This window comes from Gossypium arboreum, chromosome 12, assembly GCF_025698485.1.
Source record: "Gossypium arboreum isolate Shixiya-1 chromosome 12, ASM2569848v2, whole genome shotgun sequence".
In the NCBI taxonomy this organism is placed as follows: Eukaryota; Viridiplantae; Streptophyta; class Magnoliopsida; order Malvales; family Malvaceae; genus Gossypium; species Gossypium arboreum.
In genome coordinates, this window is record NC_069081.1 from 58882920 (window position 1) to 58955008 (window position 72089).

General features: G+C 37.4%; 2 protein-coding genes and 1 non-coding gene across 3 annotated transcripts; 1 reads left to right on the forward strand and 2 right to left on the reverse strand.

The window, feature by feature from the left end:
• Positions 1–31160: 31160 nt before the first annotated feature.
• TRNAW-CCA (transfer RNA tryptophan (anticodon CCA)) lies at positions 31161–31234 on the forward strand. Its single transcript has one exon. It is a non-coding gene; the product is annotated as a tRNA-Trp (tRNA).
• A 795-nt stretch (positions 31235–32029) lies between these two features.
• Positions 32030–32464, reverse strand: LOC108465560 (ribosomal protein S12, mitochondrial). The gene has a single exon (XM_017765907.2). It carries the CDS (start codon positions 32462–32464, stop codon positions 32030–32032), a length of 435 nt encoding a protein of 144 aa, XP_017621396.2.
• Positions 32117–32869, reverse strand: LOC128285190 (NADH-ubiquinone oxidoreductase chain 3). The gene has a single exon (XM_053022579.1). It carries the CDS (start codon positions 32867–32869, stop codon positions 32513–32515), a length of 357 nt encoding a protein of 118 aa, XP_052878539.1. The 3' UTR covers positions 32117–32512.
• Positions 32870–72089: the final 39220 nt, after the last annotated feature.

Sequence of the window (72089 nt, forward strand, 5' to 3'; positions counted from 1 at the left end):
GCTAATGCCTCGTTCCCTATCCTAACGTCGGACACGGGTAAGGGGTGTTACACCGAAACCACTGTTCTGATTTGACCTAAAAATGGGCTGTTACAACTCTCCCCCCTTTAGGGATTTTCATCCTCAAAAATCTTAATTGTAAATAGTTAGGTACTATTCTCTTATAGCATCCTCAGGTTCACATGTAGCTTCCTCTATCCCGTGTTTATGCCAAAGAACCTTTGCAAGTGCTATACGTTTATTTCTCAATTCTTTGATTTCTCGAGCCAGAATTCTGATCGGTTCTTCGTTATATGATAAATCAGACTGTATCTCTATTTCAACGGGAGAAATCACATGTGACGAATCCAATCTGTATCGACGTAGCATTGAAACATGAAAAATATTATGTATATTTTCAAGCTCAAACGGTAACGATATTCGATATGCTATAGGCCGTATTCTTTCAATAATCTCATACGGCCCGATGAATTGTGGACTTAACTTTCCTTTAAGGCTGAAACAGAGAATTTTCTTCCACGGTGACACTTTCAAGAATACTCGATCTCTGACCTGAAATTATATTTCTTTACGTTTCAAATCCGAATATTATTTCTTTCTATCCGAAGCTGCTTTTAAACTATGGCGAATCATTTTCACTTTTTCTTCAGTTTCTCTGTTCAATTCAACCCAGTGAGTCTTTTTCACACTCAATTTAGTCCAATATAAAGGAGTTCGACATTTACGACTATACAAAGCCTTGTATGGTGCCATCTTTATACTCGTTTGGAAACTGTTGTTGTACGCAAATTCAATCAATGATAAATATTTTTCCCAACTACCCTCAAACTCTAAAATACAACATCTCATGTAACAGCCCGATTTTTACCCTAGTCAGAACGGTGGTTTCGGGACCACGAATCCGAGTAAAAAAATATTATTATTTATTTATTATTTATCTATGTTTTGAATGCATGAATTTGGTTGGTGTGAAATTTTATTTTAAAATTTGCATCATTTGAATGCCAATTTATTGAATAGGGTCTAAATGCATAACATTAAAACTTAATAAGTTATTTGGTGATAACCAAATTATGAGGACTATTATTAATGGAGGGATTTCATAGGAAATTTTACCATTTTTCCAAGTGTAGTGGACGGCACTTGTTATTGTTATTAATTTTATATAATGAATATATGCATTTTACCTATTAGTATTATTATATTATATGAAATGAAAGTAATAAAAATAAAAGAAAAGGAATAAAATAAAACCACTTGCCTTGTTCTTGTCGAAATAAAAAGAAGAAGAAAAATAGAAAAGAAGCAAGACATTCGGCCTTCCTTGATTCAAAATTTAGGTATGTGTTTAGCTTTAATTTGAAAATTGTTTGCATTTTTGAGATGTTAGTTGTCTTTTGATCATAACCCATGAATTTATTTTCCTAATTGTTGAACATTGAATGTTTGGTCATGAGGTTGATATGAAGAAATGCTTTAGTTCTTTGTTGAATGTGTTAGAAAATAAAAGTTGGTGTTTGATTATCAAGGTTTAAATTTAGATGTTAGGTGATTTTGTGTTTATGGTATGAAAATGAAATAAATTGTTAAATGGGAAGTTAATTGTGAAATGAAGATATGTAAGGATTCTTATAGGCATATGGAGCATTCGGTTATGGTACATTGAAATAAAGAATTGATGTATTTTAATTATTAAATACTTTGGACTATTTAGCAAATGTTGAATACCATGAGGAGCGAATAAGTAAACTTATTAATTATGCATTAAGAATTGATTTGTTTATAAATTAAATTGAATGAGTTGAAATTGAAATTTTAATTAGATCAAGAAACGAGAAGATCGGAAGCAGATAAGGGAAAAGCGAAATTAATTGAATAGCCGAGAAACTTAATCCGTCAATAATCGAGGTAAGTTTTAAGCAATTGAGTTGATTGAATTTAATTATAATGTAATTCATGAATTCAATGGAAGTACATAATTATATATGTATAGTTTGGTATAATCGAAAGTGAATACATATGTATGGTTTGATATAACCGAAGATGAATATATATATATATATATATACATTTATTTGATCTAGCCGATTGTGGTATAAGTATGTGTATATATATTCAAAAGGGTAGTAAGCTTGAGATGAGCACTAAGTGTCCGAAGTGAAATTGGTACTGAGTACTAAGTGTACGAAATTGATCATTTGGCACTAAGTGTGCAAATTGAATTTATACCGAGTACTAAGTGTACAAGATCGGTTAATGAGCACTAAGTGTACGAGTTTATCTTTAAGCATCAAAGATGGAGTTCGATAAATTTAGATATTATGAAATGTTTGCAATTGAGACATAACTTATATATGGTTGCTTATGAATTATATGAAAATGTATGTGTGGAGTGATTATTTGGAATTTAGCATAAATCGTATATTTGAATGGCTTTGTACTTAGAATTGTGGATATACATTAAAATTGAATTTACTTATTGATTATGCATTGAGGTTAGAAGTAATATGCGTGTTTATGATTGTGCAAGTAAGTTTTTAATTGGTGAAAACATGTCTAAAACATGCTTGAAGTTATTATTATTATTATTAAGAGATTGATTGATAGATGTATTCAATCGCTTTTAACTTACTAAGCTAAAAATAGCTTACATTGTGTGTGGTTGTTTGCTCTTGATTATAGATTTCTTGGTGATCGTCTGGTGCTCGGGGATCGTTGAAGAAGCTCATCATACTATCATTAACTTTTGGTACTTTTGAAAGTTTAATCTTGGTCTTATGGCATGCATAGGCTGATTGGTTTTTTTTTTTTAGTCGAATTTGAATGGTGTGTAAATTGAGCCATGCGAAAATGGCCAAGATTGCTTATTTGATAATGTTATTTTGAAAAGTTGTTATATATTTTTATTCATGATATACGTGTGATATGTTTTTCTTTAATGGCTATTTAACTTGTTAATTTAAATTTTATATGCATATGTTTGTTTGGTTTAAATGATTAGAGGAGTTGCAATTAAAATGATTGAAATTGTCGAATGTCATGGCTACTTTTTAACCGAATTTATTTACTTTATCTACATTTTATTAATATAGAACTGAAGTGAATTATTAATCACAATTAAATTGAATGATGTATAAATGTTAGTTATTATCTGGTAATACCTCGTAACCCTCCGGCGACGGAAAAGGGTTAGAGTGTTACATCTCAACATGTCTTCGAGAACCTAAATAACTCTTTCAGCCTGAGGATGAAAAGCAGTACTAAAATTCAACTTTGCTCCCAGAGCCTCTTGCAATTTCTTCCAGAATCGCGACGTAAATCTCGGATCTCTATCAGAAATAATGGATATTGGCACACCGTGCAATCGAACAATCTCAGAAATGTACAATTCTGCTAGTCTATCACATGGGTAATCTGTAGGAATCGGTATAAAATGAGCAGATTTCATTAGTCGATCAACGATAACCCAGATATCATATTTCTTTTCCAGTGTTAGAGGCAATCCCGACACAAAATCTATTGAAACTCTATCCCATTTCCACTCAGAAATCATTATAGGCTGTAGTAAACCCAACGGTACCTAATGTTCAGCTTTGACTTGTTGACATAGCAAACATTTCGATACAAATTCTGATATATCTCCAACCACCAGTACAGCTATTTTAGATCGTTATATATCTTGGTACTACCCCGATGAACAGAAAAACGACTACTGTGTGGTTCGTACAGAATTTTCTGAATAAGCTCTGTATTTTTAGGTACACAAATTCTATTTCGGAACAATAAACAGTCATCAGTTCCAATATGAAATTCTGAATCAGAATTAGACTCACATTGAATTCATTTATCTTTTAGTTCATGATCATCTTTCTGAGCTTCATAAATTTGTTGAAGAAATACCGATTTAGCTCTCAATTTAGCTAAAATAGACCCGTCATCACATGTCATCAATTGAGTGTTCATTGTTCATAACGCAAACAATGATTTCCGGCTCAAAGTATCAGCAACAACATTAGCTTTTCCCGGGTGATAATCAATCACAAAGTCATAATCTTTCAATAACTCGAGCCATCTTCGTTGCTGTAAATTCAACTCCTTCTGTGACATCAGATATTTCAAGCTTTTGTGATTTGTATAAATGTGGCATTTTTCACCATATAAGTAGTGTCACCAAATCTTTAATGCGAACACAATTGTAGCCAACTCCAACTCATGTGTCGGATAGTTCTTTTCGTGCGGTTTCAATTGTCGAGAAGCATAAACTATAACCATTCCTTCTTGCATTAAAACACAATCCAATCTATTCAACGATGCATCACTATAGATAACAAACTCTTTACCCGATTCAGGTTGAACCAAAACTGGTGCCTCTGGTAATAGTGCTTTCAACTGTTCGAAACTCTGTTGACATTTTTCTGACCATTCGAACTTTACATCCTTTGTAGCAGTCGTGTCATTGGTGTCACAATCATTGAGAATCCTTTCACAAGTCTTCGGTAATAACCCGCGAAGCCCAGAAAGCTACAAACTTCAGATATGTTTCTCGGAGGTCTCCAATCAACAATAGCAGAAATCTTGCTCCGATCAACTTTAATACCATCGGCTGATACAATGTGCCCCAAAAATCCATCCTCTTTGAGCCTAAACTTACATTTACTAAACTTTGCAAACAACTACTTATCATGTAGAGTTTGTAACACAATTCTCAAGTGTTCGGTGTGCTCAGGTTCATCTCGTGAATAGATCAGAATATTGTCAATGAATACAACAACAAATTTGTCTAAATACGGTCTGAATATTCGATTCAACAAGTCCATAAAAATGGAAGGAGCATTAGTTAAATCGAAAGGCATAACATGGAATTCATAATGTCTATATCTCGTTCTAAATACAGTTTTCAGCACATCTGACTCTTTGACTCGTAGCTGATAGTAACCCGATCTTAGATCAATCATTGAAAATACTGTAGCCCCTTTCAACTGATCAAATAAATCATCAATCAGTGATAGAGGGTATTTGTTCCTTATAGTCACTTTATTCAATTGTCTATAGTCAATACACATTCTCATCGTGCCATATTTCTTTTCCACGAACAATACTGGTGCACCCCAGGGAGAATAACTCGGTTGTACAAAACATCTGTCTGTCAATTATTGGAACTAAGCTTTCAATTCTTTTAATTCTCTTGGAGACATTCTGTACGGAGCTATCGATATCGGTGTTGTTCTGGGCACTAACTCAATACCAACTTCAACTTCTCTATTGGAGGCAAACCCGGTAATTCTTCTAGAAATACATCCGAAAACTCACAAACAACAGGTACAGATCCAATCTTTGATTCTGACCCTTTTGTATCCAGTACATATGCAAGGTATGCATCATAACCCTTTTTCATATGTTTCTGAGCTAACATAGATGATATCACAGTAGGTAATTCATTCGAATCATCAGACTTAATCCGAAGAATCTCATCATTTTGATATTTCAATTCAATTGTCTTTCGTCTACAATTTACAGCTACATCATGCATAGTCAGCCAATCCATACCCAGAATCACATCAAACTCATCGAACAATAGAAGCATCAAGTCATCCCAAAAACAGTAACCCCGGATCGTCAGAGGACAGTTCTTACAAATTTTATTAACTAAAACAGATTTGCCTAAGGGGTTCGATACTTTAATTAAAAACTCTGTAGACTCGACATGTAAACTCTTTTTAAATACTAAATTCATAAAGATATATGAATGAGTTGATCCAGGATCTATCAACGCAACTATATCAGTATCAAAAAGAGAAAATGTACCGATAATAATGTCTGACGATGATGCCTCCTCTCGTGCACCAATGGCATAAGCTCTGGCAAGTGCTTGTGCCTCAAATCTTACAGTCGAATCTCTTGTAACACCTCGGTTACCGCTAGCATTTCCAGTATTTCGGGGCGGTCTCTCTTTAGTAGCCCTGTTACTTGCTTTCACTAGTTGTTCTCTTTCAGCTGTAAACTTTTCTGGACAGTTACGGAGAAAATGATCAAATGATCCACATTTAAAGCAAGCTCCACTGACTAATCTGCATGCACCATAATGTCACTTATTGCAATGTTTACATTCTGGTCCAGCATTTCTAACACTTCCCACACTGGCCACAGACGTCGCCTAAGGTTTTGAACTTGATTGTTTCCCATTTCTATCTCTAATAGAAATTCCCGCAGAGGCCATAGAATGAGGATGATATTCTCAAAATTTCTTTGATGCTGACTGATATGATTTGCCCATAAATCTTTTTCTAGACTCTCTAGCCTCAGAATCGGCTTTTCTTTTCTCTTTGCAAAGCTCTTCGGCTTTACAAAATCAGTCAAACAAAACAACAAACTCTTTCAGCTCCTAAATCCTGCTTCAATTCATATTCTGTGACGGGTATATTTGCTAAGTCGTACTAACTCTCTTTCATATTCTGTGACTGACATACGATCCTGCTTCAATTCAAGGAATTCTTGTCTTTTTTGATCAATGAATCTTTGGTTGATGTATTTCTTTCTAAATCCAACATGAAAGAAATCCCAAGTAACTCTTTCTTGCGGAACTATGGATATCAAAGTATTCCACCACTAATACGCAATATCTCTTAGCAATGATACAACACACTTAGGGTGTACAAGATAATTCCTCGAATACCCAAATCGTGTTCTCAAGCCAAAACTCGGCTCTCTCTGGATCATCATTAATAGTGGCTCTGAATTCTTTAGCTTCGTGTTTACGTATCTTATCAACAGGTGGTTTATTTAATCACAGAGGATCAATACCTTGAGGAACTATAGGGATAGGTTGGGGAACAGGTGGGGGTCGAGGTTGCTGAATAGCTCGGTTCGTACAAATGTACTGTATGAACCACTCATTCAATATCTGAAAGAAAGCTTCTTCAGCCTCACCCCCCGTGACTACTTGTCATGGGCCTAGATTCTGTAGTCACAGTCCCTTGAGCGAGAGCTGGCACGTTACTTTCTATGTCAGCCGCTATAGCACATTCGGGATCCATTACTATATAAAAACACATTTGGAAATGTCAGGAGTCATCACACTATCACAGTTTTACATATGGCATGTATAGTTAAACTCACATACGCTACGTTAGTCCTAGAATCGACTAAACCGTAGCTCTAATACCAACAAATGTAGCACCCCTAACCTGTAACCGTCACCAGAATAGGTTAAGAAGCATTACCGGACTTATAACCTAATTCAGAATAATCATTTATCTGATAACATCTTATCGCAGTCAATATCATTCATTCACATCCAATATGTACTTAAATCAAGTATACCAAGCTTAAATTATGCATTCGGGACTAAATCGATAACATATAAAATGTAACACCCCGAACCCGAGACTATCGCCGGTGTCGGACACGAGGGGTTAACAAGCCAAGTTCACATGTTTTGCCCACCAATTTGACATTTCCAGTCAGGCTGGAAGACTGCGTCACAGTCGCCTTAAAAATCACATCTCGAGTTTCAAAACTCGGAAACTGGTTTCGTAAATTTTCCCTGAATTTAGACTCATATATCCATCCATGTATTTATTTCTAGAATTTTTGGTAGGGCCAATTGGTACAGTTTATTAGTTAAAGTCACCCATGTTACAGGGATCGACTGCTCTGACCTTCGCGCGGTATAACTTGAATATCTCTCTGTACAGGAATTTAATGCTGGTGTCGTTTGTTTCTAATGAAACTAGACTCAAAATGGAATCTGTACATATAAGGTATGTCTCCTAATTATTTCTGGATAATTTATAGTAAATTTTTAAAGTTACGACAGGGGACCCAGAAACCGTTCTGGCCCTGTTTCACAATAGCTTCAATATCTCTTAACATGTAACTCCTATGACCATTTCGCTTCTTCCATATGAAAATAGACTCATCAAGGTTCATTTACATAGCTTATTCACTATTTAATACCATTCCTACAATTTTTGGTGATTTTTCACATTCACGTCACTGCAGCTGGCAGCTTCTGTTTTAAGGTAGGTCTTATCTATTTTGTAGTCTCCATCAACCAACTAGTCTTGCCATACATAGGTTCACATATGATCATTTTAACCATACCAATGGCTGATCATGTGACCAACACTCCCATTTCAATCCATAATCACATCATGACACCATATATATACATTCAAACCACAAATAGTCTAAGTTCATGCTTCCTTTTACGAGCCATTTTCGCATGGCGTATACATATACATCGCCACATTTTAAACCAACAAGGGTAGTCCTATACATGCCATTTCAAAGTTCAACCAAAATTTATACCAAAATAGAGGCGTTGATAGTGTGGATGACTTCAACTTTATTGATCCCGAATCCGATTGCTATCGGCGAAATCTATAAAACAGAGAGCCAAAGCAGCGGGTAAGCATTTTTATGCTTAGTAAGTCTCAAGGAATATAATCAGCTTTAATTAAAGCAATACATTCACATAACCAAATGCATCATTTCATTAATGCACATTCACATAATCATACTTACTTCACCATCCCAACTCTTATGTTCATACACAAATAACGGCTTCATTAAGGCCGATAACTCGTTCCATCATAGGAGCGGATATTCATACGCTCTTACTCCTACTCCTAGCGCATAACACACCGCACTTACCTTGTCATTGGGAAATTTCACAAGTGCATTAGCTGAAATTTTCCAGCAAGCTTATAATTTTCAAATCACATACCTTGAGTTTAACCGGATGTCGCTACTCGTTCAATCGCCTTGGGACATAGCCGGTTATGGTAACCCGCACCAAGGCCTCACGGACTTAACCCGGATATCACGATTTGCACAAATGCCTTCGGGTCTTAGCCCGGATTTAACAACTTGCACGAATGCCTTCGGGTCTTAGCCCGGATATAGCTACTAGCACAATTGCCTTCGGGTCTTAACCCGGTTATAATTTCCAGCATAATTGTCTTCGGGGCTTAGCCCGGATATCATTCAATTTCTCATGCACACATACATCAATAATCATTGGACATACATATTTCATTTTCGTTACTAAGGCTCAAACACAATTTTAATCACTAGCATAATCGCCTTCGGGACTTAGCCCGGGTATTATTCGAATACTCATACACACATAAATCAATAATCAATACATCCATATTTCATTCCACATAATTCAAGTAAGGTCACTTCTTGAGGACTTACCTCGGATGTTGTCGAACGGCTTTTACGGCTATTCGATCACTTTTTCCTTCCCCTTGTCCAATTGTGGCCCTCTTAGCTCTTGAGCTAATTCAACAAATTCAATTTATCAAAACCTCATTGTGCTAGCTTATGGCCGAATATGACAAGGAATTTAAATGGTCATATGGCCACCCTTTAGCTTGAATACACAATGGTCATGCACATTTTATACTACATCAAGCAATTCAATACAATTTATTCGAGCATCAAGGAAAAGCTAAGGCCTTCAATAGGCTACCCAAGGCCGAATATACTTGTCCATGTTGAGGCCAATTATGCACTTAATACCACACAAAACAGCATGCATTTTACTAGTTAATGCTTTGCATATTGTAGCTCAAAACTTACAATATAGCATCAAGCACTCATATGTGTGCTAGGCCAATGTGCTTACAATTTCACAATTATTCTTCAACATCTTCTTCTTTAAACAAACTTATTCATCACTTCCTTCATAACCAAAACATCATGTGCAAACATATATATACATATATGAGCATGGCGAATTTCAAGGTGTCCATAGCCATCCAAAACACAAATTTTAACTAACATGCAAGAAGCATGAATCATGCTCATGAATGCATCATGGCGAATATGACAATCATGCTCCTTTTCAACTTCAATCATGATAAAACAAAAGAAAGCTCAAAATTCTTACTCAAGAGTAGACAATCCATCATTGCATGCATCATCATCAAGCTTCACACTTAGCATGCAATGGCTTTATCACCATAACAACTTTGGCCAAATACCATTTCCATGGCTTAACAAAGATTTGAGCCATGGCTAACATGCACATCAAGTTAGCAACCAAAACATGCATGAAACTCCTAACACAACCTCATACATACCTTAATCTTGATGCAAACTTAGCCAAATCTCCTTCTAGATCTCTTCCAAACCAAGCATGAAGCAAAATCCTCCTTCTTCCTTAGTATTTTCGGCCAAAGAAGAGAAAATAGGTGAACAAAATTTTTTCTTTGCTTCTCTTTCACTCACGGCAAAGGGGGAAGGATGAGCAAATTTTGATTTTTTGTTTCTCTTCCTACATGCTTAATTTTTTATCATTTATCACATCATGCATTAACAAAACATGTCATAACATGTCTTCCTTGCCCATATTCCTTGTCATGGCGGCCACTATACCATCCTTGGGGAAATTTGACATGCAAATCCCTTATTTTTGCATGCATGCTCAACTAGTCATCACACATTTCCCCATCATACTTTCAAAGTTTACTACTAGGTCCTTTCTAGTGAAATTCACATTTATAATTTCTAAATTGAAACATCAAAATGTCATACACAATTTAACACATATCATAGGCATCAAATTAAATTTTAATTATTTTTATGCCTCGGTTTTGTGGTCCCGAAACCACATTCCGACTAGGGTCAATTTTGGGCTGTCACAACTCTCCCCACTTAAGAAATTTTCGTCCCGAAAATCTTACCGTAAATAGGTTTGGATATCGTTCTTTCATAGAGTTCTCGGTCTCCCAAGTAGCTTCTTCTATCCCGTGCTTGAGCCATAACACTTTCACTAGCGGAACCCGCTTGTTTCGCAACTCTTTCACTTCTCGTGATAGGATACGAATCGGTTCTTCCTCATAACTCATATTAGCTTGAATTTCAATTTCGATGGACTAATCACGTGCGATGGATCGGATCTATAGCGTCGAAGCATCGAAGCGTGAAAGACATCGTGAACCTTTTGAGTTCGGGGCAAAATCAAGCGATATGCCACTGGACCGACTCGCTCGATATCTCATATGGTCCAATGAACCTCGGGCTCAACTTGCCCTTACGGTAGAACACAGTATCTTTTTCCAAGGCGATACCTTGAGAAACACTTTATCACCCACGATACTCGATATCCTTACGCTTCAGATCCGCGTCGACTTGACGATCGGAGGCTATCTTCGACTTTCACGGATTACTTTCACTTTCATTCAGCATCTCTAATCAAATCCACCCGAAAATCTTGCTTTCACCGAGCTCGGTCCAAAACAATGGCGTCGGCATTTACGACCGTACAAGGCCTCGTGGGTTCCATCTTAATACTTGATTGAAAGTGTTGTTGTGCGAATTCAATCAACAAAGAAATACCGTTCCCATGAACCACTAAACTCGAGGACGCAACATCTTAACATATCCTCAAGTATCTGAATTATCCGCTCGGATTGACCATCGGTTTGGGGGTGAAAGGCGGTGCTGAAATGCAACTTGGTACCCAAAGCTTCTTGCAACTTTTTCCAAAATCGCGAGGTAAATCTCGGATCTCTATCCGACCACGATAGAAATAGGCACCCGTGTAATCTCACAATCTGAGGAACGTACAATTCAGCTAATTTGTCCATTGAAAAATCCGTACGTACGGGGACAAAGTGGGCCGACTTAGTCAATCAATCTACCACGACCCAAACCGCATCCTTCTTACTTGCTGACAATGGCAGTCCGGATACAAAGTCCATTGTGACTCGATCCCATTTCCACTCGGGTATCGTGATTGGTGAAGTAATCCACGAAGGCACCGATGTTCGCTTTCACTTGTTGACATATTAAACATCTCGAAACAAAGTCGGAGATGTCTCGCTTCATACCATGCCACCAAAACCGACGTTTCAAATCATTGTACATCTTCGTTACTCCCGGGTGGATTGCCATTCGGCTACAATGGGCTTCATTCAGAATTATCGAAATGAGTTCCGAATTCTTTGGAACACACAGACGACTTTTGAACCTCAAACAATCGTCATCATCGATTTGAAACTCTGAATCCTTGTTCGAAACACACTCAGCCCGTTTTGCAGCCAACTCGTCGTCGACTTTCTGAGCTTCTCGAATTTGATGTATCAATAGTGGTTTGGCTTTCAATTCAGCTACTAACACACTATGGGATCAAACAGACAAGTGCACGTTCATCGCTCGTAAAGCGAATAATGATTTACGACTCAAGGCATCCGCAACCACATTCGCCTTTCCCGGGTGATAGTCAATGATCAGCTCATAATCCTTTAACAGCTCAAGCCAACGTCTTTGTCGCAGATTTAAGTCTCTTTGGGTCATCAAATATTTGAGACTTTTGTGATCCGAGTATACATGGCACCTTTCACCAAATAAGTAATGTCGCCAAATCTTTAAGGCGAATACGATGGCGGCCAATTCGAGATCATGAGTCGGATAATTTTTCTCATGTGGCTTTAATTGCCTCGGCGCATAGGCCACAACTCGACCTTCTTGCATTAATACGCAACCTAACCCAAGTAGAGAGGCATCGCTATAGATGACAAACTCCTTGCTTGACTCGGGTTGCACTAGAATTGGGGCTTCACCAAATAAGTTTTCAGTTGATCGAAACTTTTTGGCATTTCTCCGTCCATTCGAACTTAACGTCCTTTTGGAGTAGCCGTCATCGGCGTGGCTATCGTTGAGAAGCCTTTTACAAATCGTCGGTAATAACCTAAGCCCCAAAAGCTCGAACCTCATTAATATTTCTGAGGCTTCCAATTAAGTATGGCTGAAATTTTATTCGGTCGACTCGAATACCCGATCAGATACCACATGACCCAAGAAGCTAACCTCTCTTAACCGAACTCACACTTGCTGAACTTAGCATATAATTGCTTGTCCCGTAAAATTTGCAGCACTAACCGCGGTGTTCAAAGATGTTCGGTCTCATTTCTTGAATAGACCAAGATGTCATCAATGAACACGACTCTGAATCGATCCAAATATGGTCTAAAGATCCGATTCATTAAATCCATAAATACCGCAGGGGCATTAGTGAGTCCAAACGGCATCACTAGGAACTCATAGTGACCATATCTCGTTCTGAAGGCAGTCTTGGGCACGTCCGAATCTCGGATTCGCAATTGATAGTAGCCCGATCTCAAATCTATTTTCGAGAACACCGAGGCTCCCTTAAGTTGATCGAACAAGTCATCAATACGTGGCAACGGATATTTGTTCTTTATCATCGCTTTATTAAGCTGACGATAGTCGATGCACAGTCGCATGGTTCCATCCTTCTTCTTCACGAACAACACCGGCGCACCCCAAGGCGAAAAACTCGGGCGAGCAAAACCTCTATCCACCAATTCTTGCAAGTGAGCTTTCAACTCCTTTAATTCCGTTGGTGCCATACGATACGAAGCTATCGAAATTGGAGTGGTACCGGTACCAATTCGATGCCAAATTCTATTTCCGAACAGTGGTAAACCCGGCAATTCTTCGGAAAACATCCGGTATTCACAAACCACGGCACAGATTCGGGTTTCTTCTCGATTCCTTGTCACCGAAACACGTCGCAAGGTACGCTTCGCACCCTTTTCTTACATATTTCGGGCCAACATCGCTGATATTACGGTGGCAACCCTTTAAGTCCGTGGACTCAACCCGAATTATTTCATTATTCGCGCACTCAAATCGATAGTCTTGCTCTTGCAATTTACAACCGCATCGTGCATGGTCAACCAATCCAAACCAAGAATAACATCGAACTCATCGAACGGCAACAGCATTAAGTCCGCCGGAAAACAAGAACCTCGGGACACTAGGGGACTTTTCTTGCACACTTTGTTGACAAGCACGTAATGACCCAAGGGGTTTGACACCGAATTACAAACTCGAGAGACTCAATAGGCAAAGTCTTCTTTGGATGCTAAGGTTTCACATATATATGAATGAGTAGAACCCGAGTCAATCAAAGCAATCACATTTGTATTGAAAAGAGTGAAAGTACCGGTAATAACATCTGGAGAGGCAGCATCCTCGCGTGCGCGTATGGCATAAGTCCTAGCAGGAGCACGAGCCTCAGATCTGATGGTAGCATCTCTAGATCCTCTCTGACCGCCACTGACATTGCCCATATTTCTAGGTGGCCTACCTCGAGCAGTGGTAGCACCCGGGTTTGCACTCTGACTTACATTCTGTTCATGCATCCTCGGGCAATCCTTCATAAAGTGGTCGGCCGATCCACACTTATAGCAGGAGCGATCACGAAACCAACAGCTCCCCGAATGCCATTTTCCACAATGTGGACACTCCGCCCTCTCTCGGCGATCATTTCCACCACCGGCGATCGAGGTGACTCGTGTGGTCACAGGGGGTCGATCGCGTCCTCGTCTAGAAAAGCCCGAAACGCCTCTAGACCGGCTCGCATCATCTCGAAATCTCTTCGATGCTTGTTGAAGAGACTTTCCCGAGGACCTCTTTCGGAATTCTCCAGTTCCCACATCAGCTTTTTGTTTCTCCTTTCTAAGCTCTTCGGCTTTACAAGCTCGCTCAACAAGTACTACGAACTCTCGTATCTCGAGAATGCCAACAAACATCCTTATATCATCATTCAGCCCATCCTCGGCGCGTTTACACATAATAGCTTCGGACGAAATGCATTCTCGCGATACTGGCTAAGCCTCACAAACTTTCGTTCGTGATCGGTAGCGGACATAGAACCTTGCTTAAGATCAAGAAATTCCCTCCGCTTTTGGTCGATGAATCTCGATGATATACTTTTTGAACTTCGGTTTGAAAGAATTCCCAAGTCACTTGCTCTCTAGGCACCACAGTCGAGTACTCCACCAATAGTAGGCGGACTCGTAGCAAGGAGATGGTACACTTTAAGCACTCATCGGTGTACAGGATAGCTCATCAAGCACCCGGATAGTGTTATCTAACCAAAATTCAGCTCGCTTCGGCATCATCATCATCCGTAGCCTTAAATTCAGTGGCCCCATGTTTTGAATCCTATCGATGGGGCTTACTTGACCTTATTTGGTCAGTCACGGAGGTATTGTAGGTCTGCGGGGTTGCATTTGTCGGGAATGGAGGTTGTGGAACAGCCGTGTTAGTTCGAATGTATTGATTAAACCATTCGTTCATCACACTATAAAAGGCTTGCCTAGCCTCGTCATTAGGATTGCTGGCCATAGGTTGAGAGTCCGCCTGCGCTGTCCCTTGCGAGGAGCAGCGCCACACTCTCCACATCGTCACTATCGCTTCGGTTGGGATCGGGATCCATTGCTATAAACAAACACAAAGTCAAATTGTCGAAATCACCACACTATCGATTCATCATTTAATGGCATGTATAGCTAGACCCCAACACATCACGGTAGTCCTAGAATCGACTAAACCGTGGCTCTGATACCAGTAAAATTGTAACACCCCGAACCCGAGACTATCGCCGGTGTCGGACACGAGGGGTTAACAAGCAAGTTCACATGTTTTGCCCACCAATTTGACATTTCCAGTCAGGCTGGAAGACTGCGTCACCGTCGCCTTAAAAATCATATCTCGAGTTTCAAAACTCGGAAACTGGTTTCGTAAATTTTCCCTGAATTTAGACTCACATATCCATCCATGGATTTATTTCTAGAATTTTTGGTCGGGCCAATTGGTACAGTTTATTAGTTAAAGTCACCCATGTTACAGGGATCGACTGCTCTGACCTTCGCGCGGTATAACTTGAATATCTCTCTGTACAGGAATTTAATGCTGGTGAAGTTTGTTTCTAATGAAACTAGACTCAAAATGGAATCTGTACATATAAGATATGTCTCCTAATTCTTTCTGGATAATTTATAGTAAATTTTTAAAGTTGCGACAGGGGACCCAGAAACCGTTCTGGCCCTGTTTCACAATAGCTTCAATATCTCTTAACATGTAACTCCTATGACCATTTCGCTTCTTCCATATGAAAATAGACTCATCAAGGTTCATTTACATAGCTTATTCACTATTTAATACCATTCCTACAATTTTTGGTGATTTTTCACATTCACGTCACTGCAGCTGGCAGCATCTGTTTTTAAGGTAGGTCTTACCTATTTGGTAGTCTCCATGAACCAACTAGTCTTGCCATACATAGGTTCACATATGATCATTTTAACCATACCAATGGCTGATCATGTGACCAACACTCCCATTTCCAATCCATAATCACATCATGACACCATATATATACATTCAAACCACAAATAGTCTAAGTTCATGCTTCCTTTTACGAGCCATTTTCGCATGGCCGTATACATATACATCGCCACATTTTTAAACCAACAAGGGGTAGTCCTATACATGCCATTTCAAAGTTCAACCAAAATTTATACCAAAATAGAGGCGTTGATAGTGTGGATGACTTGACTTTATTGATCCCGAATCCGATTGCTATCGAGCGAAATCTATAAAACAGAGAGCCAAAGCAACGGGTAAGCATTTTATGCTTAGTAAGTCTCAAGGAATATAATCAGCTTTAATTAAAGCAATACATTCACATAACCAAATGCATCATTTCATTAATGCACATTCACATAATCATACTTACTTCACCATCCCAACTCTTATGTCATACACAAATAACGGCTTCATTAAGGCCGATAACTCGTTCCATCATAGGAGCGGATATTCATACGCTCTTACTCCTAGCGCATAAGCACACACCGCACTTACCTTGTCATTGGGAAATTTCACAAGTGCATTAGCTGAAATTTTCCAGCAAGCTTATAATTTTCAAATCACATACCTTGAGTTTAACCGGATGTCGCTACTCGTTCAATCGCCTTGGGACATAGCCCGGTTATGGTAACCCGCACCAAGGCCTCACGGGACTTAACCCGGATATCACGATTTGCACAAATGCCTTGGTCTTAGCCCGGATTTAACAACTTGCACGAATGCCTTGGGTCTTAGCCCGGATATAGCTACTAGCACAATTGCCTTGGTCTTAACCGGTTATAATTTCCAGCATAATTGTCTTGGGCTTAGCCCGGATATCATTCAATTTCTCATGCACACATACATCAATAATCATTGGACATACATATTTCATTTTCGTTACTAAGGCTCAAACACAATTTTAATCACTAGCATAATCGCCTTGGGACTTAGCCCGGTATTATTCGAATACTCATACACACATAAATCAATAATCAATACATCCATATTTCATTCCACATAATTCAAGTAAGGTCACTTCTTGAGGACTTACCTCGGATGTTGTCGAGCGGCTTTTACGGCTATTCGATCACTTTTTCCTTCCCTTGTCCAATTGTGGCCCTCTTAGCTCTTGAGCTAATTCAACAAATTCAATTTATCAAAACCTCATTGTGCTAGCTTATGGCGAATATGACAAGGAATTTAAATGGTCATATGGCCACCCTTTAGCTTGAATACACAATGGTCATGCACATTTTATACTACATCAAGCAATTCAATACAATTTATTCGAGCATCAAGGAAAAGCTAAGGCCTTCAATAGGCTACCCAAGGCCGAATATACTTGTCCATGTTGAGGCCAATTATGCACTTAATACCACACAAAACAGCATGCATTTTACTAGTTAATGCTTTGCATATTGTAGCTCAAAACTTACAATATAGCATCAAGCACTCATATGTGTGCTAGGCAGATGTGCTTACAATTTCACAATTATTCTTCAACATCTTCTTCTTTAAACAAACTTATTCATCACTTCCTTCATAACCAAAACATCATGTGCAAACATATATATACATATATGAGCATGGCGAATTTCAAGGTGTCCATAGCCATCCAAAACACAAATTTTAACTAACATGCAAGAAGCATGAACCATGCTCATGAATGCATCATGGCGAATATGACAATCATGCTCCTTTTCAACTTCAATCATGATAAAACAAAAAGAAAGCTCAAAATTCTTACTCAAGAGTAGACAATCCATCATTGCATGCATCATCATCAAGCTTCACACTTAGCATGCAATGGCTTTATCACCATAACAACTTTGGCCAAATACCATTTCCATGGCTTAACAAAGATTTGAGCCATGGCTAACATGCACATCAAGTTAGCAACCAAAACATGCATGAAACTCCTAACACAACCTCATACATACCTTAATCTTGATGCAAACTTAGCCAAATCTCCTTCTAGATCTCTTCCAAACCAAGCATGAAGCAAAAATCCTCCTTCTTCCTTAGTATTTTCGGCCAAAGAAGAGAAAAATAGGTGAACAAAATTTTTTTCTTTGCTTCTCTTTCACTCACGGCAAAAGGGGGGGAAGGATGAGCAAATTTTTGATTTTTTTGTTTCTCTTCCTACATGCTTAATTTTTTTATCATTTATCACATCATGCATTAACAAAACATGTCATAACATGTCTTCCTTGCCCATATTCCCTTGTCATGGCCGGCCACTATACCATCCTTGGGGAAATTTGACATGCAAATCCCTTATTTTTGCATGCATGCTCAACTAGTCATCACACATTTCCCCATCATACTTTCAAAGTTTACTACTAGGTCCTTTCTAGTGAAATTCACATTTATAATTTCTAAATTGAAACATCAAAATGTCATACACAATTTAACACATATCATAGGCATCAAATTAAATTTTTAATTATTTTTATGCCTCGGTTTTGTGGTCCCGAAACCACATTCCGACTAGGGTCAATTTTGGGCTGTCACATAAAAATTTCAGAAACTTAGAAAAAATGTCATATTTCAAGTGTCACGCGCCCGTATGAATAAGCCATGTGCTTCACAAGGCTAATAGGCACGCCCATGTCTTAGATCGTGTGGAAACAAGGCAAACATACTAGCTTGTAAGCGAGCGTTCATCCCCATCTCTTGTCCTTGAAAGAGGGGCAAAGAATGGATCTTTCTGCTCTTGCAGGAAGGGCCAGTAGTCTTGGTGCTAAGGGCATGGCTTAAAGAAGCGAGTGACTCTTGGAAAGGTATCAAGTGACTTCGGATTTACTAATTTAGGAGTTCCAATCGAAAGATAAATGAGTTAGCTCAGGCTCGGGCGTGAAATTAAATAGATAAGAAAGGCTATTCTGATCGAAGAGTTGAGTTGCTATAGTTGAATTTTGGAAGGCTCGGGTTTGTGGTATTATTTATATAAGTCGTTTTGATCCCCGCTAAAGGTAAGCAGGGGAGATCTTTGAAGAGCATCCAATCCTGATCTTTTCACTTTCGAGATCGAAGAATGTAACACCCCGAACCCGAGACCATCGCCGGTGTCGAACACGAGGGGTTAACAAGCCAAGTTCACATGTTTTGCCCACCAATTTGGCATTTCCAGTCAGGCTGGAAGACTGTGTCACCGTCGCCTTAAAAATCATATCTCGAGTTTCAAAACTCGGAAACTGGTTTCGTAAATTTTCCCTGAATTTAGACTCATATATCCATCCATGGATTTATTTCTAGAATTTTTGGTCGGGCCAATTGGTACAGTTTATTAGTTAAAGTCACCCATGTTACAGGGATCGACTGCTCTGACCTTCTCGCGGTATAACTTGAATATCTCTCTGTACAGGGATTTAATGCTGGTACCGTTTGTTTCTAATGAAACTAGACGCAAAATGGAATCTGTACATATAAGGTATGTCTCCTAATTATTTCTGGATAATTTATAGTTAATTTTTAAAGTTGCGACAGGGGACCCAGAAACCATTCTGGCCCTGTTTCACAATAGCTTCAATATCTCTTAACATGTAACTCCTATGATCATTTCGCTTCTTCCATATGAAAATAGACTCATCAAGGTTCATTTACATAGCTTATTAACTATTTAATACCATTCCTACAATTTTTGGTGATTTTTCACATTCACGTCACTGCAGCTGGCAGCATCTGTTTTAAGGTAGGTCTTATCTATTTTTGTAGTCTCCATCAACCAACTAGTCTTGCCATACATAGGTTCACATATGATCATTTTAACCATACCAATGGCTGATCATGTGACCAACACTCCCATTTCCGATCCATAATCACATCATGACACCATATATATACATTCAAACCATAAATAGTCTAAGTTCATGCTTCCTTTTACGAGCCATTTTCGCATGGCCGTATACATATACATCGCCACATTTTTAAACCAACAAGGGGTAGTCATATACATGCCATTTCAAAGTTCAACCAAAATTTATACCAAAATGGAGGCGTGGATAGTGTGGATGACTTCGACTTTATTGATCCCGAATCCGTTTGCTATCGAGCGAAATCTATAAAACAGAGAGCCAAAGCAACGGGGTAAGCATTTTTATGCTTAGTAAGTCTCAAGGAATATAATCAGCTTTAATTAAAGCAATACATTCACATAACCAAATGCATCATTTCATTAATGCACATTCACATAATCGTACTTACTTCACCATCCCAACACTTATGTTCATACACAAATAACGGCTTCATTAAGGCCGATAACTCGCTCCATCATAGGAGCGGATATTCATACGCTCTTACTCCTAGCGTGCAAAGCACACACCGCACTTACCTTGTCATTGGGAAATTTCACAAGTGCATTAGCTGAAATTTTCCAGCAAGCTTATAATTTTCAAATCACATACCTTCGGAGTTTAACCGGACGTCGCTACTCGTTCAATCGTCTTCGGGACATAGCCCGGTTATGGTAACCCGCACCAAGGCCTACGGGACTTAACCGGATATCACGATTTGCACAAATGCCTTGGTCTTAGCCCAGATTTAACAACTTGCACGAATGCCTTGGTCTTGGCGGATATAGCTACTAGCACAATTGCCTTGGTCTTAACCGGATGTAATTTTCAGCATAATTGTCTTGAGGCTTAGCCCGGATATCATTCAATTTCTCATGCACACATACATCAATAATCATTGGACATACATATTTCATTTTCGTTACTAAGGCTCAAACACAATTATAATCATTAGCATATTCGCCTTGGGACTTAGCCCGGGTGGAATGCAAATACTCATACACACATAATCAATAATCATACACATCCATATTTCATCTCACATAATTCAAGTAAGGTCACTTCTTGAGGACTTACCTCGGTTGTTGTCGAACGGCTTTTACGGCTATTCGATCACTTTTTCCTTCCCTTGTCCAATTATGGACCTCTTAGCTCTTGAGCTAATTCAAACAAATTCAATTTATTAAAACCTCATTGTGCTAGCTTATGGCGAATATGACAAGGAATTTAAATGGTCATATGGCCACTCTTTAGCTTGAATACACAATGGTCATGCACATTTTATACTACATCAAGCAATTCAATACAATTTATTTGAGCATCAAGGAAATGCTAAGGCCTTCAATAGGCTACCCAAGGCCGAATATTCATGTACATGTTGAGGCCAATTATGCACTTAATACCTCACAAAAACAGCATGCCTTTTACTAGTTAATGCTTTGCATATTGTGGCTCAAAACTTATAATATAGCATCAAGCACTTATATGTGTGCTAGGCGAATTGTGCTTGCAATTTCACAATTATTCTTCAACATCTTCTTCTTTAAACAAACTTATTCATCACTTCCTTCATAACCAAAACATCATGTGCAAACATATATATACATATATGAGCATGGCGAATTTCAAGGTGTCCATAGCCATCCAAAACACAAATTTTAACTAACATGCAAGAAGCATGAACCATGCTCATGAATGCATCATGGCCGAATATGGCAATCATACTCCTTTTCAGCTTCAATCATGATAAAACAACAAGAAAACTCAAAATCTTACTCAAGAGTAGACAATCCATCATTGCATGCATCATCATCAAGCTTCACACTTAGCATGCAATGGCTTTATCACCATAACAACTTTGGCCAAACACCATTTCCATGGCATAACAAAGATTTGAGCCATGGCTAACATGCACATCAAGTTAGCAACCAAAACATGCATGAAACTCCCAACACAACCTCATACATACCTTAATCTTGATGCAAATTTAGCCAAATCTCCTTCTTGTTCTCTTCCAAACCAAGCATGAAGCAAAACTCCTATCTCCTCCCTTAGTATTTCCGGCCAAAAGGAAAGAACAAGGATGAACAATTTTTTCTTGTTTTTCTTTCACTTGCACGGCAATGGGGGAGGATGAGCTATTTTCTTGATTTTTTGTTTCTCCTCCAACATCATTAATTATTTTATCATTTAATTCATCATGCATTAACAAAACATGTTTCAACATGTTTTCTTTGCCCATAAACCATGTCATGGCCGGCCACTAGCTTCTTTTGGGGAAATTTGACATGCAAATCCTTTATTTTTGCATGCATGAGCAACTAGTCATCACACATTTCCCCATCATACTTTCAAAGTTCACTACTAGGTCCTTTCTAGTGAAATTCACCTTTATAACACTAAATCAATCATCAAAAAATGTCATACATGGATACACACATATTATAGGCATCGAAATAAATTTTAAATTATTTTTATGCCTCGGTTTTGTGGTCCCGAGACCACCTTCCGACTAGGGTCAATTTTGGGCTGTCACAACTCTCCCCCACTTAAGAAATTTTCGTCCCCGAAAATCTTACCGTAAATAGGTTTGGATATCGCTCTTTCATAGAGTTCTCGGTCTCCCAAGTAGCTTTTTCTATCCCGTGCTTGAGCCATAACACTTTTACTAGCGGAACACGCTTGTTTCGCACCTCTTTCACTTCTCGTGATAGGATACGAATCGGTTCTTCCTCATAACTCATATTAGCTTGAATTTCAATTTCGATGGACTAATCACGTGCGATGGATCGGATCTATAGCGTCGAAGCATCAAACGCGAAAGACATCGTGAACCTTTTCGAGTTCGGGGCAAAATCAAACGATATGCCACTTTGGACCGACTCGCTTTCGGATATCTCGTATGGCCCAATGAACCTCGGGCTCAACTTGCCCTTACGGTGAATCGAGTATCTTTTTCCAAGGCGATACCTTGAGAAACACTTTATCACCCACGATACTCGATATCCTTACGCTTCAGTTCGCCCGCGTCGACTTCGACGATCGGAGGCTATCTTCGACTTTCACGGATTACTTTCACTTTACATTCAGCATCTCTAATCAAATCCACCGAAAATCTTGCTTTCACCAAGCTCGGTCTAAAACAATGGTGTACGGCATTTACGACCGTACAAGGCCTCGTAGGGTGCCATCTTAATACTTGATTGAAAGTTTGTTGTTGTGCGAATTCAATCAACGGCAAATACCGTTCCCATGAACCACTAAACTCGAGGACGCAACATCATAACATATCCTCAAGTATCTGAATTATCCGCTCGGATTGACCATCGGTTTGGGGTGAAAGGCGGTCTTTGAAATGCAACTTGGTACCCAAAGCCTCTTGCAATTTCTTCCAAAATCGCGATGTAATCTTGGGTCTCTATCCGACCACGATAGAAATAGGCACCCCATGCAATCGAATAATTTGGGAGACGTATAATTCGCCAATTTATCGGCGAAAAATCCGTGCGGACAGGGATAAAATGAGCAGACTTGGTCAGTCTATCAACAATGACCCAAATCGCATCTTTCTTACTTACCGACACTGGTAATCCAGATATAAAATCCATTGTCACTCGATCCCATTTCTATTCAGGTATCATGATTGGCTGAAGTAATCCCGATGGCACTTGATGTTCCGCTTTCACTTGTTGACATATCAGACACCTTGAAACAAATTGAAATGTCTCATTTCATACCGCCACCAAAATTGGCGTTTGGTCATTGTACATTTTAGTACTACCCGGTGGATTGACATTCGACTCTGTGAGCCTCGCTCAAAATCATCGAAACAAGTTCAATTCCTTGGAATACATAATCGACCCTTGAACGTCAGCGGTCATTGTCGTCTATCCGAAATTCGATTCTTCATCCGAAACACATTCGGCTCGCTTAGCGACCAATTCATGTCGACCTTCCGAGATTCAAGTATTTGATGAATCAATAACGGTTTGGCCTCTAATTCGACTACTAGCACCTCCTCGGGTGAAACGGATAAATGAGCATCCATCGCTCTCAAAGCGAGCGATGCCTTGCTACTTAAAGCATCGACCACCACGTTGGCCTTTCCGGTGATAATCAATGATGAGTTCATAGTCTTTCAACAACTCAAGCCAACGTCTTTGTCGCAGTTTAAATCTTTACGAGTCATCAAATATTTTAGACTCTTGTGGTCCGGATAAATATGACACCTTTCTTCAAACAAGTAATGCCGCCATATCTTCAAGGCGAACACTATGGTCGCTAGTTCAAGGTCATGGGTCGGATAGTTTCTCTCATGCGGCTTTAGTCGTCTCGACGCGTAAGCCACAACTCGACCTCCTTGCATCAACACACAACCTAACCCAAGCAAGGATGCGTCCATCAGATATGACAAACTCTTTACCGGACTCTACTGTACTAGCACTGGGGCCTCGGTTAAACAAGTTTTAGTCGATCGAAACTTTCTTGACAGTTCACCACTCGAACTCAACATCCTTTTTGGAGTAGTTTCAGTCATCGGTAGCTATCATCGAAAAACCTTTCACAAATCGTCGATAGTATCCGCAAGCCCCAAAAGCTCCTAACTTCGGTAACATTCCTTGGAGGTTTCCAATTGACTATGGTCGAAATTTTGTTCGGGTTCACCGACACCGATCTGGACGCCACGTGCCCCAAAAAAACTAACCTCTTTCAGCCAAAATTCACATTTACCGAACTTTGCGTATAACTGCTTATCTCGTAAGATTTGCAACACTAGCCTCAGGTGTTCAGCATGTTCAGTTTCATCTCTTGAATTGACCTAAATGTCATCGATAAATACAACTACGAACCGATCCAAGTATGGCCTGAAAATTCTATTCATTAAATCCATAAACACCGCAGGGGCATTAGTGAGCCCAAACGGCATCACCAAGAATTCGTAGTGACCGTACCTCGTTCTAAAAGCGGTTTTGGGTATGTCCGATTCTCGGACCCTCAACTGATAGTACCCCAACCTTAAATCTATCTTTGAAAACACCGAGGCTCCCTTTAATTGATCAAACAAATCATCAATTCGTGGCAACATATATTTATTCTTTATCGTCACTTTATTGAGTTGACGATAGTCGATGCAAAACCTCATGCTTCCGTCCTTCTTTTTCACAAACAATCTTGGTGCGCCCATGGAGAAAAACTTCGGTCGAGCGAAACCTCTATCCGTCAATTCTTGCAATTGGACCTTCAGTTCCTTTAACTCCGTTAATGCCATACGATACGGAGCTATCGAAATTGGAGTGGTACTAGGTACCAATTCGATGCCAAATTCTACTTCCCGAACAGGTGGTAAGCCCGGCAATTCTTCCGGGAAAACATCCGGGTATTCACAAACCACGGGCACAGATTCGGGTTTCTTTTCGATTCCTTGTCATCGAAAGCACGTCGCAAGGTACGCCGCACCCTTTTCTTACATATTTCTGGGCCAACATCGCTGATATTACAGTTGGCAACTCCTTTAAGTCCGTAGACTCAACCCGTATTATCTTGTTATTCGCGCTCCTCAAATCGATAGTCTTGCTCTTGCAATTTACAACCGCATCGTGCATGGTCAACCAACCCAGACCAAGAATAACGTCGAACTCATCGAACGGCAAAAGCATCAAGTCCGCCGGAAAACAAGAACCTCGGAACACTAGGGGACTTTTCTTGCACACTTTGTTGACAAGCACGTAATGACCCAAGAGGTTTGATACCCGAATTACAAACTCAGTAGACTCAATAGGCAAGTCTTACTGGATGCTAAGGTTTCACATATATATGAATGAGTAGAACCAGGGTCAATCAAAGCAATCACATTTGTATTGAAAAGAGTGAAAGTACCGGTAATGACATCTGGAGAGGCAGCATCCTCGCGTGCGCGTATGGCATAAGTCCTCGCAGGAGCACGAGCCTCAGATCTGATGGTAGCATCTCTAGATCCTCTCTGACCGCTACTGACATTGCCCATATATCTAGGTGGCCTACCTCGAGCAGCGGTAGCACCCGGGTTTCCACTCTGACTCACATTCTGTTCAAGCATCCTCGGGCAATCCTTCATAAAGTGGTCGGCCGTTCCACACTTATAACAGGAGCAATCACGAAACCAACAGCTCCCCGAATGCCATTTTCCACAATGTGGACACTCCGCCCTCTCTCGGCGATCATTTCCACCACTGGCGATCGAAGTGACTCGTGTGGTCAAAGGGGGTCGATCGCGTCCTCGTCTAGAAAAGCCCGAAACGCCTCTAGACCGGCTCACATCATCTCGAAATCTCTTGATGCTTGTTGAAGAGACTTTCCGAGGACCTCTTCGAATTCTCCGGTTCCCACATCAACTTTTGTTTCTCCTTTCTAAGCTCTTGACTTTACAAGCTCGCTCAACAAGTACTACGAACTCTCGATCTCGAGAATGCCAACGAACATCCTTATATCATCATTCAGCCCATCCTCGGCGTTTACACATAATAGCTTGGACGAAATGCATTCTCGCGTGCGGCTAAGCCTCACAAACTTTCGTTCGTGGCCGTAGAACGGACATAGAACCTTGCTTAAGATCAAGAAATTCCCTTCGCTTTTGGTCGATGAATCTCTGACTAATATACTTTTTTCTGAACTCGGTTTGAAAGAATTCCCAAGTCACTTGCTCTCTAGGCACCACAGAAGTCAGAGTACTCCACCAATAGTAGGCGGACTCACGTAGCAAGGAGATGGTACACTTTAAGCACTCATCGGTGTACAGGATAGCTCATCGAGCACCGGATAGTGTTATCCAACCAAAATTCAGCTCGCTTCGGCATCATCATCATCCGTAGCCTTAAATTCAGTGGCCCCATGTTTTCGAATCCTATCGACTGGGGGCTTACTTGACCTTATTTGGTCAGTCACCGGAGGTATTATGGGTGCGGGGGTTGCATTTGTCGGGAATGGAGGTTGTGGAACAGCCGCGTTAGTTCGAATGTACTGATTAAACCATTCGTTCATCACACTATAAAAGGCTTGCCTAGCCTCATCATTCGGATTGCTGGCCATAGGTTGAGAGTCCGCCGGCGCTGTCCCTTGCGCGGGAGCAGGAGCCACACTCTCCACACCATCAGCTATCGCTCGGTTGGGATCGGGATCCATTGCTAATAACAAACACAAAGTCAAATTGTCAGAAATCACCACACTATCGATTCATCATTTAATGGCATGTATAGCTAGACCCCAAACACATCACGGTAGTCCTAGAATCGACTAAACCGTGGCTTTGATACCAATAAAATTGTAACACCCGAACCCGAGACCATCGCGGTGTCGGACACGAGGGTTAACAAGCCAAGTTCACATGTTTTGCCCACCAATTTGGCATTTCCAGTCAGGCTGGAAGACTGCGTCACCGTCGCCTTAAAATCATATCTCGAGTTTCAAAACTCGGAAACTGGTTTCGTAAATTTTCCTGAATTTAGACTCATATATCCATCCATGGATTTATTTCTAAAATTTTGGTCGGGCCAATTGGTACAGTTTATTAGTTAAAGTCACCCATGTTACAGGGATCGACTGCTCTGACCTTCTCGCGGTATAACTTAAATATCTCTCTGTACAGGGCTTTAATGCTGGTGCCGTTTCTTTCTAATGAAACTAGACTCAAAATGGAATCTGTACATATAAGGTATGTCTCCTAATTCTTTCTGGATAATTTATAGTTAATTTTAAAGTTGCGACAGGGGACCCAGAAACCATTCTGGCCCTGTTTCACAATAGCTTCAATATCTCTTAACATGTAACTCCTATGATCATTTCGCTTCTTCCATATGAAAATAGACTCATCAAGGTTCATTTACATAGCTTATTCACTATTTAATACCATTCCTACAATTTTGGTGATTTTTCACATTCACGTCACTGCAGCTGGCAGCATCTGTTTTAAGGTAGGTCTTATCTATTTTTGTAGTCTCCATCAACCAACTAGTCTTGCCATACATAGGTTCACATATGATCATTTTAACCATACCAATGGCTGATCATGTGACCAACACTCCCATTTCCGATCCATAATCACATCATGACACCATATATATACATTCAAACCATAAATAGTCTAAGTTCATGCTTCCTTTTACGAGCCATTTTCGCATGGCCGTATACATATACATCGCCACATTTTAAACCAACAAGGGTAGTCCTATACATGCCATTTCAAAGTTCAACCAAAATTTATACCAAAATAGAGCGTGGATAGTGTGGATGACTTCGACTTTATTGATCCCGAATCCGTTTGCTATCGGCGAAATCTATAAAAGAGAGAGCCAAAGCAACGGGTAAGCATTTTATGCTTAGTAAGTCTCAAGGAATATAATCAGCTTTAATTAAAGCAATACATTCACATAACCAAATGCATCATTTCATTAATGCACATTCACATAATCGTATTTACTTCACCATCCCAACACTTATGTTCATACACAAATAACGGCTTCATTAAGGCCGATAACTCGCTCCATCATAGGAGCGGATATTCATCGCTCTTACTCCTAGCGCAAAGCACACACCGCACTTACCTTGTCATTGGGAAATTTCACAAGTGCATTAGCTGAAATTTTCCAGCAAGCTTATAATTTTCAAATCACATACCTTCGAGTTTAACCGGACGTCGCTACTCGTTCAATCGCCTTGGGACATAGCCCGTTATGGTAACCCGCACCAAGGCCTCACGGGACTTAACCCGGATATCACGATTTGGACAAATGCCTTGGTCTTAGCCCGGATTTAACAACTTGCACGAATGCCTTGGTCTTGGCCCGGATATAGCTACTAGCACAATTGCCTTCGGGTCTTAACCCGGATGTAATTTTCAGCATAATTGTCTTCGGGGCTTAGCCCGGATATCATTCAATTTCTCATGCACACATACATCAATAATCATTGGACATACATATTTCATTTTCGTTACTAAGGCTCAAACACAATTATAATCATTAGCATATTCGCCTTGGGACTTAGCCCGGGTGGAATTCAAATACTCATACACACATAATCAATAATCATACACATCCATATTTCATCTCACATAATTCAAGTAAGGTCACTTCTTGAGGACTTACCTCGGTTGTTGTCGAACGGCTTTTACGGCTATTCGATCACTTTTTCCTTCCCTTGTCCAATTATGGACCTCTTAGCTCTTGAGCTAATTCAAACAAATTCAATTTATTAAAACCTCATTGTGCTAGCTTATGGCGAATATGACAAGGAATTTAAATGGTCATATGGCCACTCTTTAGCTTGAATACACAATGGTCATGCACATTTTATACTACATCAAGCAATTCAATACAATTTATTTGAGCATCAAGGAAATGCTAAGGCCTTCAATAGGCTACCCAAGGCGAATATTCATGTACATGTTGAGGCCAATTATGCACTTAATACCTCACAAAAACAGCATGCCTTTTTACTAGTTAATGCTTTGTATATTGTGGCTCAAAACTTATAATATAGCATCAAGCACTTATATGTGTGCTAGGCGAATTGTGCTTGCAATTTCACAATTATTCTTCAACATCTTCTTCTTTAAACAAACTTATTCATCACTTCCTTCATAACCAAAACATCATGTGCAAACATATATATACATATATGAGCATGGCGAATTTCAAGGTGTCCATAGCCATCCAAAACACAAATTTTAACTAACATGCAAGAAGCATGAACCATGCTCATGAATGCATCATGGCGAATATGGCAATCATGCTCCTTTTCAACTTCAATCATGATAAAACAACAAGAAAACTCAAAATCTTACTCAAGAGTAGACAATCCATCATTGCATGCATCATCATCAAGCTTCACACTTAGCATGCAATGGCTTTATCACCATAACAACTTTGGCCAAACACCATTTCCATGGCATAACAAAGATTTGAGCCATGGCTAACATGCACATCAAGTTAGCAACCAAAACATGCATGAAACTCCCAACACAACCTCATACATACCTTAATCTTGATGCAAATTTAGCCAAATCTCCTTCTTGTTCTCTTCCAAACCAAGCATGAAGCAAAACTCCTATCTCCTCCCTTAGTATTTTCGGCCAAAAGGAAAGAACAAGGATGAACAATTTTTTCTTGTTTTTCTTTCACTTGCACGGCAATGGGGGAGGATGAGCTATTTTCTTGATTTTTGTTTCTCCTCCAACATCATTAATTATTTTATCATTTAATTCATCATGCATTAACAAAACATGTTTCAACATGTTTTCTTTGCCCATAGACCATGTCATGGCCAGCCACTAGCTTCTTTTGGGGAAATTTGACATGCAAATCCTTTATTTTTGCATGCATGAGCAACTAGTCATCACACATTTCCCCATCATACTTTCAAAGTTCACTACTAGGTCCTTTCTAGTGAAATTCACCTTTATAACACTAAATCAATCATCAAAAAATGTCATACATGGATACACACATATTATAGGCATCGAAATAAATTTTAAATTATTTTTATGCCTCGGTTTTGTGGTCCCGAGACCACCTTCCGACTAGGGTCAATTTTGGGCTGTCACAAAGAATCATAGCTATCAGTGCATTGGCAAAGCAGACCCAAAAGAAGAAGGAAGTCGAGCTGTAGTTCGAACTAAGGATAGACTGAATTCAAATAAGCCTTCACTTTCAATCCGTTGAAATGTATGGGTTAGGATGACCAGCTTTCGTACAAGAGTTTACCTAGAAAAAACTATTTCTATCGGGAAAGCCTCGCTTATTCAAAGGGCTGATTTTTTTTAACCCTTTTTGCTCATAAGTAAGTAAGCGTTGGTAGGAGCGGCGGGATGATATTTAGTATATAAAAAATGAAAACCAAAAAGAAGAAATGGCAAGATAAATTGGATATCGATGGAGGAAATAACGATGTGGAAAAGCAGGCGAGATTATCTACAATGACACCGTAGACCAATTGAAAGGGATGTGGCGCGACTTGGTAGCATCTTTGTTTTGGATTGGATACAAAATGTCACGGGTTCCAATCTTGTCATCCCTACCTTCTCCTCAGGCGTAGCAAAGGTTAAGATTGATTCAAGACATGACAAATTTTAATTTAATGATACTAGATGCATGCAAGATGTAGTGAAGGTACAAAAATCATCCTTTTCTTTACAATTGTATCTCTTGTGATAAGAAAGCGCTCTTAGTTCAGTTTGGTAGAACGTGGGTCTCCAAAACCCGATATCGTAGGTTCAAATCCTACAGAGCGTGATTACGAATCAACAGACCCCATTACCGAGATATGGGAACTAAAATAAAATAAAAAAAATAAATAAATTATATCGAATCCATTTTCTATTTTGGAACGAACAACAACCAACTAACACTTTGACTTTACTTTAACTTATTAGATTCAGTAGTAGGTTTATTAATTGCACATAATATCTCGAATAAGAAGAAAAAAAGTATCGCACGATTGCTCGAAGAAATCAAACCTTTATTTTGGTCTAACTCGATTCTAAGACTAGTAATTCCTATGTTCGTTTCCTTTTAGGTTCTACATTTTTTCTTTCAATATTTTAGAGTGTAGGAATTCATTAGGTCTTCCAAGCGAAGGAGTAGCTATAAAATGGTGATGAATTGCGATTGGTCCAAACCTTCGACCAGCGACTTATTGCGACCCGCCCAGAATGCTCATCCATACTAAGACCTTATTCACACAGTGAAGAAAGGCCGAGTGGAAGAGGGCAGTCAGCTGGCTCGAGCGGCAGGAACTTTTGCTAAAATAATGAAGGAAGCAGCACTCCCCACTGCCAATTGAAAAACAAATTCTAGTCATTTATGCTGCTGTCAATGGATTCTGTGATCGAATGCCATTAGATAAAATTTCTCAATATGAGAGAGCTATTCCAAAAAGTATAAAACCTCAATTACTACAATCACTTTTAGAAAAAGGTGCTAACGAAAGAAAGATAGAACCAGATACATTCTTAAAAGAAAGCGCTTTGCCTTACCTATGATGTGATGCAAGGTAAGACTCAAAATAACTGGAAAAAATAGTACGGATTAAATTTTATCTTGATTCTGAAACTCAATTTGAGACACCTTTCCTGGGTTGATCGAAGAGCTGCTAACAAAAGGGCGAGGACCATATTTTGATCTGCCTCTTCTTCGATCCGGAATTCCCAGCAAATCCTTGACTCCTCGAATACAATGGGATTTCACACCTGGCAAATCTTTCACTCTGCCTCCTCTTATTAAGACCATAGAATGTTCCTGCGAATTATGACCTTCGCCTGGAATATAAGCAAATATATCATGTCGATTGCTCAACCGTACTTTAGCTATCTTACGTAGAGCTGAATTAGGTTTTTTCGGTGTTCTCGTTAAAACACGCGGGCATACTCCTTGCTTCTGGGGACATTGATCCGAAGCTCGAGTACGGTCCGTGCGCCGTTTTTCTTCTCTACCATGACGAATCAATTGATTTAATGTAGGCATCGCTCTTTCCTTTGTCCTTCCCCCCGATTTTCGCCCTAAAACTAGTGATTACTCCCGATCCGAAGCACCCCTTTTCCATTCATAAAAAGATCCAATCGTCAAAATCAATAAAAAGGCCATCATGGACCAAAATCCAAAGAGATCAATCTTGTTGGGAGGTACTGCCCAAGGAAAGGAAAAGGTTACTTCCGGATCAGGGATAATAAATAAAATTGAAACAAGATAAAATCTTATATCGAAACGACTTCTGGCATCACCGAAAGGATCGAAACCACATTCGTAGGCCGACAATTTTTCTGGATAGGTCGAACTATTGGAAGCAAATGGAAAAGGAAGACCAAGTAGGATCAAAGAAACTAGCGGACTAATCACTAAATAGATAGAAATAGGTGCAAATTCTGACATCACCACAGCCCACTTGGTTCTCTCGCTCCTTGCTCGCGGAGCGGCATACCGGAAAAAAAATGATAAAGGGTGCCAGCTACTGAGGCTCGCCGATTACTAACTGACCGATAATAGGGTTAACAATGTATGAAAGCCATTTTGCCACCCTAAAAACACAAGCATTTACAAGCACAATTGACCACATTTTTTCAGCTCAATAGGCAGCCAAAATATTCATTTCAATACACATTATAAGTCATATCAAACTTACTAATTACATATCCAAATACCTATTTAATAACATGCATAATCCATTCACTTAACAAGCACATACTAGGACTTAACTTACATAATTTCATTCCATTGTTCCTTGCCAAAACATACCAAAATTAACACTTCAATTCAACCAAAACATAACATCAAAATAAGCCAAATCACATGGCTTAACTTATATACAAAGATATACCAAAATCATGATATAAAGTAACATAGCTATCATTTTTTAAATTAGCCTATACATGCCATATTTACAAATTCACAAGTTCAAAGGTACCAATCAGGAATTGGATAGTGTGATGTGCAACTCCGACTTGTCCAAAACGAGTGAGCTAAGAAATATCTATAAAATATAGAAAAAGAAATAGAGTAAGATTTATAGCTTAGTAAGCCCGTATAATTCAGAATTAAATTTACCATTCATACTTAACCAAAGCAACATTTAAAATGCCAACAATTCAATTAACCAACACCTAATCACAAGTATCCATCATATGTTAGTCATTTGACAAATTCATGAAGCCATCCATTAATACAACACTTTGTATTATTTCAAAATTTACATATCATATATATACCATTAGTAACATTTATAATCTGTAACTTATCCGTATAACAGTATTTAGGCCCGTAGAACTTATTAGAATTTCAAAGGATACTAGAGTGAACATCATCAATAATTCGTCAATTCATTAACATAAATGCTCTTTCGAGCCATGATCGGTAAGCTCCTCCTGAGCTGATAACAGTAAGCTCTAATGAGCTGAAACGGCAAGCTCATACAAGCTGGAATGGTAAGCTCCAATTAGCTTAAACAGTAAGCTCTTACGAGCTGATATATCGGTAAGCTCATACGAGTTGTGGTGAGTCCGCAACAAATGCAGGAGCTCGACCAAAACGGTAATCTCAGTATCATGTCACTCGTATCCAATAAATTCATATAGTTCAAACAGGGCTCGGTAACAAATACACTTTTACCATTAAAGTATCCATACTTCAAGTATTTCAATTATACATACTCATTTCAATAATTAAAAGCATATAAAACTTCGATTCTAATTATACAAACTTATCTCGTATTTGCTAGTATAACTGTCGTCTACTCGTCTACTTCCATTTCCCCTGATCTAATTTCGATAATTGTTTATGTTGATCTATATATTATCAAATTTAATATTTTCAGTAACCATTTAATTCAATTCATATATATTTAGAAAATTACACATTTGCCCCTATAATTTTGACTACTTTGCAATTTAGTTCTTTTTACACAAAATAGAAATTGATGCAATTTACCCGTAACCCATGTATAGCCAAATTTCACATAACCTCATAGTAGCCCATAATTTCATTTTATTCACATTTTCAACCACAACATTTCTATCTTTCACAATTTAATCCCTAATTCTCATTATTGTCAAAAATCATTTTACAAAACTAGTTCAGCTATCATCAAGCTTCCATAATCTATCATTAAACATCAAAGAACTCAATTATTGAACAAAGGAAATTTACAAAATCATGAAAATATTCAAAAATTAAGGTACGAGCTAGCTAGATTAAGCTGCAACGAGCTCAAAAATGTCGAAATCATTAAAAATCGAGCTAAAACCATACCTTAATAAGTTAGAAGAGCTTAGCCAAACCTTTTCCTAAAAATGGTGATTCTTTCTTACTAAAATTGGCATAAAGAAGAAGAATGAACCATAATATGGCTTTGTTTTAATTAATTATTCATTAATAAGCCATTTACAAAATTAACTTTTATTAAAACATATAAAAATCATGCAAATTATGGACATAAATGTCCACTAACATTAACAAGGGTATATTATCAACTTAAAGACTTCCAATATTAATTTCATAGGCATTTGAGTCATTTAACTAATAGGTCTCATATTTTACACGTTATGCGATTTAGTGATTTTTACTGAATTAAGCATTTAAACGGTAAAATTTCTTTATGAAACTTTCACATAATTAATCTATCATACTGTAGACCTTATTAAAATAATAAAATAAATATTTTGACTTTGTATTTGTGGTCCCGAAACCACTGTTCCGATTTGACCAAAAAATGAGTTGTTACAACTGAGACACATGCTCGTGTCTCTGCCCGTGTGGACAAAAATAGGCCATTTACAAGGCCAATTTGCTGCCCTAACTTCAATTTACCTAAACAAGGCAAAATGTACAATTTCCATACACAAAAAGGCAGCCAAATCAATCCCAATTCCTGCACAATCCATGCTATACAAATACAACCATTTCACTTGCTCAAATATATACCAAAACAACATAATCTTTAACCTTAATTCATATGATATGTATATATATACCAACTTAATATTCACAACTGAAAACCATCCTCAACTCAATCAATTCATTCACTGTAATACATACCATTTAACTACCAATTTGACATGTAAATTTATGCCTCAATAAGACCTTTCTCAAGCTTTCATCCACCATAATTTAAAAAACCATTTTAACTTCCATAATGTCTTAGTTACAACCATGCCAAAACAAACCATCTTACAAGGCATTATATGTAACACCCCTATCCCGTATCCATTGCCAGAATAGGTAAGGGGCATTACCAGACAAATAGAACATTTCAAACCAATTCAGAATCACAGATATCATATAACATCATTTCATAAGCAATCATCTCTTAAGATGGTCTATGAGACCTAAAATGTACTTTTAAAAGACATTCGGGACTAAACCGAACACATTCATAAAGTTTAGAACTTTTAAAAAAAATTCAACTCTATAGAGCTCACACGCCCGTGTGACCAGGCCGTGTGCCCCATACGAGCATCAGACACACCCATGTGAACCAGCCGTGTCAAAACAGAGCTTATATACTGACTTATTCCCACAGCCAAAGGACACGCCTGTGTGCCACGGCCATGTGATTCTTAGCTAGCTACCGACTTAAGCCCACGGCCAACAAACACGCCCGTGCGCTATGGCCGTGTGGCATAATGTAGGCTTGGTTTAAGCCAATTTCCCACCCTTTTATGGGTCATTCCTACAAGCCAAATTAAACAACATTCATAAAAAACAATTTAGCCAATTTCATGCTCAAAACATGCTTCATTACAACTATTTCATCATCATTCACCAACTCATTCAAACCATACCCAAACTTAACACAAACATACCATTTGATAGCCAAATTTCATTGCATAACCTATATTTGCAATTCAAAACTTAATACATAAACCTACTAGCCTATACATGCCATACTTTAAAATATTTACACTTTCAAGAGTACCAAAATGAGATCGATAGTGTGGTGACAATCCTCGACTATCCCCGAGCCTTCAATAGCTACGATAACTGTAAAATAGACAGTAAACACACAGAGTAAGCTACAAAGAGCTTAGTAAGCCAAATACAATTGGTCTAACTACTAAAGCATATAAATACAATTCACCCATATAGATTCATAACCATTTCATAGAATAATTCATAAACTTAACCATGCTCCCTTGTTTGCATATATGTCATGCTTCATTTCCATACATAATTCACAGAGATAGAGTTTTTCATATTCAAAAATTTAGTATGACACAAACGTACCTGCATAGGTTATACATTTCATATACTCAAACTCAGATTTCGTACGCTATCATCAGACGGGTCAGAAACGGTATAGATGCTCATAAACAAGTACAATGCTGACGTCCCGAATGTGGGCTTACATGTAATTCAATATCGATGCCTTACAGATGTCAACTTTTCTTTGAAACATACATAGCTTTTCAGATATTAACATATTATCATACTTTACTCCAAAGATATTCATCAGGCGCTCAAGGCCATCCAATACAGATTATATTTTATATGTGCAGAATTTATTTCAATTAACACGTAATTGTAATTTGACTTACCTCTAACGGATTTCGGATAAAACGAGTCGTCTATTCAACTATTTTGGACTTCCCTTGATCTAAGTCTGATTTTCTTTGTTCTTGATCTAATACAATACAAATTCAACCATTCAATCATTCATTTCATTCAATTTAATCCATATACACATATTTAGGGCAGTTTACATTTTAGCCTTTACATTTTCAAACTTTGACAATTTAGTCCATTTTTCACAAAATCACCAATATGAAAATTTTCTTTGCAACAAGGGCTAGCCAAATTTTCATGGCTTCTATATAAGCCCATACAACATGTTCAATTCACAATTTAGTCCTTCTAAACCTCATTTTCAAAATTTAACCCAAATAGCTCAATTTCATCAAAAACTCAAAGACAAAACTTATGAACCATCTACCAAGCCTTCATAATTCATTCAAAAACATCACAAAACTCATGATATCAACAATGGCATTTCATGAAATCTTTAACAGAAATAGAAATTCAGAGATGGGTTTTGAAGAACACAAAGCAACGATCACAGAAACGTAGAAATTATCAAAAACTAATTTAATATCGTACCTTAATTAAGCAATCAAAGTGCCGAAACCTAAAATGGCTTTCTCCTTTTTCTTTTTCTTTGATTTTCGGCTATATGCATGATAATATGGCCAGTTTCATGTTTTCATTTTATTATTATAACATTATAATCACCTTTTACCATTTTACCCTTAATGACATAACATTAATTTCTACCAACTCATGTCCATATTTGTCCATGCATTATTACAATGGTCCAATTGACATGCAAGGACCTTTATTTTAAAAGCCAAGCCAAATAGGTGCTTTAGCATCTAGCACTCAACTTTTACACTTTACGCGATTTAATCTTTTTTCATAATTAAGCACAGAAACAGACAAATTAAATCACAGAAATTTTCACAGATGTAAATTCACATATCACAGACACAAAAAATAATATTAAAATATTTTTAGACTAGGATTTGTGGTCCCGAAACCACTATTCTGACTAGGGTCAAAACTGGACTGTTACAATTCTCCCCCATTAGGGATTTTCGTCAAACGATCAACTATAATCCAAATTGCATCTTTCTTTTCCGGAGACAGAGGCAAACCCGAAACAAAATCCATGGTCACTCGATCCCATTTCCATTTCGGAATCATAATTGATTGTAATAACCCAGATTGCACCTGATGCTCAGCTTTAACTTGCTGACAGATTAAACATCTCAAAACAAAGTCAGAAATACCTCTTTTCATTCCAGACCACCAATGTAGTTGTTTCAAATCGTTATACATTTTCGTACTTCCCGGACGTACAGAAAATCTACTAGTGTGAGCTTCACTCAAAATCATTTGAATCAAATCCAGATTTCTTGGAACACAAAGTCTATTTCTGAACCTCAGACAATCATCATCATCTATTCGAAATTCAGAGTCAGAATCAGAATTACACTGAGTTCGTTTAGCCATAATCTCATCATCAACCTTCTGAGCTTCGATAATCTGTTGTAAAAAAAATGCCTCGCTTTTAATTCAGCTAAAACTGAACCATCACCAGACAGAAATAAATGAGCATTCATTGCAAATGACAATTTTTGACTTAAAGCATCAACAACCATATTTGCTTTTCCCGAGTGATAATCAATCACAAGTTTGTAGTCTTGTAGCAGTTCTAACCATCTTTTTTGTCGCAAATTCAAATCTTTTTGTGTCATTAAATATTTCAGACTTTTATGATCAGAAAACACGTGACATTTTTCACCAAACAGATAGTGACGCCAGATCTTCAAAGCAAATACAATGGCAACTAACTCAAGGTTGTGTGTTGGATAGTTCTTCTCATGCGACTTTAATTGTCTCGAAGCATAAGAAACAACTTTTCCTTCTTGCATTAAAACACAATTGAGTCCATTCAATGAAGCATCACTGTAAACAACGAATTCTTTACCTGACTCAGGTTGTACCAATACCGGAGCTTTAGTTAACAGAGCTTTTAACCGATCAAAACTTCTCTGACATTTCTCAGACCATTCAAATTTCACATTTTTCTGAAGTAATTTTGTCAATGGAGTTGCTATCACAAAGAAATATTTTACAAATCGTCTGTAGTAACTGGCAAGTCCCAGAAAACTATGGACTTCAGATACATTCCTCAGAGGCTTCCAATCCAGAATAGTTGAAATCTTACTCGGATCAACTCGGATACCGGATGCTAATACAATATGACCCAGAAAACCAACTTCTCGCAACCAGAATTCACATTTACTAAACTTTGCATACAACTGTTTATCTCGCAGAGTCTGTAGCACTACTTTTAGATGTTTAGCATGCTCAGATTCATCACGTGAATAAATCAAAATATCATCAATGAATACAACAACAAATTGATCAAGATACGGTCCGAAAATTCTATTCATTAAATCCATAAATACAGCAGGTGCATTCGTTAAACCAAAAGGCATAACTAAAAATTCATAATGCCCATACCTCGTTCTGAAAGCAGTTTTCGAAATATCAAAGTCCTTTACTCGCAACTGGTAGTAACCCGATCTCAGATCCACCTTCGAAAACACAGTAGCACCTTTCAACTGATCGAATAAATCATCAATTCTAGGCAGAGGGTATTTATTCTTTATAGTCACTTTATTAAGCTGTCAGTAATCAATACACATTCTCATTGTGCCATCTTTCATTTTCACAAATAGTACAGGAGCACCCAATGGTGAAAAACTCGGTCTAGCAAACCCTCGATCGGTCAATTCTTGCAACTGAGATTTTAATTCCTTTAACTCGATTAGAGCCATTCTATACGGAGCTATTGAAATCAGAGTAGTACCAGATACAAATTCAATGCCAAACTCGACTTCTCGAATCGGAGGCAAACCAGGTAGTTCTTCAGGAAACACATCAGAGAATTCACATACAACGGGCACTGATTCAACTTGCCTATCATCCACTTTCGAGTCTAACACATAAGCTAAGTAGGCTTCACAGCCTTTCTTCACAAATTTTCGTATTTTCATTGCAGATACCACAGCTGGTAGTCCATTCCGATCACTAGACTCAATTCGGATTATTTCATCATTCTTACACATTAAATCAATGACTTTTTGTTTGCAATTCACAATAGCATCATTCAAAGTTAACCAATCCATTCCCAGAATTATGTCAAATTCATCGAAAGGTAAAAGCATCAGATCAGCAGGAAAATAGATATCTCGTAACATTAACGGGCAATTCTTGAAAACTTTATCAACCAAGACACTTTTTCCTCAGGGGTTCAATACTCTAATTACGAATTCAGTAGACTCTACAGGCAAAGTCTTACTATGCACTAAATTCATACATATATAAGAATGCGTCGATCCAGGGTCTATCAATGCAATCACAGAAGTATCATAAAGAGTAAAAGTACCAATAATCACATCTAGAGATGAGGTTTCCTCATAAGCTCGGATAGTATAGGCTCTAGTAGGTGCTCTGGCCTCAGATCTAACAGCAATATCCCCAGTAGCTCTTTGACCACCACTTGCATTTCTCGAATCTCTAGAAGGTCTACCCCTATTGAGGTGTTACCCAATCTCGGATTCTGTACATTCTCTCTCTCACCAGGTTCAGAACAATCTCTTACAAAATGATCCAGAGATCCACATCGGAAACAGGCTCAATCATTCAATCTACAATTTCCTGGATGTCATTTACCATAGTCTTTACATTCAGGTCTCTCAGATCGAACATTCCCAACACTTGCAACAGAAGTAGCAGGGACTCTGAAGTTTTAATGCGATATAGCTCGATCTCGATTTGAATGTCCCACATTAGTATTTGGACGGCTTTGATCATCTCGGAATTTTTTCACATAGATTGAAATGATCTACTCAAAAATCTCTTTCTAGCATCTCTAGTGTCAGAATCAGCTTTTCTTTTCTCTTTACTTAATTCTTCAGCTTTACATGCTAGCTCAATGAGCACTACCATTTCTTTAATTTCAAAAATCCTAACTAACAGACGGATATCTTTGTTTATTCCATCTTCAAACCTTTTGCACATTATTGCTTCATCCGAAACACAATTCCGAGCATACTAGCTCAATTTCACAAATTCACGTTTGTATTTAGTAGCAGACATACGGCCCTGTTTAATCTCGAGAAACTCTTTATGTTTCTGATCAATGAATCTCTGGCTAATGTATTTCTTCCAGAATTTAGCTTGGAAGAAATCCCAAGTAACCCGTTCACTCGGAACCACAGATATTAAAGTTTTCCACCAATGATACGTTGTATCTCTCAGAAGTGAAACGGCACATTTAACACATTCCTTAGGATTCAGAGACATTTCATCAAACACTCGTACTGTATTCTCTAACCAGAATTCGTCTCTTTCAGCATCATCATTCCTTGTAGCTCAGAATTTTCAGCCCCATACTTTCTAATCTTATCAACCAGTGGTCTACTTAGTTGAACTAGACTCATCGAGGGCATAGCAGAAATTTGAGAAGAATTAACTAGGGGTGGAGGTTGCTGTACAGCCGGATTGGTTCTAATATATTGAGTGAACCAATCATTCATCATTTGATAGAAGGCTTGCTTAGCCTCGCTATCACGGCTACTCATAGCCGGTTGTGAATCATCTTGCACCGTCCCTTGCGCGGGAGCAAGCACATTGCTTTCTACATCGTCAGCTACAGCTCCAGCGGGATCCATTTGCTATATAAAAGCACATTTCAAAGTCAGGAGTCATCACACTATCACAGATTCAAATATATGGCATGTATAGCTAGACTCATATACGCTATGGTAGTTCTAGAAACGACTAAACCATAGCTCTGATACCAATAAAATGTAACACCCCTATCCCGTATCCGTTGTCGGAATAGGCAAGGGGTATTACCAGACAAACAGAACATTTCAAACCAATTCAGAATCACAGATATCAAATAACATCATTTCAAAAGCCTCCAAAGATGGTCTACGAGACATAAAATGTACTTTTAAGAGACATTCGGGACTAAATCGAATACATTCATAAAGTTTAGAACTTTTAAAAAAAATTCAATTCTATAGAGGTCACACGCCCGTGTGACCAAGCCGTGTGTAACACCCCTAGCCCGAGTCCGATCGCTGGTTTAGGCTAAGAGGTATTACCGAGCTAAACATTTAATTTCTCATTCACATTAATTAACATAAACAGAGATCGAGCAGCATAATACTAATCTTTGAGTTATATATATATGCCATTTTCATCTGGCCAAAATATTTACAATTACAAAACATATTTTGCCAACAGTCTAACCTATACATGCCATATCGAGACCAAAATACAACTGTATCAACAAAATCGATAGTATGATGAACTGCTGACGATCCCCGAGTCGGTGGCCAAAATCAACAATCTATAAAATAGAAAAATAAGAAACAGAGTAAGCTTTCGAAGCTTAGTAAGTTTTAAACATTTCATACCATTAAAGCTTGTCATTTAAATCGAAAATTGAGTATCACAAAATTCGTATTCTAATTGTCATTAACTTGGCCGAATATACACAAGTACACTAGTTATAAAACCTATTGGCCGAATATATATATATGAATACACAAGAAATTTCCAACACATATTTCACTATACTATATGGCTTAAGCAATTACTTTAAGTCACATACTTTCATATGATGACATACCTTGACCGAATAGGTCATTGTCTTATTCTTAAATACAAAATTCATCCACACATATATATATATATCGTTCTTTGATACTAATAATTTACTTTCCAATCAATTCACATATGAGTACAAAATACATATCTTAACATGTAAAATATATTTATTACTTACTCGACAATGGATACCACGAATATTCAATGTCGTAATCTTACTTAACTTACTGGCATCGGTCCTGTCAAGTCTTAGAACTCGAAACACATTTCTAACACGAGCCTACGGGTCTTTAACCCGGATTCCATTCCAGCACGAAGCCTGCGGGTCTTTAAACTTGGATACAATTCCAGCATATAGCCTGCGGGTCTTTAAATCCGGATACAATTCCAGCATATAGCCTGCGGGTCTTTAAATCCGGATACCATTCCAGCATAAAGCCTGCGGGTCTTTAAGCCCGGATACACACATCAAATATCATACCTATTTAATCATTTACTAACACATCTTATGGAAAATTTCACATTAGTAGCCATTTGCTACATTCGGACATAAGCTTCATATGAACACCATCATTTTCATTTTGGTTTAAAAATCATACATACATATCATATATACCTCTCACCAATCAATCTTAAGTTGAATTGGTCATTCAACAATAGATCATGTACTTAGATTATTTACCACACAACTTAATTCAAATAGAACCAAAAAGATCAAAATTCATCTAGTATATATATATCAAGGCATCATTAATTTTATACTAAAGGCGATTACTCAAAACTTACCTCGGATATTTTGAACAATTGCGGATAGGCTACTCGATTGCTTTCTCCTTTCCCCTATTGGATTTAGTTCCTCTTTGCTCTTGAGCTTTAATTTAAACAAATGAATTTGTTTAATTACTTACTCAAGTTTAATTCTTTAATAGTCACATCTGACAATCATATAATTTCAATGCATATTATGTTTTATAAAACATGCCATGACTCGATTTCATGCTTATCTAATCTCTATCTAAATCACATGCACAAACAAAGATTCACCTAACTTATTATGCTACCTTATGCACGAATTCAACCATATAAATACGAATATCAACTTATTGAACATTTATCACATTTCCACTTGCTATTTATCAATAATGCCGCACACACACACAAATACATTCATACTCATAGGCATGCAATTCCATTAATGATTACTATATGACCCATTCATTTCTAACTATTCAACTCAACCTTCATATTCAATTTTATAGGTAATGCCGAATGCCCAACTTAATCAAACTCAAAATTTAGTTTTCATCATTTTAATTAATTACTACTTATTCTTCAAAATTTCAAATACAATGTAATTAGCACCTATACACTTAAACCGAATTAACAAGCACCTATAGACGTTGGTCGAATGCCATTAAACACAAGTCATCAAAGATCTTATTTTTAATCACCGTATATATATAATTAGTAAAATGGATTGATTATACATATATACTAGCAAAACCGAACATAATAATTTTACCTATGCATAACATTACTCACATTCCAATACTCATATTATTCAAAATCATACCCTAAAAAAAAGAATCATGAACAATGCCGAATCCTTAGATGTTTAAACATTTAATTTACTCAATTCAAAACACCTAAATGGCATTTGTTCAAGACATTAAGCAACTCCATGTTTGGCTATTACACATATGAGCATTAACAATTCATACTTTTAACAAGATCAACTTCTTTCATCAACAAATTATTCATCAAAACTTAAAGGCAATAATCAAATTCCTTCTTTATCAACCATAACCGAATGTTCAATTCATCCATCAAAATTCAAAATTTTGGCGTGGGCTAAGTAAGAAACATGATGATTAACCTAAAACAAGCTAGAATTTCAAAAATCTAACACAATTTACTAACCTTCCTTATGATTCAAATGGCCGAATGTCTTGCTCCTCTTTTTCTTTCTTTAGATTCGCTAAGAAGAACAAAGATGAGACTTTGTTTTCTTCACCATTCTTTCTATTATTATTTTATTTTATTCATCTATATTATAAAGTATAAAGCCATTTAACTAATAATTAATACATATATTTAATATAAAAACATCATCATGGCCGGCCACTATAAACAAAAATGGATATTTGACATGCAAGTCCAACCTTTTTATAACATGCATTAATAGACCACTTTTAAATTTACCTATCACATTTCACAATTATCTCACATAAGTCCTATTTAATAAATTTCACATACAAATGACAAAATTAAAGCATGAAACTTTCACACATGCATGGACACATACAATAAGCATAGAATATAACGGTTAATTATTTTTATGACTCGGTTTTGTGGTCCCAAAACCACTTTTCAACTAGGGTCAAATTAGGGCTGTCACACCGTGTGCCACACGCGCGCATCAGACACGCCCATGTGAACCAGCCGTGCCAAAATAGAGCTTATATACTGACTTATTCCCACATCCGTGTGATTCTTAGCTAGCTACTGACTTAAGCCCATGGCCAACAAACATGCCTGTGTGCTATGGCCATGTGGCACAATGCAGGCTTGGTTTAAGCCAATTTCCCACCCCTTTATAGGTCATTCGTACAAGCCAAATTAAACAACATTCATACAAAATATTTAGCCAATTTCATGCTCAAAACATGCTTCATTACAACTATTTCATCATTATTCAACAACTTATTCAAACCATACCAAAACTTAACACAAACATACCATTTGATAGCCAACTTTCATTGCATAACCTATATTTACAATTCAAAGCTTAATACATAAACCTTCTAGCCTAAACATGCCATACTTTAAAATATTTACACTTTCAAGAGTACCAAAATGAAATCGATAGTGTGGTGACAATCCTCGACTATCCCCGAGACTTCAGTAGCTATGATAACTATAAAACAGACAGTAAACTCACAGAGTAAGCTACAAAGAGCTTAGTAAGCCAAATACAATTGGTCTAACTACTAAAGCATATAAATACAATTCACCAATATAGATTCATAACAATTTCATAGAATAATTCATAAACTTAACCATGCTCCTTTGTTTGCATATATGTCATGCTTCATTTCCATACATAATTCACAGAGACAGAGTTTTTCATATTCAAAAATTTAGTATGATACAAACGTACCTGCACAGGTTATACATTTCATATACTCAAACTCAGATTTCATACGCTATCATCAGACGGGTCAGAAACAATATAGATGCTCATAAACAAGTACAATGTCAACGTCCCAGACGTGGTCTTACATGAAATTCAATATCGATGCCTCTATCCCAGACAGGGTCTTACACGAAATCAGATACAATGTCGATGTCCCAGACATGGTCTTATACGTAAATCTCAATCGAGGCCTATGTCCCAGACACGGTCTTACACGATGTCTTAGACAGATGTCAACTTTTCTTAGAAACATACAGAGCTTTTCAGATATTAACATATTATCATACTTTACTCCAAAGATATTCATCAGGCACGCAAGGCCATCCAATACAGATTACAGCTTATATGTGCAGAATTTATTTCAATTAACACGTAATTGTAATTTGACTTACCTCGAATGAATTTCGGATAAAACGAGTCGTCTATTCAACTATTTTGGACTTCCCCCAATCTAAGTCTGATTTTCTTTGTTCTTGATCTAATACAATACAAATTCAACCATTTAATCATTCAGTTCATTCAATTTAATCCATATACACATATTTAGGGCACTTTACATTTTAGCCCATACATTTTCACACTTTGACAATTTATTCCATTTTTCACAAAATCACCAATATGTAAAATTTCTTTGCAACAAGGGCTAGCCAAATTTTCATGGCTTCTATATAAGCCCATACAACATGTTCAATTCACAATTTAGTCCTTCTAAACCTCATTTTCAAAATTTAACCCAAATAGCTTAATTTCATCAAAAACTCAAAGACAAAACTTATGAACCATCTACCAAGCCTTCATAATTCATTCAAAAACATCACAAAACTCATGATATCAATAATGGCATTTCATGAAATCTTTAACTGAAATAGAAATTCAGACATTGGTTTTGAAGAACACAAAGCAACGATCATAGAAACGTAGAAATTATCAAAAATCGAGTTAAAACCGTACATTCATCAAGCAATCAAATTGTCGAAACCTAAAATGGCTTTCTCCTTTTTCTTTTTCTTTGATTTTCGGCTATATGCATGATAATATGGCCAGTTTCATGTTTTCATTTTATTATTATAACATTATAATCACCTTTTACCATTTTACCCTTAATGACATAAAATTAATTTCTACCAACTCATGTCCATATTTGTCCATGCATTAGTACAATGGTCCAATTGACATGCAAGGACCTTTATTTTAAAAGCCAAGCCAAATAGGTGCTTTAGCATCTAGCACTCAACTTTTACACTTTACGCGATTTAATCCTTTTTCATAATTAAGCACAGAAACAAACAAATTAAATCACAAAAAATTTTCACAGATGTAAATTCACATATCATAGACACAGAAAATAATATTAAATTATTTTTTGAACTCGAATTTGTGGTCCCGAAACCACTATTCTGACTAGGGTCAAAATCGGACTGTTACGTTATAAAGATCTTGCAAAAGTCATCAACAACCATTTCTAATAGCCAAACACATATCAATATCAACATCATTCACAAGCCAAATCTCATGGCTATAACCATGACCAAAATACCACATGTAGCCTATACATGCCATATACCTTAATTGTATAATTCAAAAGTACTAACTTAGATGTTTGATAGTGCAATGATGTTCTCGACGACTCTTGGATTTGAGCTAGCCTTGATTCACTATAAAACTTAGAAAAATAACACGAAGTAAGCTTCATAGCTTAGTAAGCTTGTATGTGAATAGCTTAATTCATCGAATAAATGCAAATCAACCAATTACACATGACAAAACCATATACACATTAACTACAAACCTTTTTCATGTCTCCAAACATGATCTAATACAAACTAATTGAACTTTCAAATTTAATACTCGAATAGGTTTTGCACATACCTATATCGCTTCGTACTGACCTCTTTCTCGACCAGATCATTCCTTTACCAGTTGATCCATTTGAAATAGAAATAAGATACTCAGGAGTCTTCTACCATAAGTACCTATACCATGGCCTGTAGCCAAATGAAGGTAACTTATCCGAAGAACTATTATCATGGCCTGAAGCTAAATAATCCGATATGCATCGCCCGAAGTCGAATCAAAAAAATATGCACCCGAAGTGCTAATATTATGGCCCGAAGCTTATTCAACGTATCACTTACTAACATGTCAATAGTATCTAAAACTATTCTTAAGGTTCAACCGGGCTTTCACACTTTTCGTTTCTATCTTCGAATGCATTCGTAGAGTCGTTTTTACGATTCATACATTATCCATAACCCTGTTTTAATGAATTATACAATATTAAAGCATTTTAACATATATTTATAATGTAATCATCACCTACGAACTTACCTCATATTTGGAATAGGCGGATCGGGTCGACTACTCGATAAACTTGCTTTTCCCCCGTTCTAAATCCAAATTCATTCTTTCTTGGTCTATATGAATTCAAAATTAACTTATTTAATCAACCATTCATTCAATTTAGTCCAAAACATACATTTAGGCCTATTTACACATTAGCCCCTAAAATTTCACACTTTTAACAATTTAATCCTTATTTCACAAAACACAAAATTCACATAATTTCAATAAACCCAAGCTTGGCTGAATTATTTATAGGTCCTTAGGAGCTCAAAACTTCCATTTATTTCACTTTTCAACCATTCAATTTGCACTTTTCACAATTAAATCCCTATTATGCATTTTCATAAAAAAACACTTTACAAAACATGAAAATCTATCATCAAAAATTCATATTTCATCTTTAAACACCAAAGAACACATAGATTTAACAATGGAAATTCTCAAAATCTTTAACAGTTTCAAAATCTAAGGTACGGGCTAGCTAGAATACGAAGCAACGATCTCAAAAATATAAAAATCATTAAAAATCGAGACAAAATCACTTACCAATTTAGACTTACAAGTGCCGAACCCTAAAACTCAATCAAATGCTTTCTTCTTCATCAACATTCGGCTGAAAGAGAGAAAAATGGACAAAAATTCATTTTTTTTTCTTTATTATAGGTTAATTATGCTAGTTACTAATATAACCTTAATAAAATACCATTAATATCATCCATTTAATGCCCAATATTATCCACCCACCATTTTAATGGTCTAATTACCATTTAAGGCCACCATAATTAAAAGCCAAAGCTATTTGACACCTTTAACTAATAGAACATGCATTTTACATTTTACGCGATTTAGTCCTTTTTACCAAATTAAGCATTCAAACAATAAAATTTCTTTACCAAACTTTCACACATACATGCAATCATGCTGTAAACACATAAAATAATTTTTTGACATCAGATTTGTGGTTTCGAAACTACTGTTTCGATTTAGCAAAAATCAAGCTGTTACATGTACGCTGTTTTTTCAAGTTTTCACCACAAAGGCTAGCACATCAGAATTTGCCATACAAGCTATTGATTCGTTGTTCACCACAAGGGCAATTCTTAGAAGTGCGCCATAAAGGTATTCCTTATGGAGTTTGCCACAGTGGCATTTTTTCATATTACGCCACAGAGGCTTTCTTTCATATTATGCCACAAAGACTTCTTTTTAGATGTGTTTATGATATGGATTTTCCTAAACTCACGTTGTGTGAGTTTTGCCCATCATCGTCCTAGGACCCGCAGGGAACATGCATCTCCATCGTGGCCATGGTCATGGACTTTTCTTTTTAGAGATCATGTTTAAAGTCTCGACGGACCCCTGTATCTCCACCGCAGTGAACATGCACAGACTTTTTTGAAAAACGCTTCATGCACTAACACAATTCACCTTCATCTTTAACTCCACAACTTACTCTTAACAGAGCATGCCCATAGCATACATATAAGGAACACATATATAACCAAACCAATTTCTTAGATTCCATACGATAACATGCATTCAATCATACAGTTCCATATGAAAACAACTGTGAAACATGTCGATTATCAACATCCTTATATAGCATAGACAGTAGGGGAAAATCTTAGTGGAAGGGTTAGAAAATCCCACTATAGCCTTGTAACTCAAGAATATGCTTGCCTAATCATCTTCCAAACATAACCACTACCACTAATCAGTTTAGTGAGTAGTAAATGTTGCTTGTACACTAAAATAAGCCAATTAAACCAGTCATTCAGCTTTCTAAACACATCAAACTATCATATATAGTACTCTAGTTCAATCCCAACTAGGTCTCAATTAGATTCTAACGATGCACACCAGGCCATCATTTTCTTGGTAAAATAAGGAAAACAATTCTATCACTCTGTTAACTAACAAGTTTGCCCAAAGTATCTTGGGTTGGCAGATTGTCTCACAAAAGAGTCTGATGAACCCTTAGAGTTCACCGAATGGCAAATTCCACTGAGTTGTTTCTCAAAAAAGAATCCTTACAACACGTCACCTAAACATTTAACAGACAAGTCACTGGTCTAATCCTTTTACTACCCTTGGCTTATACGACTATATGCGAATAAATATCTATACGATCTACATTGAGTTGGTTATTACATTATTATTTTACTATCACATCCTTTGTACACCGAAAATGTGGAAGAATAAAAATGTTATTTGTATTTAAAAGGTTAAAAGTAAGTTTTTTTAACTATATATGAACGCTTTGGAAACAAAAAAAAGAACACTATGAACGTGACTAAGTGCCTTGGCACTATTTTTTTCTACAAATTATATAACTATGTTTAAATTTAATTTTTGGTCACTATCTACAATCGAATTTAAGATTTAATCTTCATACTTCAACTTATTGATTAGTACCTCAACTTTTAAAATGTCATTGGTTTGCACAAGTACTTTATTTTGATTAAAATAATCATATAATTTGTAGGGAATTAATTTGATTAAAATAATCATATAATTTGTAGGGAATTAACCCGTGTATGCAGCAAACAAACAAAATTAACTAAGAGATTGAAAAGATCAACACAAAAATTTAATGTGGAAAATCTCTTCAAAAGAGGATAAAAAAACACAGGCAAAATTCTCTCAATCTAAATATTACTGTTATGTAAAACAGTAAGTAAAACTTATTTATAGGATGAAATCCATAGCATTTATGACTAGAATATCCGTAGGTTAATCATAGTTTAGTTGGAAAACTAAAAACAAAGTTTAATTGAGAGAAGAAAATTAAAAAACTTAAGGAGCACGTCGCCACGCCATGACATGGCCTTTGATTATTGTGACAGCCCAAAATAGACCCTAGCCGGAATGTGGTTTCGGGACCACAAAACCGAGGCATAACAATAATTTAAAATTTATTTCGATGCCTATAATATGTGTGTATTCATGTATGACATTTTTTGATGATTGATTTAGTGTTATAAAGGTGAATTCCACTAGAAAGGACTTAGTAGTGAACTTTGAAAATACGATAGGGAAAGGGGTGATGACTAATTAAAGCATGCATGCAAAATAATGGACTTGCATGTCAAATTCCCCCTTTTTACAAGTAATGGCCGGCCATGACAAAGAGATATGGGTTAAACATGTCATGAAACATGTTTTGTTGGGTATTAGGGAGAAATAGTAAACAAATAAGCATGGGTAAGAAAAGAATGAAAAAAAAATGTGTGTGAGAGAGTAGCATACCCCATTGCCGTGCAACCAAGAAGAGAAAAACAAAAAAAAAATTTGTTCATGCTTGCTCTCTCCCTTTTTGGCCGAAAATACTAAGAGGAAGAAGGATTTTGCTTCATTTCCTTTGTTTAGAAGAGATCTAGAAGGTGATTTGGCTAAATTTGCATCAAGATTAAGGTATGTATGAGGTTGTGTTGGGAGTTTCATGCATGTTTTGGTTGCTAACTTGATGTGCATGTTAGCCATGGCTCAAATCTTTGGTATGCCATGGAAATGGTATTTGGCCAAAGTTGTTATAGTGATAAAGCCATTGCATGCTAAGTGTGAAGCTTGATGATGATGCATGCAAAGATGGATTGTCTACTCTTGAGTAAGACTATGAGTTTTCTCTTTGTTTTATTATGATTGAAGTTGAAAAGGAGCATGATTGTCATATTCGCCATGATGCATTCTTGAGCATGATTCATGCTTTTTGCATGTTAGTTAAAATTTGTGTTTTGGATGGCTATGGACACCTTGAAAATTCGGCCATGCTCATATATGCATATATATGATTGCACATTATGTTTGGTTATGAACTAAGTGATGAATATATTGGTTTAAAGAAGAAAATGTGGAAGAATGCTTGTGAAATTGCAAGCACAATTGACCTAGCACACATATAAGTGCTTGATGCTATATTATAAGTTTTGGGCCACAATGTGCAAAGCATTAATTAGTAAATTGCATGCTGTTTTGTGAGGTATTAAGTGCAAAATTGACCTCAACATGTACATGAATATTCGGCCTTGGGTAGCCTATTGAAGGCCTTAGCATTTCCTTGATGCTCAAATAAATTGTATTGAATTTGCTTGATGTAGTATAAAATGTGCATGACCATTGTGTATTCAAGCTAAAGAGTGGCCATATGACCATTTAAAATCCTTGTCATATTCGCCATAAGCAAGCACAATGAGGTTTTAATAAATTGAATTTGTTTGAATTAGCTCAAGAGCTAAGAGGGCCACAATTGGACAAGGGAAGGAAAAGGTGATCGAATAGCCGAAAAAGCCGTTCGACAACATCCGAGGTAAGTCCTCAAGAAGTGACCTTACTTGAATTATGTGAGATGAAGTATGGATGTGTATGATTATTGATTTATGTGTGTGTATGAGAAATTGAATGATACCGGGCTAAGTCCCGGCGAATATGCTTGTGACTATAATTGCGTTTGAGCCTTAGTAACTGAAAATGAATTATGTATGTCCAATGATAATTGATGTATGTGTTCATGGGAAATTGAATGATATCCGGGCTAAATCCAAGACAATTATGCTGGAAATTATATCCGGTTAAGACCGAAGGCAATTGTGCTAGTGGCTATATCCGGGCTAAGACCAAGGCATTCGTGCGAAGTTATTCTATCCGGCTAAGACCAAGGCATTTGTGCACGTGATTATATCCGGTTATATTCAAGAATCTTGGGCTGGAGGTGAGTGTTGGTTGCTGTAATGAATTCAATCAGTACACTCGAAAAGCCCAAAGGATAAGGTACGTTATATGTGCATTGGAAAGTCGACATGTTTGAGCAACATTCGCTCAATCGACTAATGAATTTCAGTTATTGAATTGATTGATACTTTGTGAAATTATATAATGATGAAGTGTGAAGTAAGAATGTGTATAAATGAAATGATGCATTTGGCTATGTGAATGTATTGCTGTAATTAGAGTTGATTATATTCCTTGAGACTTACTAAGCATAAAAATGCTTACCCGTTGCTTTGGCTCTCGGTTTTTGTTAGATTTCGCTCAAGCAATCGGATTTGGGATCGTTGAAGTCGAAGTCATCCACACTATCAAGCCTCCATTTTGGTATAAATTTTTGGTTGAACTTGAGATGGCATGTATAGGACTACCTCATGTTTGTTGAATATGTTGTAATGTAAGTATGTACGGCCATGCGAAAATGGCTTGAAAAGGGAAGCATGAACTTAGACTAATTGTGGTTTGTATATATATATTTGGTGTCATAATGTAGCTATGGCTTGGAATTAGGAATGTTGGTCATATGATCAGCCATTGGTATGGTTAAAATGATCATATATGAACCTATGTATGGCAAGACTAGTTGATTCATGGAGACTACCAAATAGGTAAGCCCTACCTTAAAACAGATGCTGCTAGCTGCAGTGGCGTGAATGTGAAAAATCACCAAAATTCATAGGAATGGAATTAAATAGTGAATAAGCTATGTAAATGAACCTTGATGAGTCTATTTTCTTATGGAAGAAACGAAATGGTCATAGGAGTTACAGGTTAAGAGATATTAAAGCTATTGTGAGACAGGGCCAGAATGGTTTCTGGGTTCCCTGTTGCAACTTTAAAAATTCACTATAAATTATCAAAAAATAATTATGAGACATACCTTATATGTACAGATTCCATTTTGAGTTTAGTTTCATTAGAAACAAACTTCACCAGCATTAAAGCCCTGTACAGAGAGATATTCAAGTTATACCGCGCGAAGGTCAGAGCAGTCGATCCCTGTAACATGGGTGACTTTAACTAATAAACTGTACCAATTGGCCCGAGAAAAAATTCTAGAAATAAATCCATGGATGGATATATGAGTCTAAATTCATGGAAAATTTACGAAACCAGTTTCCGAGTTTTGAAACTCGAGATATGATTTTAAGGCGACAGTGACGCAGTTTTCCAGCCTGACTGGAAATATCCAATGGATGGGCAAAACAAGTGAACTTGGCTTGCTAACCCCTCGTGTCCGACACGGCGATGGTCTCGGGTTCGGGTGTTACAATTTTATTGGTATCGAGCCAAGGTTTAGTCGATTCTAGGACTACCGTGATGTGTTTGGGGTCTAGCTATACATGCCATTAAATGATGAATCGATAGTGTGGTGATTTCGACAATTTGACTTTGTGTTTGTTTATAGCAATGGATCCCGATCCCAACCGAAGCGATAGCTGATGATGTGGAGAGTGTGGCGCCTGCTCCGCGCAAGGGACAGCGCCGTGGACTCTCAACCTATGGCCAGCAATCCTAATGACGAGGCTAGGCAAGCCTTTTATAGTGTGATGAGCGAATGGTTTAATCAATACATTCGAACCAACACGGTGTTCCACAACCTCCATTCCGACAAATGCAACCCCGCCCTACAATACCTCCGGTGATGACCAAATAAGGTCAAGTAAGCCCCAATCGATAGGATTCAAAACATGGGGCCACTGAATTTAAGGCTACGGATGATGATGATGCCGAGCGCGCTGAATTTTGGTTAGATAACACTATCCGGGTGCTTGATGAGCTATCCTGTACACCCGATGAGTGCTTAAAGTGTACCATCTCCTTGCTACGCGAGTCCGCCTACTATTGGTGGAGTACTCTGACTTCTGTGGTGCCTAGAGAGCAAGTGACTTGGGAATTCTTTCAAACCGAGTTCCGAAAAAAGTATATCAGTCAGAGATTCATCGACCAAAAGCGGAGGGAATTTCTTGATCTTAAGCAAGGTTCTATGTCCGTTACCGACTACGAACGAAAGTTTGTGAGGCTTAGCCGGTACGCGCGAGAATGCATTTCGTCCGAAGCTATTATGTGTAAACGCTTCGAGGATGGGCTGAATGATGATATAAGGATGTTTGTTGGCATTCTCGAGATACGAGAGTTCGTAGTACTTGTTGAGCGAGCTTGTAAAGCCGAAGAGCTTAGAAAGGAGAAACAAAAAGCTGATGTGGGAACTGGAGAATTCGGAAAGAGGTCCTCGGGAAAGTCTCTTCAACAAGCATCGAAGAGATTTCGAGATGATGCGAGCCGGTCTAGAGGCGTTTCGGGCTTTTCTAGACGAGGACGCGATCGACCCCCTGTGACCACGCGAGTCACCTCGATCGCCGGTGGTGGAAATGATCGCCGAGAGAGGCGGAGTGTCCACATTGTGGCAAATGGCATTCGGGAGCTGTTGGTTTCGTGATCGCTCTCGCTATAAGTGTGGATCGGCCGACCACTTTATGAAGGATTGCCCGAGGATGCATGAACAGAATGTAAGTCAGAGTGCAAACCCGGGTGCTACCACTGCTCGAGGTAGGCCACCTAGAAATATGGGCAATGTCAGTGGCGGTCAGAGAGGATCTAGAGATGCTACCATCGATCGAGGCTCGTGCTCTGCTAGGACTTATGCCATACGCCGCACGCGAGGATCTTGCCTCTCCGGATGTTATTACCGGTACTTTCACTCTTTTCAATACAAATGTGATTGCTTTGATTGACCTGGTTCTACTCATTCATATATATGTGAAACCTTAGCATCCAGTAAAGACTTTGCCCATTGAGTCTCTGAGTTTGTAATTCGGTGTCAAACCCTTGGGTCATTACGTGCTTGTCAACAAAGTGTGCAAGAAAAGTCCCCTAGTGTTCCGAGGTTCTTGTTTTCCGCGGACTTGATGCTTTTGCCGTTCGATGAGTTCGATGTTATTCTTGGTTTGGATTGGTTGACCATGCACGATGCGGTTGTAAATTGCAAGAGCAAGACTATCGATTTGAGGTGCGAATAATGAAATAATTCGGGTTGAGTCCACGGACTTAAAAGGGTTGCCATTGTAATATCGATGTTGGCCCGAAATATGTAAGAAAAGGGTGCGGCGTACCTTGCGTCGTGCTCGATGACAAGGAATCGAGAAGAAACCCGAATCTGTGCCCGTGGTTTGTGAATACCGGATGTTTTCCCAAGAATTGCCGGGTTTACCACTGTTCGGAAATAGAATTTGGCATCGAATTGGTACCGGTACCACTCAATTTCGATAGCTCCGTATCGTATGGCACCAACGGAATTAAAGGAGTTGAAAGCTCGGTTGCAAGAATTGGTGGATAGAGGTTTTGCTCGCCTGAGTTTTTCGCCTTGGGGTGCGCGTGTTGTTCGTGAAGAAGAAGGATGGAACCATGCGATTGTGCATCGACTATCGTCGACAATAAAGCGACGATAAAGAACAAATATCCGTTGCCACGTATTGACGACTTGTTCGATCAATGAAGGAGCCTCGGTGTTCTCGAAAATAGATTTGAGATCGGGCTACTATCAATTGCGAATCCGAGATTCGGACGTGCCCAAGACCGCCTTCGAGCGAGATATGGTCACTATGAGTTCCTAGTGATGCCGTTTGGGCTCACTAATGCCCTCGGTATTTATGGATTTAATGAATCGGATCTTTAGACCATATTTGGATCGATTCGTAGTCGTGTTCATTGATGACATCTTGGTCTATTCAAGAAATGAGACCGAACATCTTTGAACACCGTGGTTAGTGCTTGCAAATTTTACGGGACAAGCAATTATATGCTAAGTTCAAAAGTGTGAGTTACGGTTAAGAGAGGTTAGCTTCTTGGGTCATGTGGTATCTCAGCATCGGTATTCGAGTCGACCCGAATAAAATTTCAGCCATACTTAATTGGAAGCCTCCGAGAAATATTACTGAGGTTCGGAGCTTTTTGGGGCTTGCCGGTTATTACCGACGATTTGTAAAAGGCTTCTCAACGATAGCCACGCTGATGACGAAGCTACTCCAAAAGGACGTTAAGTTCGAATGGACGGAGAAATGCCAAAAAAGTTTCGATCAACTGAAAACTTATTTGACTGAAGCCCCAATTCTAGTGCAACCCGAGTCCGGCAAGGAGTTTGTCATCTATAGCGACGCCTCTCTACTTGGGTTAGGTTGCGTATTAATGCAAGAAGGTCGAGTTGTGGCCTGTCGTCGAGGCAATTAAAGCCACATGAGAAAAATTATCCGACTCATGATCTCGAGTTGGCGCCATCGTATTCGCCTTTAAAGATTTGGCGACATTACTTATTTGGTGAAAGGTGCCATGTATACTCGGATCACAAAAGTCTCAAATATTTGATGACCCAAAGAGACTTAAATCTGCGACAAAGACGTTGGCTCGAGCTGTTAAAGGATTATGAGCTGATCATTGACTATCACCCGGGAAAGGCGAATGTGGTTGCGGATGCCTTGAGTCGTAAATCGTTATTCACTTTACGAGCGATGAATGTGCACTTGTCTGTCCGATCCGACAGTGTGTTAGTGGCTGAATTGGAAGCCAAACCATTATTGACACACCAAATTCGAGAAGCTCAGAAAGTCGACGATGAGTTGGTAGCAAAACGGGCTGCGTGTGTTCCGAACAAGGACTCGGAGTTTCAAATCGACGATGACGATTGTGTGAGGTTCAAAAGTCGTCTGTGTGTCCCAAAGAATTCGGAACTCATTTCGATAATTTTGAATGAAGCCCATTGTAGCCGAATGGCAATCCACCCGGGGAGTACGAAGATGTACAATGATTTGAAACATCGGTTTTGGTGGCATGGTATGAAGCGAGACATCTCCGACTTTGTTTCGAGATGTTTAATATGTCAACAAGTGAAAGCGGAACATCAGGTGCCTTCAGGATTACTTCAGCCAATCACGATACCCGAGTGGAAATGGGATCGAGTCACAATGGACTTTGTATCCGGACTGCCATTGTCAGCAAGTAAGAAGGATGCGGTTTGGGCCGTGGTAGATCGATTGACTAAGTCGGCCCACTTTATCCCCGTACGTACAGATTTTTCAATGGACAAACTAGCCGAATTGTACGTTTCTCAGATTGTGAGATTACACGGGGTGCCTATTTCCATCGTGTCGGATAGAGATCCGAGATTTACCTCGCGATTTTGGAAAAAGTTGTAAGAAGCTTTAGGTACCAAGTTGCATTTCAGCACCGCCTTTCACCCCCAAACCGATGGTCAATCCGAGCGGATAATTCAGATACTTGAGGATATGTTAAGATGTTGCATCCTCGAGTTTAGTGGTTCATGGGAACGGTATTTGCCATTGATTGAATTCGCTTACAACAACAGCTTTCAATCAAGTATTAAGATGGCACCCTACGAGGCCTTGTACGGTCGTAAATGCCGTACACCATTGTTTTGGACTGAGCTCGGTGAAAGCAAGATTTTCGGGGTGGATTTGATTAGGGATGCTGAACAGAAAGTGAAAGTAATCCGTGAAAGACTGAAGATAGCCTCCGATCGTCAGAAGTCGTACGCGGATCTAAAGCGTAAGGATATCGAGTATCAGGTGGGTGATAAAGTGTTTCTCAAGGTATCGCCTTGGAAAAAGAAACTCAGGTTCGGCCGTAAGGGCAAGTTGAGCCCGAGGTTCATTGGGCCATATGAGATATCGAGCGAGTCGGTCCAAAGGCATATCGCTTGATTTTGCCCCGAACTCAAAAGGTTCACGATGTCTTTCACGTTTCGATGCTTGACGCTATAGATCCGATCCATCGCACGTGATTAGTCCATCAGAAATTGAAATTCAAGCTAATATGAGTTATGAGGAAGAACCGGTTCGTATCCTATCACGAGAAGTGAAAGAGTTGCGAAACAAGCGGGTTCCGCTAGTGAAAGTGTTATGGCTCAAGCACGGGATAGAAGAAGCTACTTGGGAGACCGAGAACTCTATGAAAGAGCGATATCCAAACCTATTTACGGTAAGATTTTCGGGACGAAAATTTCTTAAGAGGGGAGAGTTGTGACAGCCAAAATAGACCCTAGCCGGAATGTGGTTTCGGGACCACAAAACCGAGGCATAACAATAATTTAAAATTTATTTCGATGCCTATAATATGTGTGTATTCATGTATGACATTTTTTGATGATTGATTTAGTGTTATAAAGGTGAATTCCACTAGAAAGGACTTAGTAGTGAACTTTGAAAATACGATAGGGAAAGGGGTGATGACTAATTAAAGCATGCATGCAAAATAATGGACTTGCATGTCAAATTCCCCCTTTTTACAAGTAATGGCCGGCCATGACAAAGAGATATGGGTTAAACATGTCATGAAACATGTTTTGTTGGGCATTAGGGAGAAATAGTAAACAAATAAGCATGGGTAAGAAAAGAATGAAAAAAAAATGTGTGTGAGAGAGTAGCATACCCCATTGCCGTGCAACCAAGAAGAGAAAACAAAAAAAAATTTGTTCATGCTTGCTCTCTCCCTTTTTGGCCGAAAATACTAAGAGGAAGAAGGATTTTGCTTCATTTCCTTTGTTTAGAAGAGATCTAGAAGGTGATTTGGCTAAATTTGCATCAAGATTAAGGTATGTATGAGGTTGTGTTGGGAGTTTCATGCATGTTTTGGTTGCTAACTTGATGTGCATGTTAGCCATGGCTCAAATCTTTGGTATGCCATGGAAATGGTATTTGGCCAAAGTTGTTATAGTGATAAAGCCATTGCATGCTAAGTGTGAAGCTTGATGATGATGCATGCAAAGATGGATTGTCTACTCTTGAGTAAGACTATGAGTTTTCTCTTTGTTTTATTATGATTGAAGTTGAAAAGGAGCATGATTGTCATATTCGCCATGATGCATTCTTGAGCATGATTCATGCTTTTGCATGTTAGTTAAAATTTGTGTTTTGGATGGCTATGGACACCTTGAAAATTCGCCATGCTCATATATGCATATATATGATTGCACATTATGTTTGGTTTTGAACTAAGTGATGAATATATTGGTTTAAAGAAGAAAATGTGGAAGAATGCTTGTGAAATTGCAAGCACAATTGCCTAGCACACATATAAGTGCTTGATGCTATATTATAAGTTTTGGGCCACAATGTGCAAAGCATTAATTAGTAAATTGCATGCTGTTTTGTGAGGTATTAAGTGCAAAATTGACCTCAACATGTACATGAATATTCGACCTTGGGTAGCCTATTGAAGGCCTTAGCATTTCCTTGATGCTCAAATAAATTGTATTGAATTTGCTTGATGTAGTATAAAATGTGCATGACCATTGTGTATTCAAGCTAAAGAGTGGCCATATGACCATTTAAAATCCTTGTCATATTCGGCCATAAGCAAGCACAATGAGGTTTTAATAAATTGAATTTGTTTGAATTAGCTCAAGAGCTAAGAGGGCCACAATTGGACAAGGGGAAGGAAAAGGTGATCGAATAGCCGAAAAAGCCGTTCGACAACATCCGAGGTAAGTCCTCAAGAAGTGACCTTACTTGAATTATGTGAGATGAAGTATGGATGTGTATGATTATTGATTTATGTGTGTGTATGAGAAATTGAATGATACCCGGCTAAGTCCCGGGCGAATATGCTTGTGACTATAATTGCGTTTGAGCCTTAGTAACGAAAATGAATTATGTATGTCCAATGATAATTGATGTATGTGTTCATGGAAATTGAATGATATCCGGGCTAAATCCCGAAGACAATTATGCTGGAAATTATATCCGGGTTAAGACCCGAAGGCAATTGTGCTAGTGGCTATATCCGGGCTAAGACCCGAAGGCATTCGTGCGAGTTATTCTATCCGGGCTAAGACCCGAAGGCATTTGTGCACGTGATTATATCCGGTTATATTCCGAAGAATCTTGGGCTGGAGGTGAGTGTTGGTTGCTGTAATGAATTCAATCAGTACACTCGAAAAGCCCAAAGGATAAGGTACGTTATATGTGCATTGGAAAGTCGACATGTTTGAGCAACATTCGCTCAATCGACTAATGAATTTCAGTTATTGAATTGATTGATACTTTGTGAAATTATATAATGATGAAGTGTGAAGTAAGAATGTGTATAAATGAAATGATGCATTTGGCTATGTGAATGTATTGCTGTAATTAGAGTTGATTATATTCCTTGAGACTTACTAAGCATAAAAATGCTTACCCGTTGCTTTGGCTCTCGCTTTTTGTTAGATTTCGCTCAAGCAATCGGATTTGGGATCGTTGAAGTCAAGTCATCCACACTATCAAGCCTCCATTTTGGTATAAATTTTGGTTGAACTTGAGATGGCATGTATAGGACTACCTCATGTTTGTTGAATATGTTGTAATGTAAGTATGTACAGCCATGCGAAAATGGCTTGAAAAGGGAAGCATGAACTTAGACTAATTGTGGTTTGTATATATATATTTGGTGTCATGATGTAGCTATGGCTTGGAATTAGGAATGTTGGTCATATGATCAGCCATTGGTATGGTTAAAATGATCATATATGAACCGATGTATGGCAAGACTAGTTGATTCATGGAGACTACCAAATAGGTAAGCCCTACCTTAAAAACAGATGCTGCTAGCTGCAGTGGCGTGAATGTGAAAAATCACCAAAATTCATAGGAATGGAATTAAATAGTGAATAAGCTATGTAAATGAACCTTGATGAGTCTATTTTCTTATGGAAGAAACGAAATGGTCATAGGAGTTACAGGTTAAGAGATATTAAAGCTATTGTGAGACAGGGCCAGAATGGTTTCTGGGTTCCCTGTCGAAACTTTAAAAATTCACTATAAATTATCCAAAAAGAATTAGGAGACATACCTTATATGTACAGATTCCATTTTGAGTCTAGTTTCATTAGAAACAAACGGCACCAGCATTAAAGCCCTGTACAGAGAGATATTCAAGTTATACCGCGCGAAGGTCAGAGCAGTCGATCCCTGTAACATGGGTGACTTTAACTAATAAACTGTACCAATTGGCCCGACCAAAAATTCTAGAAATAAATCCATGGATGGATATATGAGTCTAAATTCAGGGAAAATTTACGAAACCAGTTTCCGAGTTTTGAAACTCGAGATATGATTTTTAAGGCGACAGTGACGCAGTTTTTCCAGCCTGACTGGAAATATCCAATGGATGGGCAAAACAAGTGAACTTGGCTTGCTAACCCCTCGTGTCCGACGCCGACGATGGTCTCGGGTTCGGGGTGTTACAATTATTGTGACAAGGAATGGTCCCATTGTCGGGATGAAAAGCTTCTTCGCATTGCGGCATCACAAACTGTTTGATCGAAATGCGAGTCATACTTCCACAAATCTCCACCTTGATTCATATTTCACTTAACTCCTTCGCCAGGCCCTATTACGAACCTAATTGGTTCTTTGTCGAATACTTACCAACTCCAAACAATGCTTAAACTTTGAAACTGGAAAACCTTTTGTCAACATATCAATCGGATTGTATTTTGTGCCAATTTTATGAATTTGAACATCCCATTGAATGATCACCTCTTGGAAAAAGTTGTAACGAATGTCTATGTGACTTGTCCTTTTGTGATCCATCTAGTCTTTGGTGAGATGTATGACACTTTGACTATCACAATATATGACAGTTGCCCCTTTCTAATCAACCAGTTCGCTAAACAGGCCCTTTAACCAAATTGCTTCTTTTACTACTTTAGTAATTGCCACGTATTTCGCTTCAGTAGTAATAAGGCTACTGTAGCTTGAATTGTAGCTTCCCAACTGATGGCACAATCTCCAAAAGTGAATAGATAACCTGTAACAGACCTCCTTCAATCTAATTCTCCTACATAATCTGAATCAAAATATTCGACTAAACCCTTTTTGCTTCTTCCGAAATCTAAGCATAGGTTAGAAGTACCTTGTAAATATCTAAAAGTCCACTTAATTGCATGCCAGTGTAACTTACCCGGTTTAGCTATTTATCTATTAATAACACTAACAACATGTGAAATATCAGGATGAGTGCATACCACTGCATATATCAAACTTCCAACTATGTTTGAATAAGGTACTTTTGACATGTACCGCTCTTCTTCTTTGTTTTGGGGGGAATCTAAAATTGAAATTTTAAAGTGTGCAGTTAATGGATTACTTACTGATTTTGAATCTTGCATCTCAAATTGCTCAAGGATCTTCTTGAGGCACTTTTTTGCGACGAAAATACTTTCCTAAAACTTCTATCACTTGAAATTTCTAACTCCAAAATTTTATTTTCTGCACCAAAATCCTTCATCTTAAACTTAGAGTTAATCATAGTTTTAAGTTGTTTAATTTCAGATGGATCCTTAGCTACAATAAATATATCATCAGCATAAAGTAGCAAATATATGAATGAATCGTCATCAAGAGATTGTACATATATACAACTGTAATACTTACTTCGTGCAAAACCAATACTTAACATGAATGAGTCAAACTTTTTTTACCACTACCGAGGAGGCTGCTTTAGACCGTACAATGATTTTCGAAGAAGGCATACATGATCTTCCTTACCTTTAGTTTTGAAGCCTTTCAAATGCTACATGTATATATCCACCTTAAGGTCACTATGAAGGAAAGAAGTCTTCATATCTAACTGCACTATACTTAAGATTGTTTGAGGCAATAAGAGCCAAAAGTGCCCAAGTGGACGTATGCTTCATAATGTGAAAGAAAACAACATGAAAATCAACTCCCTTCACATGACTGCAGCCTTTTTGCAAACAATCTTACCTTGTACCTAGTTTCATTAGACCCGAACCTTCTTTCTGCTTAAACACCTATTTGCAACAAACTATTTTCTTACCGATTGGTGGTTTTACTAGCCATGAAGTTTTTTTGTTTTGAAGTGATTCCATCTCTTCTTCTATACCAACAAGCCATTTACTAGAATTTGAGGCCTAAACTACCTCAGAATAACACAAAGGGTTGATTAGTTCAATGCTCTCTACAACACTTAGAGCGTATGTCACTAGGTTTCCTTCATAGTATTTTTGTGGTGGTCAGATTTCTCAAATTTTCCTATCACGAGCCAACTTATATTTAGTTAATTGAGATGGTCAGGGTACCTGATGGTTGGATGAAATCTCAAACTGATCCAAAACAACTTCAGCTTCATAAGAACCGGGATTTTGTCACGCCATCATGACTTCACTTGCTTCCTTATCATGATAAGGACCCTGTTAGTCATGAAATTGTGACATTTTTCTTGCTCTCGTCGTGACATTACTTATTGTTTCAACTTTTGACTCCACCTTAGTTGAGACACTGTGATTTATTGTATCTTTAAAAGTAAGTGACTCCTTTTTCGAAAAAATCATAATCAATTTATCAAACTTAACATTTCTGCCAACAATAGTTTTGCTAGTTTTTGGACACCAAAGTTTGAAACCTTTCGTACCGGTAGAGTAACCCTGATAAATGCACTTTATAGGTTTTGGATCAAGCTTTCTCTGGCTATCTTTAGCATAAGTAGGACAACCGAACATTCTAAGCTTAGAATAATTTGGAGGATTACCTGACCATATCTCCTTTAGAACTTTACTATTCAATGCTCTATGTAAAGATCGATTTACCAAATAGCTTGTCAAATTTATGGCTTCAGCCCAAAACTCCTTCCCTAGACCTACATTTGAAAGCATGCATCGGGTATTGTCCAACAAGGTTTTGGTCATTTTTTCTGCAACTCTATTCTGTTGTGAAATACGTACAACTGTACGATGTCTTTCTATCTCTTCCAGTTTGCAGTACTTATTAAACTTGGATGAATAGAACTCAAGTCCATTGTTTGTTCTCAATCACTTCATAAACTTCCCGGTCTATATTTCTAACAATGTTTTCCACTGCTTGAAGATTCCAAAAACTTTTTTTTTCCGTTTCAGAAAATAAACCCAAACTTTTTTGGAATAGTCATTAATAAAAATTAGGAAATATTTATTACCTCCTTTTGAGATGTTAGAAGTCAAACCCCATTAACCGAAATGCACATAGTTAAGAGTCCCTTTTGTTCTTTGCACTACTAAATCAAAACTTACTCATGTCTATTTTCTGTAAGTGTAGTGTTCGCAAAAACCTAACTTACCAATTCCAATATCTTCAAAAAAATCTTATTTACACAGTGTTTTCATACCTTTCTTGCTTATATGACCAAGTCGCATTTGCCAAAATTTGGTTGAATCAGAATCTGTAGAGAAAGAATCACGTCACCTCGTTGCAGTGACAGGTTGGTTCTCATCGCGACACAGCGACGATTTTGACACATTTTTGGTAATTCCAACCACACTAGTAACCATTTACCATATAGGCTACCCTTTTTCTGTCATCTCATTATAATGAGAGCTCCACGAGAAACTGGAAACACAAAAATATATAGACTTTTTCATGCCTTTTTTAACTCAAATTCATGTAGTTTTGGTGTAATTCTTGTCAAAAAATATAATATAATTATAAAATAATTAAATTTTACTTAAATTTTTAACATATTGAATGTTAATTAATTTTATAATAAGTTTTTTTAAATTTTGATTTATTTTCGATAGGTTTGCACAAAGGGTGAAAATTGGCTTGGCATATATTGCTAGAGCTCAAAACCGTGAAACTATTTCTGAAGCATTGAGGAGAATTAATTTTTTAGCCTAATACGGTACAAATGATGAATATTAATACATAATATAATTAATTTTAATTATATCTAATTTATTTTGGGTTAAAAAATTATTATTAATTATATTATGAAATGAGGCCTAGTTGTGCTAAACGAAAGACTGATCCAACCGAGCAAACGGGCTGCGCAAACCCATTCAACATGCTAACTCAATCAGCTCAAATTAGCTGATTATTTGACTTGCAAATCATCCCTTGAAGTCTCCTTGAAATCGCATTCAAACCCCTCCACTTATCATGCCTTTGTAGATTTGCCTCTAGCTAAATTTAGTAAGTTGAAATCTTCAACTTGTGCATGTGTGGTGGCCAGCCATGAGGGAGTTAATGGCTACTGATATTTTGTTATTCTTAGCAGCCACTCCCACCTATAAATACCCCATTCACCTATTCATTTCAACACACCTTTTCATTCTACAAATCTCTCTCCCTTTCACTCACTTTGTCTCTTCCAAACCTCCATTTGTTTCCCATTTTTCCCTTTTATTTCCATTTTTGATTTACCTCTTGGAAAAGATCCCTTCAACCACCTTGGGTAGCAGCATTCAAGTGCTTTAGAATCCTTGGTTCAACAGAATGAGTGGAGAATGAGGAGCAGAGCAAACTAGTTAGGCTTCAGAGAAACACCATGTTTGATTCTAGTTTCCTATCCTTTAACTCTTATTGCTGTTATTATGAATATGTCTATGAATATTTTTTATGTTGTTATTCTAAATTTAATTAACATGGCTTAAATTTAATCCATGTTAGGTTGATTGCATTTCATCTACTTAAGTTATTAAAATCATGTTTGTGTTGTTATAGTCTTGGTAAATTGTTTGATTAAGTAATACTTGCATTATAATTTAAGGTAACTAATGAATTAATTATTAATCATGTTGATATTGTAATTAATTTACACATTACTTAATCAATGCATGTTTAATTTTCTAAGGTAGTTGAGGGTTAAATTAGCGACAGTATTAAACGGTACAGTAGCCTTGCATAACTTGCAAGATTATTTTGATTAAACTATTTTAATGTGGGAATATATTGTTAACTCAGTTAATCTTTTACTTTCTTATTTAAATTGATTAATTGTTTGAATTGGCATAGTGATATGTTCAAGAAATTAGTTAATTTAGTAAGTGTAACAGTCTGGTTTAGACCCTAGTCAGAATAGTGGTTTCGGGACCACAAATTAAAGTCTGAAAAATATTTTAATATTATTTTCTGTGATTATAATATGTGAATTGACATATGTGAAATTTTCGTATGAAAATTTAATTGTTTATGTGCTTACTTTGATAAAATGACCTAATCGCGTAAAATGTAAAATTTGGATTCTATTTGTTAAAGTGCCTAATTGCTATTTCTCTTTAATTGTGAGGTCCTTATGTCATTATTTGACCATTGAAAGTTTGAGTGGACAATTATGACCTTGATATTAATGTTTTAAAAGTTTATAATGCAAGGGTAAAATGGTAATTAATGAATTAATATATGATTTATTAAACAAAACATAAAAATTAGGCCATTTTTATGTTCATCAAGCTGAATTCATCAAAGAAAATAGAAATAAAATAACTCTTAGGGTTTCGGCACTTTGATTGTTTATTGAGGTCAAGAACTAAAGAAAATAGAATTAGATCGGGGAAAGTCGAAAGTCGTAGAGTAGCCAATTCCGTCTATCTGAATCCATACGAGGTAAGTCTATATACAAATAAATGTATTTGAAATGGTTTATTTATGCTTATATACTATTGATCAATGATGAATAGCTTTATGCCTTGAATATGAGATATCCGAAAAAGTATCGACAAAGTTTTGACTTCTGAAAAGCCTCGTACAAACCCTAGGAATAGTTAGGATACATTTTTCATGACATAGGATCCGATATATGTGTTCTCATGTAAGACCATGTCTGGGACGTTGGCATCAACTTATGATTTACGTGTAAGACCAAGTCTGGGACATCAGCATCTATTTTATTTCATGTAAGACCCTGTCTGGGACAGTGGCATTGATATTTGATTACATGTAAGACCACGTCTGGGACGTTGGCATTGTATGAGCTTTTTGAGCTATCCGCATACCCTTATGATTCTAAACGGTTCAACAGGCATTCTGAGAAAATGAATGATTAAATGAAACGTGTATTCGATTCAGGTACGTTTGAAATTGTGTATCATATTTGATGTTGAAAGGTAAGTACATGCATCTTTGTGATCAAGTGATTATATGTGACAAAAGTATGAGAAAATATGCTATATGTGCAAATGAATGGGGATTATGTGAAATGTATTTGAGCTATGTGGTTTGTGATAGCATTTGGCTAAGGAGTATATATATTATGAGGCTTATATGTTTATATTGTTAAGTTTATTTTATATGCCTTATTAAGCTTTCAAAAGCTTACTTTGTGTGTGTTGTTTTATATATATCGAAGCTATTGAGAGCTTGGGGATTGTCAAAGATCATCACCACACTATCAAACTTTATTTTGGTACATTTTGAAAGTGTAAATATTAGAGTATGGCATGTATAGGCTAGAGGTAGTTGAATAGGTTTTCTGAAATGTATAATTAGCCATGTGATATGGCTTAATTATGGTTGAACTTATGGTTTGATTTTGGTATATGATATGTGATGCAAAATATGCTTATGTGATGTGTTTATGAATGAACAAATGAAATGGTCAATTTTGGTAAGTTTTAGTATGCACATATTTGAGAAATTGGTAGGTTTATAGCATGTGATTGAATGAAGTAAAATGAGGTTATGAAACAAATGTTTAGATATGATTTCGTCTTATGTTTTGCCATAATTTGGTATGGCTATTAAGCATGAAATTGGTTGATAATGTTATGGCTTAATTGGTCTATGTATTGGCTGTGAAATGGTTGAACATTTGGTATGCATTTGAAGCTTATTTGTTGCTTGTAGGGAGGACCCTTAATGGGTGGCAATTTGTCCTTGTAAATGGCCTATTTTTGCCCACACAGGCAGAGACACGGGCATGTGTCTCAGCCGTGTTGCTCGAGGGCCATTTCGAAATAAGCCTGGGCAGACCACACGGTCGCACACATGGGCGTGTGCTAGGCCGTGTGGCCAAGTCAGTTTCAACCACAGGCTAGACACACGGGCGTGTGACTGGCCGTGTGATCCAAGTTAGTAGCCTCCCTAATTTTCACACAGCCTGGCACACTGGCGTGTCTTGTGGCCGTATGGATAAGTCAGACTGTATTCCCTGTTTTAACATGGTCTAGACACACAGGCGTGTCTGATGCCGTGTGAGGCACACGGCCTGTTCACATAGGCGTGTGACTTGTACAACTTTAAAAATTGCTTAAGTTATTGAAAAATTTTATATGATCTCGGTTTAGTCCCGACCCCTTTCTAATGCATGTTTAAGGTCTCGATGACCTATATAAAAGACTCTATTGTGATGTATGACTATGATTTTGAATGAAGTTTACAAATTGTTTGTAAATGTTCTGATTCGTCCGATAATGCCTTTAACCCTAGTCCGGAAACGGATACGGGTTAAGGGTGTTACAGTAAGTCTGTATGTGTTATAGTTAACAAATTACCAAGTTTTCATGAATTTATTTGTATCAACAAGAACATTGTTTTGGTAATATTAAGTTAAGAAATGTAATTAATCAACACAATTATGTCATCTTAATTAAAACCATCTTTTAAAATCGTGCATTGGAACTTTTATTTTTATTTCATTTTATTTTACTTAGTTAAATTTTACTTTTTAATCACTTCCTCAAAATCAAAATATTTTTAATCGCCAAAGTGTTTGAATTTGTAACAGCCCGTTTTTTGGTCTGATAGGAACAGTGGTTTTGGGACCACTTATCCGAAGTAGAAATATTTATTTTATTATTTATTTAAGGTCTACAGCATGATAGAATAATTGTGTGAAAATTTCGTTAAGAAATTTTATCGATTAAGTGCCCAATTTGACTAGAAGGACTAAATTGCAATAGGTGCAAAACTTGAATTCTATAAGTTAAAGGTGTCTAATTGCTATGAAAATTTAAATTGGAGGTCCTTAAATAATAATTAGGCCATTATATTTTTGTATTTACAAAAATGGACATGGTTAGGTAAAATTTTAAGGTTATGCATTAAGGGTATTTTAGTAATTTTTAAAATAAAGATAAAATTAACTAAATAAAACATCTCCATCTTCTTCAATTTCATCCCTTAGCTAAAACTTTGAAGAGGAACCATAGCTAAGGTTTGGTAAAACTTTCAAGCTCGATTATAAGTCCGTTCTTATCCCGTTTTTAATGATTTTTATATTTTTGAGATCGTTGTAACTTTATTTAGCTATTTCAAGGACTAATTTGAAAGAAAATTAAAAGTATAAAATTTGACCCATGATGAATATGTTTGTATTTTGATGTTTTATGGTAGAAAATGCATGTTTGTTGTTCGTTAAATGACTTTTGTAAAACGATTTCGGTAAAAAGGTCAAATAGGGACTTATTTGTAAAAGTCTATAAAATATGTAGAAAAGTGTGAATAAATGAAAATTGTGGGCTGTTATGAGTACAAAAAACAATTGGCTAGGCTTGGGTTGTGATGAAATTGAATGAAATTCATTTTACGAGCTGAGGGACTAAATTGTAAAATGTTGAAAAGTTAGGGGCAAAAATGTAATTTTTGCCATAATGTGTTTTTGGGCTGAATTGAATAATGTGATGATTAAATAAGTTAAATGTGATATTATAGATCAAGAAAACAAAGTTTGGTTCTAGATCGGGGGAAAAACAAAGTAACTGACGAATAGATCTTTTTGGTCGCTTTTGTAACCAAGGTAAGTTCGTATGTTAAATAAGCTTTACTATAATTGTATTTTTAATGTTTTAATACTATATGAATTGTATAAATAACTCTATGGACCCGTCCAATGACGTTTCGACAAGCGAGAAATCCCAATCGAACCTTAGGAATAGATTAGGATACAAGTGTCATGTCACTAGGGTTTTATGTTATGTGATCCAGGTGCTGGTCCTGTACGTCCTACTGGTGGCTGAGTATACCAGCATATGTTGCAGTTACTAGATAGCTTGTGTGAGCAGCACCGAGTAGCTACGTCTTGACTGACAGCTTGTATGAGCAGGCCCATTAATGGCTCGAGAGTGAGCAGATATGTGTTATGAGATAGAGGTAGCAATGGCTACATATGTGGCCCCTTGTGTGCAAGGTTTTCTCGAGTATCTGATATTATTATTTCGAGTGGTTTATTGGGTACAATGAAGATAAAACTAAGTATAAAATTATTACGAGATGGTACAGGTATGTACTTAAAGCTTATGGTTATTAATTCGTGAAATAACGATTTCAAGGTAAGTTGCGATGGAAGTAAATTATGATCATGAGGTTTTGGTAAACTGCATTATCTTATGCTAAATTACTTGCATGTTAAAGTATGGTAAGGTTAGATTATTTCTTTCATACGAGCTTATTAAGCTATATAGCTTACTCCGTTTTATTTTTCATGTTTTATAGTGTCACCAAGCTAGCTTGGATTGGAGATCGTCAGAGATCGCATCAACCTATCAACTATTATTTTGGGTGCCGAAGATTTTAAACATTTTGAGAATATGGCTTGTATAGGGACTTGGTCATTTTGTTATATGTGTCATTATGATTTGGCCAAATGTATTAGCTTGTAATTTTCAAAGGCTTGATGTGGTATTTGGCCATGTAACTTGGCTCATTTTGGTTGAATTAGAATGTAAGCTTATATAAATATATATATCTATATATACATGCATGGGAAATTACCTCTTGTATGATGTGGTTTATAAATGCTTGGTAAATGGTTGAATGTAGCTTAATGGTTTTGGTTGTTGAATGGTTAAGATTGGCTCATTGGTATGCTAGGAAAACTAAGTAAAATTATGCATGTTATTGGTAGCCATATTGAAGCTTGTAGAATATGAGTTGGTATGATTTGGTTTGACAAAATATGCTGTTGTAAATATGTTGAGTGTAATGAGCTGGTATGATTTGGTTTGACAAAATATGTTGTTGTAAATATGTTGAGTGTGGATAATGAAATGACATAATTTGGCCTTGTTTTGTGGATGTTTGGTTGCCTAAGTATATCATGATTTATGCCATTGAACTTTTGTGTGTGTAGGTGGAAATGAGGGTGACAAATGACTTGGTAAATAGCCTTTATTTTGTCCACACGGGTAGACACACGAGCATGTGTCTAGTTAGTGTGTGATGCATGGCTTGCCCCATGGGTGTGTGACGCATGGCTTGCCCTATGGGTGTGTGTGATTCGGCCGCATGTCCCTTCCACCTTAATTTTAAGAAATAGAATGCTTAGAATGGAGCATATGGGCAGAGACATGGGTGTGTGTCTCAGCCATGTGAGAGACACTGCCTTAAGCACGAGTGTGTGTCC

Excerpts from the sequence above, each read along its gene's own strand:
- LOC108465560 (XM_017765907.2), bottom strand. The coding sequence starts at position 32,464 with ATGCCTACATTAAATCAATTGATTCGTCATGGTAGAGAAGAAAAACGG.
- LOC128285190 (XM_053022579.1), bottom strand. The coding sequence starts at position 32,869 with ATGTCAGAATTTGCACCTATTTCTATCTATTTAGTGATTAGTCCGCTA.